The sequence below is a fragment of the Borostomias antarcticus genome, assembly GCF_949987555.1.
Source record: "Borostomias antarcticus genome assembly, chromosome: 28".
In the NCBI taxonomy this organism is placed as follows: domain Eukaryota; kingdom Metazoa; phylum Chordata; class Actinopteri; order Stomiiformes; family Stomiidae; genus Borostomias; species Borostomias antarcticus.
In genome coordinates, this window is record NC_140261.1 from 2,591,383 (window position 1) to 2,645,429 (window position 54,047).

A 54,047-nucleotide genomic window follows, 5' to 3' on the forward strand; every position below is an offset into this window, starting at 1 on the left:
GCCTGTCAAAGCACCATTATCAGGAACCCAGAGGGATCTGAGCTGAGCCAGCAGCCAATCAGCCAACAGGCCAGCCGTGGAGCCAACCGGCTAGCTAACCAACCAGCCAATCAGCCAACAGGCCAGCCGTGGAGCCAACCGGCTAGCTAACCAACCATCCAGACAGCCAACCGGCTAGCTAACCAACCAGCCAATCAGCCAACAGGCCAGCCGTGTAGCCAACCGGCTAGCTAACCAACCAGCCAATCAGCCAACAGGCCAGCCGTGTAGCCAACCGGCTAGCTAACCAACCAGCCAGGCAGCCAACCGGCTAGCTAACCAATCCGCCACCAGTCTTCTAACTAGGCCAGATTCCAAAGCCCCACCAGCACCTCAAGGCCAACAGATCAAAACCAAGAACCAGAAAGCTTTGAATCAAACGGCCTTTCAAGCCTTCATCAATCAATCCAGGAAGCACTGGGAGAGGCATGAGGAGGAGGGGGAGGAGAGAGAGGAGGAGAGAGAGGACGAGGAGGAGGATGAGAGAGGAGGAGGGGGAGAGGAAGGAGGAAGAGAGGATTTAATTCAACCATAAGAGGATCTTCTGACTGGGCTGAGACTAAACTGGGACGAGATGAAGCCGAGCCGAGTCTTATGATATGAACACACACACACACACACACACACACACACACACACACACCTCCCCAGTGAGCAGACCCTGTCCCAGACTCCCACTTTGATGGCATCATTAGTCTAATTACCCATGATGCTGTGTGCCGTTTAATATAAAGAGCTCCACAGCCAGTTAATAACCAGGCGCGCAAACACGCACACGCGCACACACACACACACGCACACGCACACGCACACACACACACACGCACACAGCAGCAGCTGCAGACTAACCTTGATTGAAAACAATGACTTCATGCACACCTGTAATCTGACTAGAGCCATCCTGGATTATTAGAATATGCAGGGATTACATCCTCTCTTCTCCACAAACCATCAACACACCCACGTTCACAGGTACAAGGATGACCACCCCAGAGTCATAAAGGCAGACAAATATATGCAGTATAGAGAGACTGGATGCATGTACTGTATAATACACATTTTTATTCTATACTGTACACACGCTGTTCATGTGGATGCAGATGGTCCCCAGAGGAGGAGGAGGATGAGAGAGGAGGAGGGGGAGGAGAGAGAGGAGGATGAGAGAGGAGGAGGATGAGAGAGAGGAGGAGGAGGGGGAGAGGGGAGGAGGAGGAGGAGAGAGGAGGAGGAGGGGGAGAGAGGAGGAGGAGGATGAGAGGGGAGGAGGATGAGAGAGGAGGAGGATGAGAGAGAGGAGGAGAGAGAGAGGAGGAGGAGGGGGAGAGGGGAGGAGGAGAGAGGAGGAGGAGGGGGAGAGGGGAGGAGGATGAGAGAGAGGAGGAGGAGGATGAGAGAGGAGGAGGAGGAGGAGGAGGATGAGAGGGGAGGAGGAGGGGGATGAGAGAGAGGAGGGGGAGAGGGGAGGAGGAGAGAGGAGGGGGAGAGGGGAGGAGGAGGATGAGAGAGAGGAGGAGGAGGGGGAGAGGGGAGGAGGAGGAGGAGAGAGGAGGAGGAGGGGGAGAGGGGGAGGAGGATGAGAGAGAGGAGGAGGAAGATGAGAGAGGAGGAGGAGGAGGAGGAGGATGAGAGAGAGGAGGAGAGAGAGAGGAGGAGGAGGGGGAGAGGGGAGGAGGAGGAGGAGAGAGGAGGAGGAGGGGGAGAGGGGAGGAGGATGAGAGAGAGGAGGAGGAGGATGAGAGGGGAGGAGGAGGAAGAGAGGGAGCTAGCGACTCACTGGCCAGGAGCAGGCAGGACAGGGCGATGACGTAGAGCTGCTTGACCGCCACGTCGTAGTGGTCCATGAACAGGTCCAGCAGGTAGACGGCCAGGTGGCGCGCCGTGGGGCACAGCTGGTAGCGGTTGCTCAGGATGGCCAGCAGGTCGGCGAAGTAGCGCCGCATGGCGATCTGGGGGGAGTGGGCGCGGTACGCAGGCAACTTCAACTCCTGGAGAGGAGGAGAGAGGAGAGGAGGAGAGGAGGAGGAGAGGGGAGAGGAGGAGGAAGAGAGGGGAGAGGAGGAGGAAGAGAGGGGAGAGGAGGAGGAAGAGAGGGGAGAGGAGGAGGAAGAGAGGGGGGAGGGGGGAGAGGAGGAGAGAGAGGAGGAGGGAGAGAGGGGGGAGGAGGGAGAGGAGGAGAGAGAGAGGTACAGTGGGACAGGGTAAACAGAAGGGTAAAGGTTAGTGACCATCAAAGGCAAATCTCTGGATCTTGGCAGGAAAGAGAAACTGGTTTAGGTCCTAACAGGAGCAGCTCTGGGAGGGGGAGGGGGGAGGGGGGTGACAGGAGAGGCTGATGGTTCGGGGGGGGGGGGGGGGGGTTTAACATGAGTGAGAAGCGTTGAGTGTCGACGGGGACAGGGAGGAGGAGCCATGGTCTCCCTGTGGGGGGAGGGGAGGGACACAGGTCCCCCATGCAGGGTGAGTACCTCCAACCCCCCCACCACCCCCCCCCCACCGACCAGCCATGCAGGCCCAGCAGCAGTGGAGCAGCCAGGATCAGGTTACACCCCTCCAGCACCTCTCCACCCTCCTGCACCTCTCCACCACCTCTCCACCCTCCACCGCCCCACCACCCGTCACCCACAGAACCACCATCAAAGTAGGTGAGGAACTCATGACCTCCCTATCAGAACAACGCCAGCAGAAGTGGCAGAACTTGGTGGAGACAACTGATATGAACAGCATAAAACAGCAAAAAAGCATGGAACCTAATCTGATCCTTCAACCCCAACACAGCAACACTATACCACCACACCAACTGCTGCTCAACGGAAAATCTACCACAAAACAGTCACGTCCAAAGATAGACGGATTAAAGCAGTCTCAAACCAGCGGATTGACAGAGCCATTCTCCCTCGAAGAACTCAACACCTGCATTAGCAGCCTTAAGACCGGTAAAGCCATAGGCCTCGACAACATCTAGACAACATCTGATGAGCAACTGCGTAGTGACAAATAACAACGTATGACTTCACTGCATACTCGCAGGATCGCTGCCTATCCCAACACAAACAAACTCCTTGTTTTGTTGACAAAAGATTTTGTGCAGCTTCCTTCGGTCTATGACGGTAGATGAATCAGACTATAAACAAGGTTATTTTTATGATGTGGATTTAACGGCAAGAGATCTAGGAGAGGTCTAGACATCTCCTGAAGTCCTTCATACCACACACACACACGCGCACACACACACACACACACCAAAAACATTCTAGCTAAAATAAACAAGTTCCAACTGTTACGTATGCTCATCCTGCCCCCCCCAGTCCAGTCCCAGAAGCCTCTGTGGTCTACCAGCGCTGCGTTGAGACCGTGTGACCGACCCCGGTCTCAGGCTGCACACCGGCGCCCTGAGGTACGCTAAGGTCAGCTAGCCTAGCCTAGCGCGGCTACAGTCCTCCCCAACACAGCTGAACACCGCTCAACACAGCTGAACACCGCTGGACACAGCTGAAAACCACTGGACACCGCAGGACACCACTCAACACCCCTGAACACAGCTGAACACTCCTGAACACCACTCAACACAGCTGAACACCACTCAACACAGCTGAGCACCCCTGAACACAGCTGAACACCTCTGAACACAGCTGAACACTCCTGAACACCACTCAACACAGCTGAACACCCCTGAACACAGCTGAACACCCCTGAACACAGCTTAACACCCCTGAACACAGCTTAACACCCCTGAACACAGCTGAACACTCCTGAACACAGCTGAACACCGCTCAACACCACTCAACACATCTGAATACCGCTCAACTCAGCTCAACAGAGCTCACTGTACACACACGTCATGATCGGCTGTCTGTCGAGTTGAGTTTGTTGAGGGTGACACAAGAACAATGGATGTCAGTTAGCCCCCCCCCCCCTAACACACACAGACACACCCTTCTAGCAACCGACGAGCCTACATCCACCTCTCTGCTTGCATGGGGTCCATCTGTCTGTCTGGGGGGCAGGGGGCAGGAGAGGGGGGCAGGGGGCAGGAGAGGGGGGGGGGGGGGCAGGAGAGGGGGGGGGGCAGGAGCGGGGGGCAGGAGCAGGGAAGGGGAGGGTCGGGGGGCAGCGGGCTGGAGGGGGTCTCGGGGGGGGGGGGGGGGAGGAGGAGGAGGAGGAGGAGGCTGCTGCCTTTGTGGAGGAACTGCATTATAATTAACAGGATTCCACAGCTGCCTCCTCCTCCTCCTGATTTGCATGTCTGATAATTTGTCACATGCCACACACACACACAAACACACACACACACACACACCCACACACCTCCCACATCAGGGCATTATACCGCTAAGCCAACGTCATTACAGTGGGACTTGAATGGGAGGGGGGCACAGACTAGGGGATTCAGTGTGTGTGTCCGTGTGTGTGTGTGTCCGTGTGTGTGTCTGCGTGGAGGGCGGTATATACCACTATACCACATAAAGGGTTTCTTTCAACTCTAAAATTCATGTTGGGGCTTAATGTTTCATAAAATTGCATCACATCTGGGGGGTTCTGTCTGTAGAATGGCTGGAATGTGGAATGGGGTGGGGGGAAGGGGGGGGTGGATACAGACTGACTTCCGAGCAGTCTGACATCACATCCTGTGTTGTGCATGAGGCGAATGACTCATTACAAGATGTACTTTAAGCATAGGCATAGTCCCCCAGAAAACACACACACACATACACACACATGTATCACACACATACATACACACACAGAGGTATCACACACATACGTATCGCACACATACGAACACTCACGTATCACACACACACACACACACGCATTACACTATATGAGCACAGACACCCACCCTACTCCTCCCCTAGGATGTAATTAGCTGGAATACCCTGGTCTATGTTATGAGGCTGGAATACGCTGGTCTATGTTATGAGGCTGGGATACGCTGGGCTATGTTATGAGGCTGGACTACGCTGGGCTATGTTATGAGGCTGGGATACGCTGGGCTATGTTATGAGGCTGGGATACGCTGGGCTATGTTATGAGGCTGGGATACGCTGGGCTATGTTATGAGGCTGGAATACCCTGGTCTATGTTATGAGGCTGGGATACGCTGGGCTATGTTATGAGGCTGCCAGCCTGGTGAAAGATGTTTCCATCAGAGGGACAGACAGGGAGACATATGATCAGAATGGAGGTTAATTAAGCCATTTGGTAATTAATGAGCCCTAGTGCCTCTGGGTAATCTAAATTAGATCATATTTAAATGAATGGTTGCGTCAGTGAAATCAGATCTAACAACATTAAACTGACAGGAGCTTTTGAGTAGGTCTACCATTCTATATACTTATCTAAATTAGTACTAATACTATATACTAATCTACCATTGTATATACTAATCTACCATTCTATATACTATAATACTATATAATAATCTACCATTCTATATACTAATAGACGGATACAGTACTATACTAGTCTACCATTCTATTATGCTTTATTAAGTGCTGATACAGTACTGTACTAGGCATTACAGTACTATACTAGGTATCGATACAGTAGGCTACTATACTAAGTATTGATAATGTACTAAGTATTTATACAGTACTATACTAGGTATTCGTTGATACAGTAATATAGGTATTGATACAGTACTATACTAGGTATTAATACAGTACTATACTAGGTATTAATACAGTACTATACTAGTTATTCATTGATACAGTACCATACTAGGTATTTATTGATACAGTACTATAGTTATTGTTACAGTACTACACTAGGTATTTATTGATACAGTACTATAGTTGGTAAGTATTGATACAGTACTATATTAGGTATTTATTGATACAGTACTATATTAGGTATTTGTGCACAAATCTTCCCCATCTGCATTTCTTGTCAGCAACATAAGATAGCATGTGGTCACAGGAGACAGCTAAGACAAGGTAGCTTACACCCCCAAAACAAGACGTTATCTCACTCCTCACAGAGGAACGTAACCTACACCCCCCAAAACAACCATGGATCTCACTCCTCAGAGAAACGTACCCTACACCCCCCAAAAACAACCATGGATCTCACTCCTCACAGAGAAACGTAACCTACACCCCCCAAAAACAACCATGGATCTCACTCCTCACAGAGGAACGTAACCTACACCCCAAAAAACAACCAAGTATCTCACATGGAAGTAGTGATAATTTGTAAAAGCAGATGACTAGAGATGTGATTCAAATCTGTGGATGGACAAGACTAGACCACAGGACTGCTGGGATACAGATACATTTAAATGTAGCTAGTTAACATTTAAAGGTAGCTAGTTAACATTTAAAAGTAGCTAGTTAACATGTATCTGTTTGTCATGCATGTCATTCATCTGGACCCTGGGACTCACCTTGATGCGGAGGGACTGATGGATGTCTGCGGCTAGCTGTCCTTTCCACCACTGCAACTCCCTTTCCATCTTTCCCATCCAGAGAAGGCCTCGGGGATGAAGTTTAACCCTGCTGACACGTTACATTTCAGTCATTTACAAAACCCTTTTATCCAAAGCAACTTACAATAATTGCATTTAATGCAGATAGTCAGTGTACGGTACTACTGCTCACCAGAACTCACACATGCACCTCCTTTCTAAAGTGGCCAAGAGCAGAATCTAGTCCTAAACCGAGGAGTAAGAGTAGCAAAACATAAAAACAACAGGTTCTGGAGAGGGAGGTTCCTGGTGGAAGGCTAGGATACTTTTCGCATTATAGAAATGTCAGCAATGTTAAGAGAGTTGAGATTATGAAATTATTGTTGAATGTTGTGATTTATTTTGTAGTCTACTCAATGATAACTACAGCGGCAAACAAATTCTACATTTGAAATGGATCTTAATAACACGACACAACATTATACAATAGCTATAGCCTACTACAACAATATTATACAATAGCTATAGCCTACTACAACAATATTATACAATAGCTATAGCCTACTACAACAATATTATACAATATTATAATATTGTTATACAATATTATACAATAGCTATAGCCTACAAGAACAAAACTAGGCCTACAGTAATTGACCTGATAAACCATTTTCCAATGCGCTCCACATAATACTCAAACCAACCAAAAACAAAAATAGTAAGATTGGTAATTTCTCCTAAATCCTTGGGAAACGTTCAAAAAATGTCTTCATGTGAGATATTTTTCACAGTGATCGCTGAAGCAGTATTTGGTATTGAAGCGTCTTGTTGTTTATAAGCCAGTTTAAATGCCCCTGGAGAGGAACCGGTTACAAAAGTAACTTTCTGCTCGCTGTCAAAAGGCTACATCCTCACTAACCGTAATCGGTAAAGAAAATAGACCTTTACACTGATGAGGATGCAAAACATTTATAGGACTGTTTTTCATTCATAGACTCCGTGTCTCCCCAGTCTCCATCCACCACGACACAGCTTCCAAATGAGTGTTGTTAAACAGTCTGGCCAAACTTGGTCAATACTGTCCAATAACAAAAATGCATTAGTTCCCTTGCGAACAATACATTAAAACAACAAACAGGCTATCCTGTCCTGTGATATGTTGTTACCTACCGATCCAGTAAAGTTTTACATGAGCTGATGTCTCAGTCGCATGTGCCGCTCTGCGCTCAGACCCAGACCCCTTTGTTTCAGAAAGACATCCTGGATGGACAATTCTGTCCTGGGAAGTTTCTATCAGCCGCTCTTGGCGGGTGGAAAGCGGAGCTACGATTCCTGGTCAAGTTGGCAAAGTAATGCTACCCCTGAGTCCCTTAACCGGTGTTTTATTCCGCTGTTTTTCCGTTGTTTACACTTTACTACCGATTTTCCACAGCCGTTTTCCAATGCGCTCCGCTTCAACAAAGTGAACCACTACTACGCCAGCTGCTGTGCGGTGTGGGGTTCGTCAAGCATACGCGTGAGCATGGGATTTGTAGTCTTTCTTCTTCTCAGCATAATCACAACCGATCTCCCTCATGTGGCGGGATGTAGCACTACACCATGGCGACAATAATAACGACTTGGCTTCAGGCTACTTAAAATGGAGCAAATAGAAGCATAAATTAAATCTAGTCTACAGCAAAGCCTATTTCAAATTGATGGGAATATTCTGAAACTGATCAGTGGACAGTGAAACAAAGTTCACCAACTGTAAGCTTACAGCATATGAAATGCATTATTATATGATATTATACATCTTAAATATAATAAAGATAGACCATCATGATCTTATGTAGGCCTATAGGCTATTAAAAGTATAAAAAATGGAAAATACATTTAGTTAAAATCACTCATTTTATTTGTTTTATTTTTACTTTTTCTATGAAGTACCAAAAACACCAATAATATGTGCAAATACAGAATTCTCTCACGATTATGTAGCCTGCAATTTTCCAATTCACTACTGCAATAAATAATCATTGATAGACATCACTAATCAATATAGATCGATACGATATGTTGATACACGAGAGACCAAAGACCACATGGCAGAGCCCAGAGCAGACAGGCTTCTGATGGCCAGGACAGTAGCGCCACCCTGTGGTACGTTCTAGTACAGCAGCCTGCTTCAAAAAAGCACACAGTTGATGGCATTAACATAACACACGAGCCAACAATGAGTACAATTAGCAGACACTTTTATCCAAAGCAACTGTTCAGAGGCCGGAGTCATGGGGCTACGTACCGACAAGTACAAGATGCAAGACTCTCCCGTTCTCTTCTGCATGATCACAGTTACACACCGAGTTCAAGTCTGGTTCCTCAATCCCCGCTAGGACGCCAGACACTAGACACTATTTCAGTTGAAAGCATCAACTTAGGACTTGATTGTGTCATCCTTGACAGGCCACGATGCGCTGGCTTCTTCCGATAAATGAGATCAGTCAACCGGTCACTTCAGCGTTGGCCTTCCTGTCTGACTCGGTTAGATAATCCTGGTCGGCGTAGACCAGGAACCCGGTGAAGGTGCTGTCAGTCCAGAACGGGTCGAAGAACAGGCCGTTCTGCTCGGAGTAGAAGATCTGCAGCCACACCTGGTCCTCGCGCTGCAGACGGAGAACCGTGGAACCGGACGCCACGTCGTGGTTCCCCGTGTCGGCGTCAAACGTCTTGATCTTGTACTGGCCGTTGTGGACCAGCCCGATGGCCAGGTGCTTGTTGGTCAGTGTGACGTCGTAGCTGAAGTAGTAGACGCCCGGGACGGAGCACACGAACTTGCCGCTGGTGGCGTTGTAGTCGCCGCCCTCGTTCAGCAGCACCCGGCCGAACCTGATGGGCAGGCGCTCTTTCGGGTAGCTCTTGGTCATCGCTACGGAGAAGGCGGAGCGGGCCGACACGCCGCAGCTGCAGCCCCCCGGGGCCCCGGTCTCCCCTGCCTGCCCCGCCTCCCCCCTGGCCCCCCCGAGGCCGGCCGGCCCTGGGGCCCCTCGCTGGCCCTTCTGGCCCCGGGGCCCCGCCTTGCCCACCACGCCCTCACGGCCCTTCACTCCAGGCCTCCCCGGCTCCCCTGGCTTCCCTTGCTCTCCTGCCAATCAGAGAATCACCAGACGTCACACACCACCAAATACACGTTTAGGGCGGCGAATATGTCGCCAGGAAGTGTAAGATAGACAGCATCTGTCTCGGAGGCCCAATTCCAAACCAGCCCAGTGATACTTCCCCCAGGCACCAGGAAGTATACTTAAGACTGTTGTTTTTTGTTGGAACTGCGGCCCTCATATACATCCATTCTTACCTCCTCCGCCTTGAAGTAACAGTAAATAACGGAACATAGAGGCTCCTGCGTTTACCTGCGTCTCCTCTCTCGCCCTTCTCTCCATCCTTCCCATCCAGGCCATCCGTCCCTGGGAAGCCCATGGGGCCGAGGGTCCCCGCAGGGCCGGGAGCTCCAGGGCTTCCTGCTTGCCCCTGGGGGCCCGGGAGACTGCACACCAGCTGGGAGGAGAGGATGGTGATATTTCGCTCTTTCTTGAACATGGAATAGGTGGACTGGGAGCAGGCGAGGGACAGCAAGCACAGCAGCACAGCCGGGCTGAGCATGGTGACAGCTGAGGACAGAAGGGTGGAGACACGGAAAGGATCAGTTAGACGGGTTATGCTTTCGATTAGGTCACTGCAGTGAACACTACTCAAATTAGATCTGTCTATGTGGTAGTTGGCCAAACGACTATTTTTGAATTGCTTTTGAATGCATGTCTTGTCAACAACACCAAGAAACTGAGAAAGAAAATGCGTTGAATAATAAAGTGAAAAGCATGAGCTACATTTATTCATGGTAAATTATCGACTATTAAGAGTAAACCTGATCGACTATTAAGAGTACACCAAGGCTACTCACTGCAACAGTATGTGGCGTGTCTTGTAAAAAAAAAAAAAAAAAAGTAGCCTAGTCAATCAAAAGAAATAGATAACTTACCTTAAACTTCCTAAAAGTCAGCAGTCAAACCAGTAGCCCGCATAAGGGCGCGCTGACTGCTCGCCTATCTGCATCAGTCTGTTTCCGATCTCAATCAGGCCGATTTATCATCGTTGACGCACTGTAGTCTACAGTTCAGAAACCATGTTCTCTATCTGGCACCATGTTCATAATACCCACCCTGTTTAAGCAGCCAGCAAATACTTCCACCGTGATGTCATTCACTCCGAGCCGATGAGCCTAACAAGAGGTTGCGCAAGGACCTCTCTAGATACATAATTGATCATATCTATAGCAACTTTTCACTCTTATTTGAAAATGTTTTGTTTGGCTTCATGGTCATAGATTTTAACTATAAAAGTGAATTCTATATTATTAATCTTATTCTTCTCCTCGCTAAATTTCATATTCACAAATGTAAGTTCACTGGAAGAACTCCACTTTTTCTTGTGTTTATAAAAGAAGTGTCCTTGTACTTTGATTCGATTGAATTCTCCATGAACAAAAAGGCTTCCAAGTCCTTGTATCTCCGTAATGCTTTTGAGGTCTTTATGTAATGAGCTTTTCCCCTGGTGTATTGTGTTTTGTTCATGTGTATGTATGTATGTATATGTATGTGTATGTATATATATATATATATATTGTTATATTTTGTATACATTGCTTTGTATATTTCTGCATCTTTGAATAAAAAAAATAAAAAATAAAAAAAATAAAATAAAAAAAACAAGAGGTTGCGCAACCGGCGGTGCTAAAACATTGGCTGCTGACATTATAGGCCTCGTCGATGGATGGGTGATCACGCTGTTCCACTATTGTTCCATTTCTTTATATCTTCTTCCAATACGCAATGTCATATGAATCTCCAGATGTGTCTTTACTGACACAGCGCCCAGAATAAACAGGGGAGATAGATCTATCGCTCCCAGAAGAAACAGGTTTTCATAGCGAGAAATCACTTGTAAGGCAGAGGAATCTGAAATGCAGTGTCTTCTTCCAAACTGATGTTAGAGATGTGAGATGTTAGAGATGTGACTGCTTTAGCCCACAAACCCAGACACGGTATAAGAACCATTATCTGCCTTTTAAAGCAGGCAAGTCTTTGGCCATACTGCCTAGATCGGGTCTTCTTTGATAGTACAAATCTCGTGAGATTCTCTACCCAACTCCCAGTGGAAACAGATCATTAAAAAAACAGGTCCCAACAGGTTACCTATAAAAAAAAAAAGTATTTATTCCACCAAAATGTGTTCCCTGTTACAGGCATATCAAAGGACAGCTTATTTCCATATCATTTACTGTGGTTTCAGATGCATTCTTTATTTACCAACACAGAGGAAAATACGCACGACCACACTTAAAAATGGCATAAAAATGTACAGCGATTTACAACGACAGAGAGCCGACACAAGCGAGATATCTGAACAGAAAGCAGCCTGAAAGCAGCCTGTTGGGTGAAGCGTGGACAGGGTGTGGCTCACTGTCCCAGGAACGAGGCCATGGGGTCGTCAACCCGGCAGCGTTTCATCCTGAAGGCCTCCATCTCCTCCTCCGTGGGCTCCTTGACCTCCAGCAGGCTGTTGTAGGGCCGCTTCCTCTCGTCCACCTGCAGCAGCGCGTCCACCTGCTTCACACGCTGCTCCTCCGCACTCAGCGCCTGCAGGCGAGAGGACCGTTACACACAATACAGTCAGCAGGGACAGTTACACACAATACAGCCAGCAGGGACCGTTACACACAATACAGTCAGCAGGGACAGTTACACACAATACAGTCAGCAGGGACCGTTACACACAATACAGCCAGCAGGTACAGTCAGTCAGGTACAGTTATACAGCCATACAGTCAGTCAGGTATAGTGCACAGTCCAAAGCTGCCTTCCAATGGCCTCGGGAACTCAGACGTTACAAGTTCTAGACTCCAGAGTCAAGACCATGTTTACCTTCTTCAGCTTCTCTTTCTTTTTCTCCTCGTCCTCGGAGCCGCTGCTGTCTGAGTCGTTCTTCTTCTTGTTCTTCTTACTCTTCTTCTTCTTCTTCTTCTCCTTCAGCTTCTCCTGGTGCATCTGTGTGGAACCACGTTAGAGTTCAAACACCAGCAGATGCTTTGTGTCAGACGATCAAGTGATCGTATCCATGTAACAAACCTTGCGGTTTGCGGTGAAACACCCATATTACAACTGTGTGGTTGCATTGTCCCTGCGAAGCAAACCAATACATGAAAAAAAGATCCTGTATGCTCATTTATCCGTGTTCAGGTGTAATAAAATACATTAAAGCTATGTGATAAGCTACAGGTAAGATGCATTAAAGCTATGTGATAAGCTGTATTAAAGCTATGTGATAAGCTATATTAAAGCTATGTGATAAGCTACATTAAAGCTATGTGATAAGCTACATTAAAGCTATGTGATAAGCTATATTAAAGCTATGTGATAAGCTATATTAAAGCTATGTGATAAGCTACATTAAAGCTATGTGATAAGCTATATTAAAGCTATGTGATAACCTATATTAAAGCCATGTGATAAGCTATATTAAAGCTATGTGATAAGCTATATTAAAGCTCTCATTCTCACCTCCAGCAGTGTTCTTGGCTCCTCCTCCTCCACTGGCTCCTCTGGCTCCTCCTCAAATGGGCACACTGCGCTCTAATAGGTGGAGAGATATGTCAATCACCTCCACCCTTCACACACACCGCATGTACTGGAACTTTAGTTTAATTCTCAACATAATTTAATTTAGTTGACATATTCCAACATAATAAGTGGTTATGAACGTCAGTGAACTCACGGATGTTTGGATGCCGGCCTGGCCGGTGCAGTAGCTCTGCTTGACCATGGAGTGGCAGCACTTGTAGCCCCAGAAGCCGTCTCTCCAGAAGGACCCCCAGATGCCCTGTTCAGCGACATCAACAGGAAGTTGGTTAGAATACTTGGCTGCTGTTTCAAGGCTTCCTGTCCAGTGCTCGTCACCGTGTGAAATCTTTTCTAGAACCCCTGTAGAACGTTTTACCAACGCTGTGTCCTGTTATTAAGTGTTTATCTGTGTGTTTGAAATCACTGCGCAAAAAAGCTTCCGTGTTTGGCGCGTTGATTTTCCAAATTGATTTTCTAAAACGGAAAAACTCCCACTGGTGAAACTCCTTTCCTAGTTCAATATTGTTGTAACTAAGACATCTGATGAAAAGAATTTCCCCAATAGACAGATGATGTTTGTGGATGGGTCAGGGGTGGAGCCCCTGTGTTCTGCTGTGCTGACCGTGTGGTTGTTGACCAGCCCGTCCTCCTCGTATTTGGAGCGCGCCACGGCCTTCTCCTGGCCCCTCAGCACGGCGCCGTGGCGAGAGTACTCCACGTAGTCCTCCGTCTGGGCCAGCAGCAGCTCCCGGGGGGGCGCGTCCAGGTGCTCCTCGCCGCCGTACTGGTCCGCACACACACACACACACACGCACAGGCACACACACACACGCACGCACGCACGCAGACACACACACACACACACACAGACACACACACACACAAAGACACACACACACACACAGGTGTGTTAATGCTACTACGTTCCATGATGGGACACAACCCGACAGACAGACAGACAGAGGGGGTCAGACAGGGGGGGGGGGTCAGACAGGAGGGGGTCAGACAGGAGGGGGTCAGACAGGGGGGGGGGTCAGACAGGAGGGGGTCAGACAGGAGGGGGTCAGACAGGAGGGGGTCAGACAGGAGAGGGTCAGACAGGAGGGGGTCAGACAGGGGAGGGTCAGACAGGAGGGGGTCAGACAGGAGGGGGTCAGACAGGAGGGGGTCAGACAGGAGGGGGTCAGACAGGGGAGGGTCAGACAGGGGAGGGTCAGACAGGAGGGGGTCAGACAGGAGAGGGTCAGACGGGGGGGGGTCAGACGGGGGGGGTCAGACAGGAGGGGGTCAGACGGGAGGGGGTCAGACAGGAGGGGGTCAGACAGGGGAGGGTCAGACAGGAGGGGGTCAGACAGGAGGGGGTCAGACAGGAGGGGGTCAGACAGGAGGGGGTCAGACAGGGGAGGGTCAGACAGGGGAGGGTCAGACAGGAGGGGGTCAGACAGGAGAGGGTCAGACGGGGGGGGGTCAGACGGGGGGGTCAGACGGGGGGGGGTCAGCATGGCATACCTTCTCCAGGATGGTCTCCTTCTGCTGGTGTTTGAAGTCCTCCTTCTTCACCTTGAAGGACTGGTGCAGCAGCTCCAGCTTGGTGGGGTCGGCCTGCAGGTGCACCTCCGAGCCCTTGTCATAGGCCTCCCACGCAAACACTGACAACACAAGCCACCGTTACCAGAGGCAGCTTCCTAGCACGTGTGAACCAACACATGGCTAATGGACAGAGGTTCAATCCTGAACCATCACAGGCTTCTCAGGGAAACATGCAACACATTATGTAACCTCACACAATAAGTTGAGACCTTCACCCCCCAAAAAAAACAGACAGGAGTAGTAATCCTGCGTTGGCAGGGCTAGTAGTAGTAGTATTAGCAGGACTAGTAGTAGTAGTATTAGCAGGGCTAGTAGTAGTAGTATTGGCAGGGCTAGTAGTAGTAGTATTAGCAGGACTAGTAGTAGTAGTATTAGCAGGGCTAGTAGTAGTAGTATTAGCAGGACTAGTAGTAGTAGTATTAGCAGGGCTAGTAGTAGTAGTATAAGCAGGGCTAGTAGTAGTAGTATTAGCAGGGCTAGTAGTAATCCTGGTATTAGCAGGGCTAGTAGTAGTAGTAATGGCAGGACTAGTAGTAGTAGTATGGCAGGGCTAGTAGTAGTAGTATGGCAGGGCTAGTAGTAGTAGTATTAGCAGGGCTAGTAGTAGTAGTATTAGCAGGGCTAGTAGTAGTAGTATTAGCAGGGCTAGTAGTAGTAGTATGGCAGGGCTAGTAGTAGTAGTATTAGCAGGGCTAGTAGTAGTAGTAGTAATGGCAGGACTAGTAGTAGTAGTAGTAGTATTAGCAGGGCTAGTAGTAGTAGTATTAGCAGGGCTAGTAGTAGTAGTAATGGCAGGACTAGTAGTAGTAGTATTAGCAGGGCTAGTAGTAGTAGTATTAGCAGGGCTAGTAGTAGTAGTATTGGCAGGGCTAGTAGTAATCCTGGTATTAGCAGGGCTAGTAGTAGTAGTATTAGCAGGGTTAGTAGTAGTAGTATTAACAGGGCTAGTAGTAGTAGTATTAGCAGGGCTAGTAGTAGTATTAGCAGGACTAGTAGTAGTAGTATTAGCAGGGCTAGTAGTAGTAGTATTAGCAGGGCTAGTAGTAGTAGTATTAGCAGGGCTAGTAGTAGTAGTAGTATTAGCAGGGCTAGTAGTAGTAGTAATGGCAGGGCTAGTAGTAATCCTGGTATTGGCAGGACTAGTAGTAGTAATGGCAGGACTAGTAGTAGTAGTATTAGCAGGGCTAGTAGTAGTAGTAGTATTAGCAGGGCTAGTAGTAGTAGTATTAGCAGGGCTAGTAGTAATAATAGTATTAGCAGGGCTAGTAGTAGTAGTAGTATTAGCAGGGCTAGTAGTAGTAGTATTAGCAGGGCTAGTAGTAGTAGTAGTATTAGCAGGACTAGTAGTAGTAGTATTAGCAGGGCTAGTAGTAGTAGTATTAGCAGGGCTAGTAGTAGTAGTATTGGCAGGGCTAGTAGTAGTAGTATTAACAGGGCTAGTAGTAGTAGTATTAGCAGGACTAGTAGTAGTAGTATTAGCAGGGCTAGTAGTAGTAATGGCAGGACTAGTAGTAGTAGTATTAGCAGGGCTAGTAGTAGTAGTATTAGCAGGACTAGTAGTAGTAGTATTAGCAGGGAGAGTAGTAGTAGTATTAGCAGGGCTAGTAGTAGTAGTATTAGCAGGGCTAGTAGTAGTAGTATTAGCAGGGCTAGTAGTAGTAAAGGCTAGCAGGGCTAGTAGTAGTAGTATTAGCAGGGCTAGTAGTAGTAATGGCTAGCAGGGCTAGTAGTAGTAGTAAAGGCTAGCAGGGCTAGTAGTAGTAGTATTAGCAGGGCTAGTAGTAGTAGTATTAGCAGGGCTAGTAGTAGTAGTAGTATTAGCAGGGCTAGTAGTAGTAGTATTAGCAGGGCTAGTAGTAGTAATGGCTAGCAGGGCTAGTAGTAGTAGTAAAGGCTAGCAGGGCTAGTAGTAGTAAAGGCTAGCAGGGCTAGTAGTAGTAGTATTAGCAGGGCTAGTAGTAGTAGTATTAGCAGGGCTAGTAGTAGTAGTATTAGCAGGGCTAGTAGTAGTAGTAGTATTAGCAGGGCTAGTAGTAGTAGTAAAGGCTAGCAGGGCTAGTAGTAGTAGTAAAGGCTAGCAGGGCTAGTAGTAGTAGTAAAGGCTAGCAGGGCTAGCAGTAGTAGTAATGGCTAGCGGGGACTTACGCTGGGTCTGAGCCATGGTGATGGTAGCTCCAGAGTAGCGCACAAAGTTGTCCCCAGCGTAGCCCACTCTGTAGAAGAAGACATGGAACATAGCTTAGATAACAATGACATTTCAGTCTGTTTTACAAGATGTATAGCATTGAATTAGGGGAATGTGAAATAATGTGATAATAATAATGTAACAAAGTGTCTCAATAAATATTCATAACATGTATTCTTTATATTATTAATTCTTTTATATTTATGATATTTAGTGAGTGTGAGTGGGGCGTCCCAGGGGGACAGATGGGGACGGACTCGTCTGGGGTCATGCCCGTGTTGGAGTAGGGGTTCTCCCTCATGGCGCGGGTCTTGGGGTCATAGTAGGCCGAGTTGGGATCCAGGTTCCTCAGGTACTGAAGGAGGTCAAAGTCATCAGACGGGACAGTGAGCGCGTCGCACGACCACATCAGGCTACAACACGTCTCCTCCTTCACCAGGCATGTTGTTATGTGATCACTGGCCTTTCAGCTCAGGGTCACAGGTCAATAAGCAGTCTTTCTATAAGTTTAAAATGAAACTGTGATGGGGTAGATAAAGGTGTGGATGGATTATGTAAGCGCTACATATGAACATGAATACATATATAAATAAATAAATAGCCAGGGGGGGTGAGTTATGTACATGTCTATACCTGCAATAAAGCATGTACATAACTCACCCCCCCGGTATATGTATTCATGTCCATATGTAGGATGTACATAATCCATCCACACCTTTATCTACCCCAGCTTCCTGTCAGACTGATAGAAAGGCTCCTCATGGTATGTTGGTGTTAGTTTGTAGCCTCAGCAGATCCTGGATCAGCCCCCCTCACCTTGGCGATGTCTTCTCGGATGCGCAGGTTCCTGACGGTGATGCGCCTCTTGGAGTCAAAGTTCTGTCCAGGCATGTCGACGTCGTCTGCGTACTTGTCCTCGTCCTCATCCTCACTGTTGTGCTCGCGTTCCTGAGGACAAAACAAGGAAGCAAAGGAGCCTTTTAAGTTCAATGTAACAGAGATACTATTTGGTAGCAGTTATGGCTGGTGATACTCAGTTATGGCTGGTGATACTCAGTTATGGCTGGTGATAACCCAGTTATGGCTGGTGATACTCAGTTATGGCTGGTGATACTCAGTCATGGCTGGTGATACTCAGTCATGGCTGGTGATACTCAGTCATGGCCGGTGATACTCAGTCATGGCCGGTGATACTCAGTTATGGCCGGTGATACTCAGTTATGGCCGGTGATACTCAGTTATGGCCGGTGATACTCAGTTATGGCTGGTGATACTCAGTTATGGCTGGTGATACTCAGTTATGGCTGGTGATACCCAGTTATGGCTGGTGATACTCAGTTATGGCTGGTGATACCCAGTTATGGCTGGTGATACTCAGTTATGGCTGGTGATACTCAGTTATGGCTGGTGATACTCAGTTATGGCTGGTGATACTCAGTTATGGCCGGTGATACTCAGTTATGGCTGGTGATACTCAGTTATGGCTGGTGATACTCAGTTATGGCTGGTGATACTCAGTTATGGCTGGTGATACTCAGTTATGGCTGGTGATACCAGCTGGTGATACCAGTTGATCAGCTGTACCTGGGAGTGCTCGTCATCTCCCCACTTTCTGGAGGAGTTCTACAAGAGAGTACACACACACACACACACACACACACACACACACACACACACACACACACACACACACACACACACACACACACACACACACACACACACACACACACACACACACACACACACACACACACACACACCATCAGAAACACGAAGACAGCATCAGAAACATGAAGAGGCAGAGGGAACATAATGCAGGCTATTTGCAATATGTACATACAGTGAAAACATAGGAGACACCAATGGCAAACATTCCATTAAAAACAATACTCTTAACAGATACAACGGAGATGGTTAGCAGTTGTTTTTTTAAATGCCCATTTGGAAAGTCAACTGTTTAAAACTGCTGTTTTTTGTGTTGACGCTAGTGTCTCAACATAGCTTTTGTATCTCGTGAACCTGTAACGTGTGAATTGGTAGGACTGTGTGTATTCAGAGCTATTCAACAGTGAGCAGAGGAGAGCACTTACAGCCGGGTCCATCTTCCCTGTAGCCAACTCCTCCTGGAGCTTCTGGGCTTTCAGTGTTCGCTTGGCCTGGGGACACAGACCAGGGACAGAGACACAGAGCAGGGACAGAGACACGGAGCAGGGACAGAGACACGGAGCAGGGACAGAGACACAGAGCAGGGACACGGACCAGGGACACAAACCAGGGACAGGGACACAGACCAGGGACAGGGACACAGACCAGGGACAGGGACACGGAGCAGGGACAGAGACACGGAGCAGGGACAGAGACACGGAGCAGGGACAGAGACACGGAGCAGGGACAGGGACACGGAGCAGGGACAGAGACACGGAGCAGGGACAGAGACACGGAGCAGGGACAGAGACACGGAGCAGGGACAGGGACACGGAGCAGGGACAGGGACCAGGGACAGGGACACAGACCAGGGACAGGGACACAGACCAGGGACAGGGACACAGACCAGGGACAGAGACACGGAGCAGGGACAGGGACACGGAGCAGGGACAGAGACACGGAGCAGGGACAGAGACACGGAGCAGGGACAGAGACACGGAGCAGGGACAGAGACACGGAGCAGGGACAGAGACACGGAGCAGGGACAGAGACACGGAGCAGGGACAGAGACACAGACCAGGGACAGGGACACAGACCAGGGACAGGGACACAGACCAGGGACAGGGACACAGACCAGGGACACAGACCAGGGACAGGGACACAGACCAGGGACAGGGACACAGACCAGGGACAGGGACACAGACCAGGGACAGAGACACAGACCAGGGACACGGAGCAGGGACAGAGACACACAGTCAGAGCAGGCACACACATGAGCTCGTCTTATCCTTGTAAAGCGCAGACCAACATGGCGGCTGTCCTAATAAGTTGCTGGACAACCCTGCTAGTGCACAGGCACGGTCACTGGCCGCGCTGCCTAGTTACACTTCCCATCACCTGTCGTTTAAAAATCCCCTCTTTCTTTAAAAATCCCCTCTTACTTTAAAAATCCCCTCTTTCTTTGGTTTTGAGGCGGTTTCCCGTGGCTCACCAGGTCGACCTTGGCGTACTCCTCTACGATGCGCGTGTGGTCCTCGGGGTCGTAGCCGTTCCAGCGGTCCCTCTTGCCGTCATAGTCCAGGTCCAGCTGGATCTGGCTGTGCTCGTCCGGGGCCAGGCCGTTGCCGGTGAACTTGGCCCCCACCTTCCTGGGCCTCTGAGGGGGGGGGAGGCCAGGCGCACGCAGGGTTAAAGGACTCTCACTCTCTCACTCTTTCAATTTTGAACCGTCGATACGCCCTCAGAACACCAGCTTGGGTGGCAAAGTGACCCAGACTCTATTATGTAGCATGCAGAGCGCAGCGATTCAACGGAATATTTGAGTCTGGAGAGAGACTAAGTTTGCCCAGACATTTAATTTTAATTGAGTGTAATAATTCCGTAGGATTGATAGATTTACAGTGAGGAATCGAGTCCTGTCACGGGCATTATCAAGTTGATCAGCCTCACATTAATGGCGTTAGTCAGGACAAGGACATAACTGTGTGACGGCTCGATCAAAGACAGCAACACACTACTGCCCAGAGCAGAGGCCAGAGTCAGACTGAGTAATAATAGTTACCTCCAGACAGTCCTTCTTCTTGTGCGTCATGGCGCCGCAGTTCTCACACGAGCCCTTGCGGAACTTGGTGCTGACAGATTTCTGTTCAGAGAAACGGGCTCTTCAATAACTGACCTCTCTAGTGCTTGATCATGGCAATTGATTTCATAAGCTGTGTGTGTGTGTGTGTGTGGTGTGTGTCACACATAGGTATGCGTGATGGTTGTGTGAGTATCTGTGTGTGTGCGCGGTGGCGTGTGTGTGTGTGTATGCATGTATGTGTGTGTTTGTGTGTGTGTGAGTATACACAGGTGTGTGTGGGTGCTCACCTCTTGCACCCCTCTCTTGTACCACTCTCCGATGCTGGAGAACAGCTGCTGATTCTCCTCCTGGGGCCTCTGGTGCTTGAGCGTGGGCCTCTTGGAGGGGTCGATGTACCAGGGCACAGAGGAGATGTACTGGGGGATGTGAGGGTTGATGTCCCTGGAGAGAGAGGAAGACGGAGGCTAGCTGCACACACACACACAGCCCATAGATTGCAGCCTTGCTTGATAACCGTGAGATCCTCCGTGTATCTACATTACATTAGTCATTTATCAGATGCTTTTATCCAAAGCGGCTAACAATAATTGCATTTAACGTAGGAAACGCCAATGTACTACTACTCTCCAGAACTCACAAGTGCATCTCCTTTCTAAAACAAGTGACTAAGAGCATAATCTAGGGCTTTTGGATAAAAGCGCTATTTAAGTGCAGTCCATTAACCATTTCCACATACACGCACGTACACAATCCACTTACTTCCCCTCCTCGTCCACCTCAGCTGGAGCATTTCCCAGCTTCCTCTGTTCCTCCAGCTCCTTCTTCTTCCTCCAGTCCTCTCGGGTCATCTTCTTGGGCTCCTCCAGACCCACCACCCCCTCGGAGCCCGGCACCGTCTCAGTCTCTTCTTCCTCGGGCATGATGGACTCAAAACCTACCTAAACCAGCACATTATTGGCAAAGTTCTGTTACAGTAATTTATCATCACGATCTACAATGTTATAGGTCATGGTAAGGCAAGGCAAGGCAAGGCAAGTTTATTTATATAGCACATTTCAGCCACAGGGCAATTGAAGGTGCTTTACATGAGACATTAAAAGCATTAAAACAAAAAGCAAGACATTATAGACATTTAAAACAAAAGGCAGGACAAATTAAAAGCATTAAAACAAAAAGCAAGACATTATAGACATTTAAAACAAAAAGCAGGACAAATTAAAAGCATTAAAACAAAAAGCAAGACATTATAGACATTTAAAACAAAAGGCAGGACAAATTAAAAGCATTAAAACCAAAAGCAAGTCATTATAGACATTTTAAACAGAAAGCAGGACAAATAGAATACAGGAATAAAAGTTACAGTGCAGTATACTGATAAACACAGCTCCTCTTAGAAAGCAGTGGCAAAAAGAAAAGTCTTCAGGCTTGTTTTAAAAGAACCAAGAGTTCTTTTATGGTAGTAGCTAACTAGGTAGCTAAAAACACAGTTTGCTAATGTTACATAAAAGCAGACAGAAGCATACATATGCTAAGCTAACGTTAGCATAGCCAGTGATGGCGTGGTTACTTAAACTAGCAACGTGAGCTAGCTGGCTTGCCGTATTTGTAAAATGGCCACCACTATTATCCACCGGTAACTACATTGTCTCTATATTAAAATATTTATTTTCGTTTACCTGGTCTTTTCTGGGGGATTAAAAGCGTTCGTAACTCAAGTTCAGCTTCTCACGGGTGTTTACAACACGAACGTCGCCATTTTGTTATGTCTGTGTGAAGAAGTGTCTTCTTCGTGTGGTAGAGTGGGCCGGTGGAGCAGTGAGCCTGACCCCTAGTGGACAATGTGCGGTGGAGCAGTGAGCCTGACACCTAGTGGACAATGTGCGGTGGAGCAGTGAGCCTGACCCCTAGTGGACAATGTGCGGTGGAGCAGTGAGCCTGACACCTAGTGGACAAAGTGCGGTGGAGCAGTGAGCCTGAAACCTAGTGGACAATGTGCGGTGGAGCAGTGAGCCTGACCCCTAGTGGACAATGTGCGGTGGAGCAGTGAGCCTGACACCTAGTGGACAAATGTGCTAAAACGTGTTCTTTGTTCTTTTGACGCCAGTGAAATCAATAACCAAGAAAAAGAGGAGCCATGTCTAGTGTAAAACTTTACTTATAATATGTATTATACACAAAGGAGTACAGTACGGTTCTGTTCATGAGTCTTCTCATGGCAGCAAAACATCCCCCCGTTTGATCAGAAAATCTATTTCTGTGTTTCATGTCTAAATGTCTGACAGGACAGAGAGCTGTGCATTTGACCAGTTGGCAGAATCATCATCACAAACGCACACAAAGGAAAAATAAGACAAAAAAAAAAAACATACAAAGAGAATACAGGTCTGATAAATACAAAAACTACATCTATTCATCTGCCTGCATGTGGTGGGAGGCAGGACCAGTCAACACACTGATGGGGGGGGCAGTGTAAACATGGTAGTGTCTGGGATAACGGCCAGCTGACGGCTCCAGGAAGATGGGTGCAGGAGATCATAAGGGTCACGCTTTTCACCCGCCGCGATCGCCAGCTCAAAACTATGTACTGTACCAAATCTAGACTTCCACTATACACATGTATACAAAGTAATAATAATCACACCCAGGTGGGAAAGTAAACGGTGCAGGTTTATGAGCAATCTCTTACTGCCCCCTGCTGGTGTGCTACGGTATTGGCTGCTCCTGATTTGTCTAAATGTCATGCTAGGAACAGAGACACACGCGGACGGACTCTCGTCATGGAGACGCGGCTGCAGCGTGTATAATGTCCTGGACACGTTGGCGAGGACACACAACAGCAGCTGCGTCAGCCAAGACGCCGCAAACACTCTGATCTGGCAACAGACAATGTTCTAGAGAGGCTGTTCCCCGTCACAATGTTCTAGAGAGGCTGTTCCCTGTCACAATGTTCTAGAGAGGCTGTTCCCTGTCACAATGTTCTATGTAAATATGTATAAACAGTAGAAAGCGTCGCCTCATCACTTGTGTGTGTCCAGTACAGTACATTCTGAGGCACGCGTTTAGGGTTAGAATGAGGCTCCCTTCTGCTGTCGATGTTGTTTAGATGAGGGGGCTGGTCTGTAACTGTTCTAAGTGCGAACGTCTCTGAGTCTCTGTTCTCAGTCTGAGGATGGTAGATTGAAAATCATATGAAGCACAATTGTTAAAACAGCTGATGACCAACTTTCAATGTGTTCTTCTCATCCCATCTCTGCAGTCGCACCAGGGAAAGAGCGGAAGAGAACCAGCTCCGGTTCCAAATGACATGGATGAGGCCTGCGGATGAGCCCCCCCCCCCCCCGTGAACTCATCCAGAACGCTTACAACAGGACATCCCACAGTGTTTCTGTATTAGAGATACATATATGAATGCTTCGGGACCAGGGCACCATCGCAAACGAAACCTGGGTCTTAATCGGTTTCCCCTGGATAAATAAAGGTTTCAAAAAAAGAAAAGTACAGAAAGTTGTGAAGTGTGAACGGAGGAGGGCCTAGTAGGAACCACGTTCTGGAACACACACTAGAACACACACTAGAACACACACTAGAGAACTCTGGCGCCCACAGATTCATTCAGAGTCATGAGAACAAACCAACCACTCGCATGATCAATCAAAGCTGCCCAATGATTAACAGAGTTGTAAAAAATACATTCTGCGTGGCATTTCCAGTAACCCAGCAGTATATTTTAGTCCTGTAAAATCAGTCATCCTGACAGATCAGGGTCATAAACGAGGTTTATGTTCAAATTCTTACAGCACAAAAGACTGAAGTCACAGGTATAAAATTCTACTTTAGACCCTAGAAGCACTGTTCTTTAGGCTGTGGATCAATATGACATATTGCTTAATTTATTAGCAGAAAAGACACACAGGCACCAAAACATACTCCATCATCTTGCACATCTCAGCTGAATTCAACCATGTGCCTAACATCTAATGTAGTTTCGCTCAAATGGACATTCTTATGACGGACCCCTTGATGGATCCAACAATAATTAATAATGGTACTCATCAATACATCACATCTATGGATGAAGAATGATGATGCTGGTGGTGATGATGATGATGCACACACACACACAATGGGCACGAGTGATTGGTTGGGAGATGCTCTGAACTCTTGGAATGTAACTGGTTGTCCTGGTCATACAATTTTCCTTGCCATGGATAATTGACCAATCAAGGATCAGAATCAGAAATGATCAAAGTGCTGTTTGATCCTAACTATCACCATGCAGGCCACTGAACACTGCTCAGAGAAACATATGCACTTTTAGACCCCTGAAAAGATTTCAGACAAGCTGTTCAGCCTGTTTGAATCTATGACAGACAAGGGAGTGTTATCTAGCGACCATTCGCGATTACTGTTCTAGTTCACGCTCAAGACATGACCGCTATGACCATAACCATGTCACATGACCGCACGAGGAGAGGTTAGCTCGCCATTCTTTGTTTACCAAAACATAAAATAAAAAATAAAAAAAACATTTGTAAACAACTTTTTGAGAGGAAGAAAAGAAGAGTTTGAGCACCAGACACTAATAAACAACAACAACAACGACAGCGGGACGACAGACTGACCGACCAGGTGGGTGGGTCGCCGGACGTCCCTTTAGCACCGGTTCTCATCCCGTCTCGTGTTCCGTGTCCGCGGCCCGGCGAGCGGACAGCCGGGCTGCACAGCGCAAAGCAACACCTCGCATCCCGCCTGCTGCGCCAGAAAAGCCCCTCCCGTCTCTGAAGAGTCTCAATGGAGGGACGGAGGGAGGGATGAGGCCGTAGGTGGACCCAGAGGCTACAGTGTCCATTTTTCATCGTCCTCCTCTTCGACCGTCCCCCAGTCCTCATCCTCCACCTCTCCCCCCTCCTCCTCTTCTACGTAGTCCCCCCAAGTGTCGTACACATCCCCTCCTTCCTCCTCCTCCTCCTCCTCCGCTCCGAGTTCACCTGCTTCCTCCTCCCCCTCCCCTAAATCAGCTCCTTCCTCCTCCCCCTCCCCTAAATCAGCTCCTTCCTCCTCCTCCTCCTCTGCTAAATCGCCCCCAAACCGCTCCTCGTCCTCTTCATCCTCCACTACCTCCATCTCCTCCTCTTCATCTTCATCATCCTCTTCCTCCTCCTCCTCCTCATCCACCTCCCCGAACTCTAATCCGTCCACCTCCCCGTCCTCCAGGTCGTCGTCCTCCTCCTCTTTGAAGGAGGAGGGCGGGGACAGCAGGGTCCCGTCCGCGCTGGGGGACAGGTAAGGGCTGGCGGCGGCGTCGGAGGTCACGGCGGGGGAGGTGTTGATGAAGAGGCGTTGGGAGGCGGGCAGCAGGGCGGGCGGGGCGGGGCCGGCGGCGTGGGCCGGCCTCAGGGCGGCGCCGTCGGGGACGTACTCGCGGATCTCTCCCGGCTCCAGGGGCTCCGGGCCGCAGGGGTCATGCTCGCTGCAGGACAGACGTCCGTCCAGACGGGAGATGAACAGAAGGCCCTCGCGGTGCTCCTGGCAGTACGAGCTGGGACACATCTCACAGAACGAGGCCGCCTCCAAGCCACACACGTCACACTGGTGCCACGGGCACTCCCAGCGACCTGCGCACACACACGCACGCACACACACACGCACCCAGTTCAGTTGAGTACAGCCCTAATATATAATAAATTATAAAATAAAATCTATTTTTCTCCTCTCTCTCTCTCCCTCCCTCCCTCCCTCCCTCCCTCTCACCTGCGGGTCTCTTGGAGAGGTTGAGGCAGTCTGCGTGGTAGACCTTGGGACAGCCCGGCTTCTTGCAGGACACGATCTGTCCCCCGTCTCCACAGCTGAAGCACTCGTCCTCGCGTGTCTTGGTCACCTCCAGCTGGCTCTTCTTCTTCACCGGAACCTTCTTCTTCCCCTCCTTCAGCTTCAGCTTCTCAGCCGACGGCTGGTTCTGGTACACACACACACGCACACACACACACACACACACACACGCACGCACACGCACACACACAGACATACGGTACACACGTACAACACAGAGGAGCGTTGCTGTTAGACAGCTACCTTCAGTCTCCTCAAGATGGCTGGTGAAGGTGAGCGCTGTCTGGCCAGCAGGTTCAGGTTTAGGGTTAGGGTCAGGTTTAGGGTTGGGGTCAGGGTCGGGGTCAGCACGCCTCACCTTCGGTCGGACTCCCAGGAAGCCGCTGCAGTTGGGCGCCCCGCATTTGCACACCGTCTTCCCGTTCCCCAGACACTCCAGGTTGTAGTTGAAGGTGAGCTCCACGCCTGCCCACAGGACACACACCATCACACCGCTGAAGAGAGACCTCCTGACCCCCCCTCGACCCTGACCCCCCCTCTAGTCCTGACCCTGACCCCCCCTCGACCCTACAGACCTCCTGACCCTGACCCCCCCTCGACCCTACAGACCTCCTGACCCTGACCCCCTCTCCTGACCCCCCCTCGACCCTGACCCCCCCTCTAGTCCTGACCCTGACCCCCCCTCGACCCTACAAACCTCCTGACCCTGACACCCCCTCGACCCTACAGACCTCCTGACCCTGACCCCCCCTCGACCCTACAGACCTCCTGACCCTGACCCCCCCTCGACCCTACAGACCTCCTGACCCTGACCCCCCCTCTAGTCCTGACCCTGACCCCCCCTCGACCCTACAAACCTCCTGACCCTGACACCCCCTCGACCCTACAGACCTCCTGACCCTGACCCCCCCTCGACCCTACAGACCTCCTGACCCTGACCCCCCCTCGACCCTACAGACCTCCTGACCCTGACACCCCCTCGACCCTACAGACCTCCTGACCCTGACCCCCTCTCCTGACCCCCCCTCGACCCTACAGACCTCCTGACCCCCCCTCGACCCTACAGACCTCCTGACCCTGACCCCCCCTCGAGCCTACAGACCTCCTGACCCTGACCCCCTCTCCTGACCCCCCCTCGACCCTACAGAGCCCTGACCCTGACCCTACAGAGCTCTGTTCGGGAAAGTCTCACCCCTGTAGTGAGATACCAATGTCCCTAAAACGCACTTCAGAAACAATGCCTAGTCACAGTGCATGCTGGTCAGAGTAGAGTACGGTCGGTGTTTGGTCAGAGTACGGTCGGTGTTGGGTCAGAGTACGGTCGGTGTTTGGTCAGAGTACGGTCGGTGTTTGGTCAGCACATGGTCTCTGTTTGGTCAGAGTGTAGCACGTTAAGAGACCTTTGGGGATGTCCTGAATGGCGAAGAGCCCGACCCTGGTGTCCCCGTTGACCGTCCACTTCTGGGTCTCACAGTTGGGCTGGCAGCAGTGGTTCATGAAGCGCGCCTGGTTCCCCTTGGGCCCGGCGTCGATGATACGGTCCTGACACAACAAAACACAACACACAACAACACACAACAACACACAACAACACAAACAGCTTTGATTTGTCATTCAGTGGATTTTTTTTGCACAGTACACTGTGATGAGGCACACACACACATACACACACGACACGCGCGCACACACACACACACATCAGTATATTACCCTGGAACTGGGGTCTATGGCCAGGCTAAGGTGTTACGAGACTAATGCCAATACATTTAAACCACCCACCCAGCCATCCAATCAGCCAACCAGCAGCCAGCCAGCCATCCAATCAGCCAACCAGCAGCCAGCCAGCCATCCAGTGATCCAATCAGCCAACCAGCCATCCAATCAGCCAACCAGCCAACCAATCAGCCAACCAGCCAACCAATCAGCCAACCAGCCATCCAATCAGCCAACCAGCAGCCAGCCAGCCAGCCAACCAACCAACAAACCAGCCAGCCAGCCAGATGTTGACCCACCTTGTCCAGCGTGAGCATGTAGAAGTTACAGATGTCATTCTCCTGGGCGTGCCTGATCCTGGCCCGGCACTCCTCCTCGTCGATCACCTCGCCAACGTACTCGTTCACAAACGCTCCCTGAGGAAGGGGGGGGGGGGGGGGTGGGAGGGACAGAGATGGAGGGAGGTGGGGATGGATAGATGGTAAACTGGTAAATGGACTGCACTTATATAGCGTTTTTATCCAAAGCGCTTTACAATGGCCTCTCATTCACCCATTCACACACACATACACCTGTGGCTAACACCTTGCATGGTGGCAGCTGCCATGCAAGGTGCTAACCTGCTCATTGGGAGCAATTTGGGGTTCAGTGTCTTGCCCAAGGACACTTCGACATGTGGACGGGAGGAGGCGGGATTCAAACCACTGACCCTACGATCATTGGACGACCCGCTCTACCAACTGAGCTACAGACAATTAGGGCTGTCAAAAAAACACTCAAACTTCAACTTGATGCTTAATCGATAAAATAATATAATAATAAAATGCTTAATCGATCTTCAAAATGGATTTGATTAGTAGGTTAGCGCCAAGCTACCTTCTTGATGTCGCTGACGGAGTGCAGGCCCCACCCCCGCGACAGCGTCCTGAAGATGTCCACCTGGGAGTACTGGCGCTTGGTGAAGGCCTGGTTCTGGCAGCGCTCGCCGGCCGAGCACACCTGCGGGTGGCACTCGTACATCAGCATGCGGTTGATGCACTCCGAGTCCACGCCGCACGGGGTCTCGTCAGACGCCTTGCAGTTGCACCGCGGGACCTCCGATAGGTCGGCCGTGACGATCTGCACCTTCCCGATTGGCCGGTTGACCTGGGGGGAAGGAGGGAGGGGGGCGGGGGCAGAAATCACTAAGTTTTGTCGGACATCAGTCGATTCAGTCAGGCACAGTTCCGTGATAAGCCAGGGAACCATAGTGAACGGGCTATTTGTGTGTGTGTAGGTGTATGTGCGTGCGTATGTATGTGTAGGTGTGTGTGTATGTACGTCCCCGTGTGTGTGTGTGTACCTTGATGTGTCTGTACGGAGGGGGTTTCTTGTCGTTTCTGCGGTCCTCCTGTAGCTGTTTCATCTCCTTCTCCGCCTGCAGCTCTCTGAACCTGTCTGCTGCCTCGTTCAGCGCTGTGGAGGAGTTCAAATCAAACACACCTCAGTTCTCTGAACCTGTCTGCTGCCTTCAGACAACTTTCAACTGTCGCCCATAGATATATAATGTGTTGCCCTTAGCAGCGGTCAATATTGCCTGTGGCCCCTTGACCTTTATCGAAATCATTGACTGGCAGAATTTGCTTATTGTCCAATCAGAATGGAGCATTTCAGAGAGCCGTGTAATAGTGGAGGACGCTGGACTTGACTGTACCTTTCTTGTAGACGGCGTCGGCCCCTTTGCCCATCTTCTCAATGTTGTTGGCGTCTCCCTCCAGGTAGGGGAAGACGCGCGCCTGGTAGGTCCACACGAAGTCCTTGGAGCCGAAGAAGTGGACGGGGAACTCGCCCACCTCGTGCCTCATGCGCAGAATGTTCTCGGGGACGTTCTTGGGGAGACACACCTCAGCCGGCCACCAGCTGGAAGCACAGGAGGTCCAGATAGTGGCGTCTCATTAACATCTGATCACTGACCAGCACGCTGTTCCTCAAGGAGAACTCAATCATACCTAAAGTGTAAGAAGCTAAAGGCCGAAACCAGATCTGAAATCATGAACAAACTATTAGAATGAACCAGAGATGGTTTATTATCTGAAACACAGGTCCTGTTACCCTGTTACCCTTTACCACATCAAGAACGTTTTAAATGGCGTGAACCAGGGCGTGGTGCGGGTGTGTAGAGAGTAACGCCGGAGTCCCACTGACTCCGGTGAGGAGTGTTCGTTCAGAGATGGTGTTCCCACCAGACGCGCTGCGGCGTGTTTCAGAAGCGTCCCAGAACCGGCTCTCCACAGAGCGCTGGTAGAAATAGACGGGCCGATCTGTTATTGATGGATGCAGCATCTGGGACGTGTCAGATAGTAGTACAAGAAAATGTATAGTCAGGTCCTGCCCCCCGGCGGCCTATCAGAATATCAAATCAAACGCTCCTGAAACGCACCCGCTGGGGTCGGCCGGACCCGACCTGAGCGCGTTGGGAACGCCCCACACACAGAGTCAGTGGAACTGAGTCGTATCTATCAGAAGTGGTTCTGACCGGTATCGGCCCACTTTGACCCAGAGGGTGTCTTTGAAGTGGGGCTTCTTCCCAGCCTTGCAGTCGTTGCAGAACCAGCTCCCATCGGGCATGTCGATGTTCAGACACTCGCGGTGGAAGGCAGCCGGACACGCCTCGCAGCACAGCAGACTGCCCCCTACAGGGAGACAGCGGGAGTTACACCTGAGAAACAGCAGGAAGTCTACAGCACGGCCCATTGAGCAGGTGCAACCTATAAGAAAGCCCTCCGATTCTAACTAGCCAATGGTTTGAAATCTGATTGAATACGTAGCGAGGGGTGTCCCATTTCTCAGGTAAAGATTTCAACCCCTATCCCTTGTGGCTCCGTTCTGAAGGGCCACTACCCAGTCGAGGACACTTCAGACCCAGGGGCCAGGGCTAAGGGGGTGTGTTGGGCGTTATTGACGAACCTTCAGAGCAGACGAAGCACCAGCTGACGTTGATGTGCTCGTGGTTCTTGCAGCCCTTGCGGGGGGTGAAGTGGTTGGGGCACAGCACGCTGGTGTTGGCCAGGACCACGCTGCCCGCCGCCAAGCAGTAGTCATTGGTGTGGTAGGCCACGGGACAGCGGACACAGCGGGCCAGACGACCTGCAGGAGGGAGGAGGAGGAGGAGGGAGGAGGGAGGGAGGAAGGAAGAGGAGGGAGGGAAGTAGGAGGAGAAGGAGGGAGGAGGAGGAGGGAGGGAGGAGGGAGGGAGGAGGAGGAGTGGGGAGGGAGGGAGGAGGAGGGAGGGAAGGGGGAGGGAGGGAGGAGGAGGAGGAGGGAGGGAAGGAGGGAGGAGGAGGGACAAGTTGAGAGAGGGAGACGGACACAGGGAGGGAGAGAGGGACACAATCGTCAGTCACTCAAAACCCTACAAAGCAAAATACATCCCCCCCCCCCCCCCCACACACACACACACACACACAACCCCACACACACACACACAACCACGGGAGGAATACCCTGCTGAAAGCAGAGAGGGACACGCAGACAGGAAGTGCAGCGGCGGGGCCCTGACCTTTGGAGCAGCCGGGTGCGAGGGGGTTGGCGATGTGGCAGGACAGGCAGGCGTGCAGCGAGCAGCGGAAGCCCTTGTTCTGGGGCTGGGCGGCGCTGTGTGTGAACACACACTCGGCGTGGTAGTACTTCCCGCAGGCGGGGATGGCGCACCGCTTCACGCCGTTCCCGGCCTCCTTGCAGACGAAGCAGGGGTGCAGTCCTGCGGACGAGAGAGAGAGAGGGGGCGGGGCGTCAGCCGGACCACAGACACACAGACTGAGGCGCGCGTGAGCGCTCAGAACCGCAGCATGACTCGGGGAATTCCTTCACCAGGGCGCTAGTTCATGAAAGGGGAGACGGAAAAAATCTTTCTGCCGCTACAACAACGCTTTGCCTCCCGTGTTTTGAGTCCCAGTCGTGCTAAATGTAGCTTTAACAGTGCGGCGTGGTTTGGGCGCTCACCTGTAGTGGGGCGTGGTTTGGGCGCTCACCTGGAGTGGGGCGTGGTTTGGCAATCACCTGGAGTGGGGCGTGGTTTTTGGGTGCTCACCTGTAGTGGGGCGTGGTTTGGGCGCTCACCTGTAGTGCATTCTCCACACTGGAACTTCCCCCGGGGGGCCTGCGAGAGGCCCAGACATGGCAGGTGAAAGGCCGCGCAGCACGGGCCCTCACACACCAGCAGGTCCCCCGACCGCTCGCACACCTGAGAACACACACACACACACACACACACACACACACAGACACACACACACACACACACACACACACACTCGTGGTCTCATCATGCCCTAGGACGAACTAGTGGTCTCATCATGCCCTAGAGCAGCCCGGAGGTCTAGTTGGTGGTCTCACCTGACAGACATTCTCCCTCAGTGCTCCTCCTCCTCCTCCTCCTGCTGCTCCTGCTGTGGACCTCCTGTTGCCCGGAAACAGGCCCTCTCCAGACGACGAGAAGCCGTCATTCAGACCAGGAGACATCACCTGTGGACAGAGAACAGAGGATTCTGGGTCTTTACTCAGGAACAGAGAGGATCCTGGGACTTTACTTTCTTTTTGAAATATTGACGGATAAATGTGGCAACCATTGTATGAAAGCATTATGGAACGAGAAGCCGTGGGATGTCACGGATATCGCCGCGGCTAGCGGGGTGTAACGGCACTCCGCTGCGCGTCGCCTAACCACTCCTGCTAGCCGTGGCGATATCCGTGACCTCCCACGGCTTCTCGTTCCATAATGCTTTATTATCCCGCGTGTCCGTGAGCTCGGCCGACGGTGACGCGTCATGGAGCTGACCTCTGGTTTGGGTGTGACTGCTCTGTAGGTCTCTCTCTGGATCTCTCCCTCCCCGGGGCGGAGCTCCGCGGACGGGCCGCTGCCCTCGGACTCCGCCTCGTCCTTGGCGGCGTGGAGGAGCGGCGGGGGGCTGGGCGCCGTCTCCGAGGCCTGGGCAGGAGCTGAGGAACGACAGGGACAGTCAGGTGAGCGTGGGTGAACAGGCGCAGGCCGAGAGGAAGTTACCTGAGAGAGACACACCTGAGAGAGACACACACACCTGAGAGAGACACACCTGAGAGAGACACACACACCTGAGACAGACACACCTGAGAGAGACACACACACCTGAGAGACACACCTGAGAGAGACACCTGAGAGGACAGACACACCTGAGAGGACACACACACCTGAGAGGACACACACACCTGAGAGAGACACACCTGAGAGAGACACACCTGAGAGAGACACACCTGAGCAGCTGGCTGGAGGCACTTCTTCCTTCACAGACACAACCTGTTCAAAGATGGACTCCGTTAGAAAGAGGTCTCCCTCTCCAGGGGCACAACAACAACAACAGATATTGATATTCAGAGGCTGTACCTACAGATTACACTACAACCTTCAGCCTTACCTGAGTGTCCTTGACCTCTGAACTGACCTCTAGGGAACACTCCGTCTGTTTCTTCACATCCTAGGTCATGCAGAAGAAACGGGAATTAGATGCAAATTGGCTGCAAGTTCAGACGGCTTCTAGCATCTTCCAATGGAATGAGTCACCGATGACAGGAAGTACGGGTCAAATGGACGGGCAGTATCGGGGGTTGAATGTTTAGCGGGAACAGAGGTAACTGATGTCTCCATCTCACCGTCTTTGGTGGAGAGAGGGACACTTCTTCTATGGTGCATTCCAGGACCTTATGTGACGGCTTCCTCGGCCTCTTCCTGTCCAGGGATCCTAGAGATGTGGAGAGACAGAAACAGGGTTTGCTACTAGTATGTTTCTACATGTAGGTAGAACTAGGTCTATTAAAAACACACACACACGCGCGCGCACACGCGCGCACACACACGCGCGCACACACGCGCGCACACACACACCAGTGAAAGCAGGGTCTGTGCAGTCTGCTGCCTCAGTGGATAGGCTGGGCTCCTCTGGGGGTTGGCATGGTGACAGCTGTGTAGAACGAGGGCAGCCATCTTGGGACAGCGTCTGCCCTGGAGACCCCAGCCCCACGGGGGGGCTGCAGGAGGCGGGCGGCCGAGGGGAGCTGTTGGGGTGGGGGGGTGGCGAGCTGCTGGGGTGGGGGGGTGCGTTCCTCCCAGGCACCTGCTGCTGCCCTGTTCTGTCACCGTTTGGTCCAAATACCTAAGAAATATAATAATTATAATTTAATTCCACAAGTTGAGAATGTTTCGGGGGCTAGGCACTAACAGGTCATTGACCTTAGTCACACGGCGGCCATTTTGCTCTTACGTCACGCTCAGGGTGGGAGAGTGTGGAAGTATCCATAGACCATCTAGTACAAGTTCGTTATAAAAAATAACACTTCAAGATTCAAAATAGTCAGGAATAACATCCAGAATACACTACTGGAATTACAAACTCATGATTACTGGACCCGCGGTAGTTTTCCCGTTACATGTTACACGTTACACATAGGAGCGCATTAGTCATCAGCTCATTCCCGTCCATATATTTCATAACGTGAAAACTGTGAATAATAATTAAATATACTTTTACCGTTCTAGTGGGTTCCGGAATTTTCTTAGTTTTCTTCTTTGGGGCAAATATTTGTTCATACTCCTCCGTCGACTCCAGGAGCCTTTTACTGGGTTTCCTGAGCCGCTTGTTTTCAGAGTGCGCTGTGCCAACAACAACAACAACACAGAATAGGAATGAAAAACAAACAAAGCAAAGTCCTAGCCAGGGAGGTTTTAACACGCCGGTACCACATTCTCCAACTTCCTGACTCTGGAAGTCCTCTCACCTGCGGTGTGGTTCTTCTCTGGGCACCCGTCCTCCTGTTTCTCACCCCTGGGGTTCAGACCGGGCGACCCCGCGGGGTCCGCCCCCCCCAGCCCATCTCTGTAGACGCCGTTCACCCCCGCCACGGCCCCCTGGGACGACGACCCCGGACCCTCCTCAAACGTCTGCCAGCGCTTCTTTGGAGCCGCCCTGGCGTCGGCGCTCTGGTGGAGATAGCCGGAAGGCGTGGCGGCGGGACGAGGAGGAGCCGGCTCCGGTTCGGCCAGGTCGGCGTGACCGCTGACGAACTCCCTCCCGTAGGCCAGGTCTGCCAGCTCGGGGGACAGGCCGGCGATGCCCACCCTCGGCCTGGCGGGGGGCCGCCGCTTGATGTCGTCCGACGCCTGAGGGAGGAGAACTCTCCCGTCCACCCTGTAGGTGTCGCTCTTCATCAAGGGTCTGGTAGTCCGCCCCCTCCCTTCCACCTTGTAGGTGTCGTTCTTCATAATGGGTCTAGTCGTCCTCGCCTTGTTTCTGGCAGGTTTCCCGTTTTGGACTTTGGTCCCGGAGGCCGAGTCCCCGTCCTGCGGCTGGGGGGGGATGTCCTGGGGCTCCTGCTTGATGAGGGCCGGGTCGGGGGGCACGGTCAGGGGCTTGCCCTCCTTCTCTCTGGTGTCGTGCATGTCCTTCAGAAGCATGAGGAAGGTGCTGAACTTGTAGTTGCGGTCGGGCCGGAAGGCGCCGGAATCGCCCCCCTCCTCCTTCACCAGGGACTGGAACGTCAGCTCCCTCCCGTCCCGGAAGGCGTCCGCGGGGGACAGGGAGCAGGACGGCGAGGAGCAGGGCGAGGACGAGGACACGTCCGAGGCGGCGTTCTCCTTCTTGATCTTGAACGGCCGCGCGGCGGCGTCCGCGGACCCGTTGAGGACGCGGCGGCTCCTCTCGGACGCGGGACGCACGCTGGACGGGAGACGCGGTTTCGGAGAGGACGGCGTCTCGCTGGGAGACCCCCTGTGAGGCGACGCTTCCCTTTTGACCCCAGCGTTATGTAGGTCGGCGTCTTCCGGACGCACGTTGCTCTCTGTGGCGTCTCGGCTCGAGGACAGCGCCTCTCTGAGCTCTCGCTCCTCCTCCGCCATCATGGCTCTCGTCATCAGACGACTGCTAGCAGGGAGATGCACCGAGTGTTCATCATGAGTCCTAGAACCCTCCGGACTGTTCTTATGAGTCCCATCAGAGCGCTCACTAGAGCCCACCACACTGTTCTTATGAGTTCTATCAGAGCGTTCACTAGAACCCCCAACACTGTTCTTACGAGTCCCTTCAGAGCGTTCACTAGAACCCCCCAGACTGTTCAGCTGTTTAGACTGTGGATCCTTTGTTGCTCTGACTTCAGGAACCGATGTATTTTCCGTGGCGCTGGCCGGTCCAGAGTCCACGCTCTGGGCAGCGAGGAGCGGAACACATTTCTCCACGCGTTTCTCTTTGGCCTTTTTGGGAGGCTGACCCCTCGTGGCCGTCTCCTGCGGGCTCTGATCCGGGGCTTTCTGCGAGTTCTTGGAACACAGTATCATCGGTACGGAGTAGAGGTCGGCGTAGGGGGAGTCCTTGGACTCTTGTTTCAGTGTGTCGGCGGCGGCGGATATCCTGTCCACCACCTCAGAGATGCTCGGCGAGTCCTCGGGTCCTCCGACGATGTGACCGAAGATTTCCGACAAGCCCCTCTTCTTCTTCTTACAGGGTCTCTTCCTGCTGCCCTGGCTGACGTCTACAGAGCTCCCCGCCGGCCGGGGCGGCGAGCCGGCGGCGGCCTGGCTGATGGAGGCGGGTTCTGCGGGGTCGGCGGAGCAGGGGGCCTCGGGCGGGTTTCCGTCAGGCACTGGGGAGGGCGCCCGTTCAGTGTTGGATGAGATGAAGGGTTCTCTGGCGGCATCTCTCTTCAGCAGGTCAGGGAGAAGGAACTCGGCTTCCAGCACCCCCACCTTCCACGCCTCCATCAGACGCTTGGGTATCTGCGCAAGAACAGGGGAATAGAACCACACGTTGTTTTAAATAGAACCACACAAATAGAACCGCACGTTGTTATAAATAGAACCACACATTGTTTTAAATGCAGTCATTCGGAAGAGAGGAGCACACGCTCACACCGGTGCGAGAGAACGAGTTGCGTGTGAGCCCTATTTCAGCGGACGTTTCTGTTAGCCCCGACCAATCAGAGAGAAGCGCAGTCCCTACACGTTAAAACTAAATAACCAAACTTTTAGACGGAGGTGTTTGTTACCGTGTATTTGTAGTCTTTGTCCCTCTGCCTCCCTCTGCGTCTGAGCACAGGGAGGCTCTCAAACTGATGGCCTCCCTCGAACGGCAGCGTGGCCTTCCCCGGCACCCAGGCCCGGTCCGCCACCTCGCCCACCGTCTCCAGGAAATACACACGACAGGGCCGGCGACTGGGCACTGGGACGACAACAACAACAACGGCCAAAGGGTTCATTATGGGAGTAATGACGCAGTAGACGAACAAGGTTTTAATATATTAAAATGCATGTACGCTAGCTGACCACACGCACGCACGCACACGCACGCGCACACACACTCTCTCTTCTCCTCACCTTTCATCCTAGTGTGGACTCCGTCCTGAGGGTGACAGGTGACCCTGCATGGCCACCAGGGCCTGCGGTTGAACTTGGCCCACACCAGGTCCCCTTCCACGTACCTCACTGGGGGGAGGGGTTTCTTCTTGGGGCTGTTGGGCTAAAACAGAACAAACACAAACAAATCAAAACGCTGGTCCTGTAGCACATCTCCACGCAGGACCGGCGCATCAATAGGCCCTGTGCACCAGCTCCACTACTTCCTGAAAGTCACTTGGCATCTTTATTTCCTGTCCTATATGATTGGATTAAGTGATTAATCAGGTGTGCGCTGGGTCTGCCGCACACCTGATTAATTACTTAATCCAATCATATAGGACAGGAAATCTAGATGCCAAGTGACTTTCAGGAAGTAGTGGAGCTGGTGCACAGGGCCTATCAGACCCCTAATAAACATATTGTTCATTATAAAAAAGGTGCTACTGGCTACTGGTGCCACTATTAGGACTTTATAAATGAATAATCACATTTCAAAACAGCTGCCCCCGTCTAGCACGGTGTGAAAGGCCAAACACTGCTACACGGGGGGGCGGGGGTTGTATCTATCTACAGTGCGGCCAAAAGAGACCGATACGATTCCTAAGCTTGATGAGATCTGATCACTTCTATGGGCTCACGTGACCCTGGACAGAACCCAGGGCTGACGAACCGCGGGCGGCGCCGGAGGAACTCACGTTGGAGTTGGAACTGGTGGGCGACATGAGGCCGCGCTCCGGCGTGGTGGCGGTCAGCTCGCTGTCGCTGTCCGACGCGTCGTCCATGCTCCACCCGTCCGCCGCGCTGATGTCGGGCAGGGCGCCGGGGCTGAGGGTGGGGTGGAGTTCAGAGATGGTCTTGGCCATGAGGTTGAGCACCCCGGGTCTGTAGGCGCCGGGCTCCACCACGCCGGGGGCGGAGTCTGTGGCGGCCCCGTCTCCGCCCCGCGGCTGCGAGGGCCGGAAGGGAGCCAGCTCGTCCTCGTCCTCCTTTATGTCCCCGCCGTCGAACAAGGTGGACTCGAAATGCAGGTATCCGTTTGGGACGGGGGAGCAGCGGCTCGGGCTGTCCGCGCTGGCGGGGGAGAAGCCGCTCTTGTCCAGGTCCTGGAGGGAGCCGAAGGACCCGTCCTGACCAGGGGAGGGAGGAGCCAGGGGACACACCAGCTCAGGGCCTCCCACTGGACTTGGGGAGTGCAAACGGTTCCTGCCGCTGTAGTGGAGGTCCTTCTGCTGGTCCGGCCGGCCGGGGGCCACGGGGCCGAGGTCCTGGAGCCTCATGAGGGGGCTGTAGCGGTGAGAGGGCCTCTCCGACTGGGGGGGCTCGCGGCCCGGGGCCTGTTTGAGCGCGGAGGCGGGCAGCCGCATGGCGGTCGGTTGCTCCGAGGCTCGTTTGGCGCTGCTGTTCTGGTCTCTGTGGGGGGTGGGGGGGAGGCCATTGGGGGCCCTCGGCTCTTGCTGGCCTTGGCCATAAGCAGAGCCACCCCTGGCAGCCCGTCTGTACGACTGATTCATGTTGTCATGGCTCCTTCCTGTCAGGCAGGAGGTGCGGGTTAGATCCGGGTTATCTACAAATGTGCGCTGTGTTTTTCAAGCGAACTACCGGTGGACAAACATTACAGGCGCATGCACTGTTTGATATAAGATACGTTACCAAACTAAGTAATAACAAAACATACGTGTAGGTTACACGCCGTCGTTGTTTCATCTCAAAGCGATCCAAATTGCATGCGACAATACAATGGAAAGGCTACAACCATGCACGTAATACGCCGACATTGCTGACTTCCCGTGACCGTCCGTGGCAGCACGGGAGACAAAAAAAATCTTAAAACTGCTACTGACCTGATCCATTCATAATAATATAATTAATATCGCCTGGTGTCAATGTTGTACACGCGGTATGTCGATAGTAAAAAAAGACGATTATCCGAAATACAAAGATGGGTTTGGCACTGCCTGGAGAGGAGGGTAGACAGTGCCATCCCAAAAACACGGACTACAGTGTGCCTCACCAATCCACCGCCTAGGCGACTACTACACAACCCGACATGGGAGGCTTCCATTAGGCGAATCACAAAAGGACTGCCCAAAACACGCGTAAAACAACTTACATGCCATAAAACGCAAGAATCTTACCATTTGTAGGCCGGTTACTATGAAACCAACAGCAGCTCTTTTAGATTTGGGCATGAAGCGTGTGTTTTTTTCAGTTTGTGAAAGGAGGCTACAATCCCAGCGAGCAGCAGCACTAGGCCAAGACTCCACTCTCATTCTCTCCACAATCACACTCAGGAGCGGCGGCCCGTTCAAAAACAATCACCAATAAGACAAAATAAAAACGAAAGCCTCCCCTCATCTATCCTGCTGCACGCGTCATGTGTCACACCTTGGTCTCTCACAATAATGCAACCTATTTACTACATTGTTATGAGCGTGCTGTCGAAGTGCCCCTGGTTAGGTTAAAACAAGCCTTGACTGACTGACTGACTGAGCTGGAGAGAGAGCGACCAATCCGCACAGCCACCCAACCCCCAGCCCGCAGCACACTCACACGGGGCCGGGGCACCAGATCCCCTCTCCCTCTCCACACAGGACGACGGGCAACACTGTCTGGAACTGGGCTTACAATAAACAATAAACCCTGACTATTCAACCGAGGGAGCCTATGGGGTTATTGGCTGTTTGTTTACAAATAACCGAGGCCTATTTATAACTTATACATGCATTTACCCTGTACAACAAGCGGGGTTTACACAAAACACGTATCTTTCCTTATACGCCCGTTAGTGTACACTTCCAACATTTGGAAGGAAGTGCATGCAAAAGAGAGCGATTTCTAAATGGAGATCACGGGGGAGTGAGGAGACGGCCTGTGCGCCATGTTGTCTGCTTGGAAAGGGAAGAATAGGCCGTTGGCGCGTCAGGCAAGAAGTCGGCGGCAACAAAACATGTTCTACCATAAGCACAACATGCCTGGCCTGTACTACTGTAGCCTAGCAAACCTCATATCTATATGCGGCTATAGCGTTTCGGATTTGAATTATAAGATCTGCATTTCAAATAACTACGATATTCTACCTTGCCTGCTGATTGAGAAGGGAGCAGTGACTGGTCACACAATAGGCGCACATTGTGCATGGCGAAGTGGCCTACAGTTCGATTCGCACATTTGCACATAAGCACACAAAGCTCCGTCAAAGTGTGTTGGCGTGGAATAGATAACATACCTCAATCCATATGCCTGATTTACAACTCTGCTAATTGTGATAAGCAGTCATGCATTCTTTGCAGCTCGTCTCCTGTAGACTGCATTTTCTTCAACAGAGCCAGGGAGCGCAGTCAAGCACAGTGCTGATCTGTGCACACACACATATTCTGTTTTAATGTTTGTATTTACACATGTATAGAATACGTCGCCCACAGAATATGGTTGCGATACACATATCAAGTCACGTCTATAGGCAATTTAGGTACATAATAGAATCATTAGGCAATAGCCTACCCCATGAACAAAAAAAAATCACTTCTCATTTGACAGTCAGACTGATGATTTTGAAAAGAACATTTCTTTTCTTTATTTGTGGTTACACATACATAAGCAAATAGCATTTCTCTGTTGGTCAAATTTATTTTTCTAATCAACAGCATAACAACAAACATATATTTCATTCTGGGTTTTGCTTATCAAATCATATTTACCTTGTGAGAACAAAGACTTGAGGGATACACCATACACAGACCAAAGCATATTCACCAAGAAATGACAATTCCTATGTAGCCAAAGTAGCCTAATATGTGAAGATTGTTGTTTTTTGAGTCCATTCAAGCTTACAAAAACCTTCTCAATGTTATATAGCATTGAATCCATTCATATGATGCTGTATATTTACAGTATATACAGCAAATATATAAAGTACATTGCACTGGACACAACACAAAAAGGACAACAATATACGGCCACATACATCCAAAGAAAAGCTTAAGCTTTCGCGTTGTGTTTCCTACTTAAAAAGTGATTTCACTGTGGAAAGTATTAGGGATGATCAGACCATGGAAACTACGGTCTAAAAAGAAGGACAACAGAGAAAGTTATCAGTGTGAAAACGCTTAGAAAAAAAGACCATCCTCCCTCCAGTGAATATGTAGAATAATATGCTGCTGATGAACAATATTACTTTCATTCATGTATAACTATGTTGATTGTAACCTATGCCTCATGCATCTGTTAAACAGGATAACATACGTACTACAGAAAGAGTGATTTCAGGTCTTTGCATGGGAAAGGAGTAGAATGTGAGGACAGAACAGTACATTGACGGGAAGCCATTCTTTGTCAGTTTAAGATGCAAGTACCAAAAGTTCTCTCCCACATCTTTGCTACCCAGACGCCCCGTAGTCAACACTCCCGTTGCACACGCACTTCCAGGTGAGTTCCAGGCAGAGGAAGTGGAGCGTTGTTCAATCTACTCATTGGTTTCCTCCTCTTTATTTCCGCCAGGCTCACACAGACCTCTCTTCTGCATCATGGTGTAAGGGAAAGGTGTGACGTCGCAGCTAGCATAGTCTAGTTTCTTGGGGCCTCCACAGCTGCTGAAGTCTAGTTTCTTGGTGCCGTCACAGTTGCTGTATTCCAGCTTCTTGAGCCGGGCCAGAGTCTTGATGCTGCCGGGGGGCCGGCCGGGGCTCACCTTGTAGCCCGCTGCCTTGGTGGTTCCCAGGGGCCTCCCGGGGCTGGTTTTGAACCCGGCGGCTTTGGTGGTCCCCAGCGGGCGGCCGGTGCTGGTCCGGTAGCCAGCTGACTTGGTGGTCCCGGAAGGCCGTCCTCTGCGCCCGGACTTCACCACGCCCTTCTTCTTCTTGGAGCTCTCGGGCCCCGGCCCCTGGATCCTCGCCGTCTGGGTGTGGAAGTCGTTCTGGCTCTCCTGCAGCTGACAGGTCATGGGCTTATGCATGCTCTGGGGCAGAGGGGGCAGGGGTAGCTGTAAAGTGGGGTTCGGAGGCGAGGGGTAAAACTTGTTGGACTGCGAGCTGCATAAGTCAAAGTGACTAGCGGGGTGCTGGCAGTCCTCAGACAGCCCAGTCATGCAATAGTCATTGCTGCTGCTGGTGACTTGGTGCATCATTTTCTGTTGGGAGAAACAAATGAGAAAAGTGTACATGAATCAGCTTCTCTTTCTTTCTTTTGTCTCTCTCTCCCGTTCTTTTTCTCTCAAACATGCGCGCACGCCCGCACAAACACAAGCACACAAGCCCATTTAAGCAAACACAACTGTATGGGTCACTTTGTTCATGTTTTATGCCATACGAATTATTACTACAGCCGTTACTGTGCATTCAAACCACAGGCCGACTAGCTTTGTGCAACAAAACCCGACTGCAGCCCAATGCAAGGCGACAAGCGATGCCTGGACATTTTTAGCGTTGAACGGTCATATAGTAAGTAAATATGAGCAACTGTAAAGAGGAGGCTCTTGTAAAGGCTGGCGATATTATTTTAGGACGTAAAACGAGAAAATCACAAACCGTATTTGTAGGCGGATCATGAAATGCAAAGGGTTAATATGAAACAGATACATTTTCCATCCTTGACAGCCACAACATTCATTTTACGCGTGCAATCCGTACTCCGGTACCCATGGATGTTGTCTAGAGGCATAATCGTAATGTACGACTATCATTTCTAGCTTATTTATTCTTCCAAGGCAGAGGTTTAAATGAGAAAGGCAGCCATTTTCGTACAAAAAAAGTATTAATAAACCAAGCGGATGGTAAGCGCATGCGCGGCAGACTTCAAGGAAACGCAACCTCAGACTCGCATTCTGAAAGATCCACTTGAACAACAATAGTTGATATTCTTACCCACGATGGGATCCTGTGTCAAATTATTTGAGACCACCATATTCGGATCGTGTTAATATCAACACACCCTCCGTCAGTAGGTGGGTGGTGCCCTACTACTGTACCATTCTGTAAAATCAACATTAAATGAGCCGACATTGAGCCTCTGAAGGCTGCTTGATCTACTACAACAGTGTGGTGAAAAAAACAACAGAAACTTTGATTGCATAATGCATGTCATTACACTGATCTGATCAGAAAATAAAGTCATACCACCAGACCGACTACTTCAGAGGTTTTAATACATTAATAACAAGACAACAGAAACTAGCAGGCTCCACAGAAGTGCCCTTGATTTATAGGCTAATATACATCAGCATTTCCCCTGACCCCCGCCCCCTGCTCAGTCCACAGGGTTTAGGACTCCCTGATGATCTTGGTGAGCTTCTGGATCTTGGTCTTAGTGGACATGTCCACGTACTTGTCCCCGATGCTGACGATCATGCCGCCCAGGATGGAGGCGTCGGTCTGGGGACACGCAGAGCAGGGAATCACACACAGACACGGCACTTGGTGACAGTAATGACATAGATGTGATGTACAGTATGTAGTAGTGATACAGATGTGATGTACAGTATGTAGTAGTGATACAGATGTGATGTACAGTATGTAGTAGAGACAGATCCACTCTTACCTTGGTCTGCAGCATGAGAGTCTCTCCCTTCTCCAGGAAGCCCTTGAGGGCCGTCTCCAGGTCTGCCAGGCTAGCAGCATCCAGGGCCTGGACACACAGCACAGCCAATGAGAACACAGGACACAGCACAGCCAATGAGAACACAAGACACAGCAGCACAGCCAATGAGAACACAAGACAGCACAGCACAGTGTGTGTGTGTGTGTGTGTGTGTGTGTATGAGAGAGTGTGTGCGTGTTCTTCGTCGTGCGGGTTAGGTGTTGTGTCCTGTGTGTGTGTGTGTGTGTGTGTGTGTGTGTGTGCGCGTCTTGCCTGGGCGGTGGTGACAGAGCAGATGACCTCCCCCCGGTGAGCGCTCATCATCTTGCTGAAGGCGGAGATTACATCACCAGTCAAAGTCAGACGCCCGTTCTCAGCCAGAACGTCTGCAGAAGAGGACAGATCAACATGGCAACAATTAACGTTTGGTTTGTTTGTTTGTTTGTTAAATGGAGAATACTGGGTAATCTACCCTCCCTCTGTACTGTTACCTCATCAGACAGCCAGAGAGGATCCCCACACACGTCAGAAACCTGAGGTCGTCTCTATATACAGTAGTTATGTACCAGTACCCTACAGCCCTAGCTACTGTCCCTAGCTACTGTCCCTACAGCCCTAGCTACTGTCCCTACAGCCCTAGCTACTGTCCGTAGCCCTAGCTACTGTCCCTAGCCCTAGCTACTGTCCCTACAGCCCTAGTTACTGTGCCTAGCCGTAGCTACTGTCCCTAGCCCTAGCTACTGTCCCTAGCTACTGTCCCTAGCCCTGGCTACTGTCCCTAGCTACTGTCCCTAGCCCTAGCTACTGTCCCTAGCTACTGTCCCTAGCTACTGTCCCTAGCTACTGTCCCTAGCCCTGGCTACTGTCCCTAGCTACTGTCCCTAGCCCTAGCTACTGTCCCTAGCCCTAGCTACTGTCCCTAGCCCTGGCTACTGTCCCTAGCTACTGTCCCTAGCCCTAGCTACTGTCCCTAGCCCTGGCTACTGTCCCTAGCTACTGTCCCTAGCCCTAGCTACTGTCCCTAGCCCTAGCTACTGTCCCTAGCTACTGTCCCTAGCCCTAGCTACTGTGCCTAGCCCTAGCTACTGTCCCTAGCCCTAGCTACTGTGCCTAGCTACTGTCCCTAGCCCTAGCTACTGTCCCTAGCCCTAGCTACTGTCCCTAGCCCTAGCTACTGTCCCTACAGCCCTAGTTACTGTGCCTAGCTACTGTCCCTAGCCCTGGCTACTGTCCCTAGCTACTGTCCCTAGCCCTGGCTACTGTCCCTAGCCCTGGCTACTGTCCCTAGCCCTGGCTACTGTCCCTAGCCCTACCTACTGTCCCTAGCCCTGGCTACTGTCCCTAGCCCTGGCTACTGTCCCTAGCCCTGGCTACTGTCCCTAGCCCTAGCTACTGTCCCTAGCCCTAGCTACTGTCCCTAGCCCTAGCTACTATGCCTAGCCCTAGCTACTGTCCCTAGCCCTAGCTACTGTCCCTAGCTACTGTCCCTAGCCCTAGCTACTATGCCTAGCCCTAGCTACTGTCCCTAGCCCTGGCTACTGTCCCTAGCTACTGTCCCTAGCCCTAGCTACTGTCCCTAGCTACTGTCCCTAGCCCTAGCTACTGTCCCTAGCCCTAGCTACTGTCCCTAGCCCTGGCTACTGTCCCTAGCCCTAGCTACTGTCGTGCCTACTTTGGGCCCCGGCAGCTTGGCTCGGCTTGCCAGGGTGGGTGTACTCACTGATGAGGTTGATGGTGATGGGGGAGAGTTTGGCCTTGGTGAGAGCGTTGGTGAAGGTCTTCTGTTTGAGGCTGCGCTTCACGTGGGGGTTCATCACGATGCTCGCCAGCTTGGGGTCCTTGATCAGGCTCTGGGGGAAGGGCGCCATATCACTCTGTCAGATAGTCCACCAACTGGAGTACGGCACTAAAAGACATGTAGCCTGGCGTCGCCATCCCGATTACACGAGCTAACGTTCTGTTTCTCTCCACAGATCAGTCTGGACATCCGCACGTTCAAACTGATTTCCATCCGACCACATACTGGTCGGGCCAATCCCAACCGTTTATCTAATATGGGGCGGGTTTGATGTTTGACAAGAGGGGCATCAAGAGGCGACTGCCAAATCCCATTTAGAAAAAGTCTGTTCGGTCAATCTGTTTTTTCATTCATTTCATTCATTAGCGGTGCTAATTCATGGCCAGTTAAGATGTAGACAGGTCAGACTCACAGACACGGTGCCAAGCTCCAGTTCCACCTGATCCAGATTCTTCTGCTTGCTGGCAGCAGAGAACAGAGCAGTGGCATAGCGGCCCTCCACCCCATACACCTGGATGGGAGGCTGCAGGGGAGAGACACAGTGTGAAGAGCATGCTGACCTTTTCAATGATATAGGAGACTGGTTGAATTGTCTGTGTGCACAAAATACAATTCTAACACTACTATACTGAACGTTTTTTATTTCATTCGGTTTAATGCAGGGCTTTTGGACATGGCAATAAATGATTGACTTGAATTGACTTTAGTATAGGCCGTTGTGACCACTAACGTTAGGCGAACATTTCCCATTCAGATTCATTGCAGATTTTCTCACCCTTATCAGCGCTGATTTGATCACAGACGTGCTGAATGTACGGACCTGGTAGAGGATGAGAAATTGCAGTTAGGACATGCTAAACTTTAAGCTAACCCTGCTAATGTTATCCAGCTAATGTTAACCTAGCTAGCTTGTCTTAGCAAGCCCTCGTGCACAGCAGCAACACGCATGCGTGACTGAGAAACACCCAAAATGTGGATTTAGGATTAAACTAGGGTTTCATGAGAAGATTGACAGCAATACAAACTCTAAAACACGACAGAATACTCAATATAAAAGAATGACTTACCTGCTGTCCTAGTCTGAACGCTGCCATTTTCTCCTACAGCTGTCTAGTAGGGTGAACAAGGTTGCCAGGTATGTAGTATGGTATCCCTCTAGCTACGAGTCTAAATCCCCCCATACGGGTGCCATTTCACGCGTTCCTCTCCTGATATCCTGATGTCATCCAGCAGGGGGCGGCAGAGACCGAGCGGCAGGGCGGCAGGGCGGCAGGGCGGCAGGGCGGCAGGGCGGCAGGGCGGCAGGGCGGCAGGGCGGCAGGGCGGCAGGGCGGCAGGGCGGCAGGAGAGGACCGCGAAATGACGTCACCCCCGACACTACTGAGGTTGTTGCTTGGGGGAAGAAGCAGGCAAGGGTTGGGTCGGTCCACAGGATTTCAATGCTATTTTTCTGCGCATAAATTGCTTCGCATTCGTACAGCTAGCTAGTTTTTTTTTTAACTGGGAGTATATACCCGCTTATAGATATAGGGGCTGTGGTTTGAACGGATTTAACTGAGAGGGGGTCACTGACTGTTCACCCGGGTGACGCATTCATCCTCCAACAAGACACCGTGCGAATGAGAAGCTGTAACGTTAGCCAGCTAGCACCTAGCCTAGCTCTCCTAGCCAGCTAGCACCTAGCTTAGCTCTCCTAGCCAGCTAGCACCTAGCCTAGCTCTCCTAGCCAGCTAGCACCTAGCTTAGCTCTCCTAGCCAGCTAGCACCTAGCTTAGCTCTCCTAGCCAGCTAGCACCTAGCTTAGCTCTCCTAGCCAGCTAGCACCTAGCTTAGCTCTCCTAGCCAGCTAGCACCTAGCTTAGCTCTCCTAGCCAGCTAGCACCTAGCTTAGCTCTCCTAGCACCTAGCTTAGCTTAGCTCTCCTAGCCAGCTAGCACCTAGCTTAGCTTAGCTCTCCTAGCCAGCTAGCACCTAGCATAGCTTAGCTCTTCTAGTGGGTTTCAATAGGGGAAATAGCCTGGTAGCTAGCACGTTGCTGGCTGAAGCCGACAAGCAATGGACGACAAGTCATTCACCAAGGAGCTGGATGGATGGATCGAGCAGCTCAACGAGTGCAAGCAGCTGTCGGAAAACCAAGTCAAAGCCCTCTGTGAAAAGGTATCTAGCTAGTTGACTTAGTCAGCCATCTTAACGTTATCTGGGTGCTCGTTAAATGTCTTAACGCTAACTTGGAAGATGGCGGCATCTTGTAAGGGTTAGTGACTCCGAAGCAAAGCCGGATAGCTAACTGCAACATTGTTTATTATAATGCTTCGTTTCTATAATGCTTTGTTTTTCTATATTTTGTTATTAGTGAAGGTTGATGCGTTAACCTAAAGTGTGTGATCTAACGTTATGCGGATACGCCCACTACAGTATCTATGCACCTGTCTCAATGTCACGCCCTGCTGGCCAAAGTGACCTCGTCTCTGGCTTGTTGGACATCTAGGTTGTTGATATGTTTACAAACATTATGGTGCTGAAATGTGCCAAGCCCCTTAAACAACAATGAACACAATTCAGATAAAACTCTGAATCTCCAGCCAGTCAGCTCACTGAAAACCTCTCCACATCCTCATAGGCTCTGTGCACCAGCTCCACTACTTCCTGAAAGTCACTTGGCATCTTTATTTCCTGTCCTATATGATTGGATTAAGTGATTAATCAGGTGTGAGGCAGACCCAGCGCACACCTGATTAATCACTTAATCCAATCATATTGGACAGGAAATAAAGAGGCCAAGTGACTTTCAGGAAGTAGTGGAGCTGGTGCACAGAGCCTATTGCATAACGTGTTGTTGCAGTTACTGTGTCAGTGACCACCTGCTGTTCAACTCTCCATCACCTATCCTCAACGCCAGACCTGTGAGAGTTCATACGCTGATCTCTATGGGTCTGGAACACTTCATGCTACAAACTGGTTTTCGAATCAGTGATTGGTAGCGCCGAAATCCATGTGCTCCTAGTGTAAAATGTTATCTGAGAGGCCTGACTATATACACTGACTGCACTACTTTTTCTATATTGTTCTTTTTCTTAGCATATCCTTTTTTCATTTGACCCATTTCAGGGTCATTTTGTACTCGCTCTTTGCACGGTCCTGTCTCGTCCTTGCACCCTGTCCAATGTTGTCTCCAAGTTATACACCACGACCCAAGGCAAACTCCTAGTACGTTGTAAAACTGCACGGCAATAAACGGATTCTGATTCCGATTCGAACGTAGTATGCGGAGTGCAGCGACCCAACGTGATATTTGAACTAAACTCTAACCTCTGCCTCCAGGCCAAGGAGATCCTGACCAAGGAGTCCAACGTCCAGGAGGTGAGATGTCCGGTCACGGTGTGCGGAGACGTGCACGGCCAGTTCCATGACCTGATGGAGCTCTTCAAGATCGGGGGCAAGTCTCCAGACACCAACTACCTCTTCATGGGGGACTACGTGGACAGGGGATACTACTCCGTGGAGACGGTCTCACTCCTGGTCTCTCTCAAGGTAATATTCAACGGTTCATAGAACACATACTGTCACCTCTATGTAATCTACCTGCAAAACTTGGATATGGATTGCATTGACTGAATGGTCAACGACATGAAGTGACTATTTAAATGTCACTTTTAACTATGAGTAATAAACAAATGAAAAAGGTAAATGTGTTTATAGCAAAAACAGCAAACATACAAGTGCTGACTTGAAACAACACGGGGGATATGATGACGATAAATTCACATTTCCATTATTATCACCCGATGCATGACTTGAATTGCATTCCTTCAGGAGTGAAAGCAAGTGCGTTTTTCTTTCCCATAATGCAACATCAGGCGATGGCGGATGTCAGTGCGCCCTGGAGGTCATGCGCCCCCACAAGGCTGTGCCCTACAAGCATGGCGTGGTCCGCCGGAGACCACGGCGTTACGTGCTGTGAAAGACGCTTCTGTGGCGTCGCTTTTGTGCACATTTGTTTTCTAATAGTTTTTCTTTTCCAGGTTAGGTACCGCGAGCGAATCACGATCCTCCGAGGGAACCACGAGAGCAGACAGATCACGCAGGTGTACGGCTTCTACGACGAGTGCCTCAGGAAATACGGCAACGCCAACGTGTGGAAGTACTTTACAGACCTTTTTGACTATCTGCCCCTCACTGCACTGGTAGACAACCAGGTGAGATATGAGCTAATGGTTAATGTGCCCATTAACAGTAATAGCTAATGTGTCCGATAAGATAAACCAACTAAAGAGTTGCTATATGCCATAAAACAACCATGTGCATGTCAGATCCCAACAGACCTGACCCTTTCAAACCTGTTCCTCTAATGTGGAAGTGGAGGATGATCCTCCTCCACAGTTAGAATGAAATAATTCAACATAGAATTTAAGAAATGTTCTTCAAAATAATGTTTGTGATTGTGTTAACACTGCTAGTGTATTTCACCACCTATGAATCACCAAAGGTTTTACAACGCTTTAAATGCCATCATCAACACTCTTGTCCAAAGGACCATGGCACAGAGGTCAGTGTATCTTGAAGAAGAAAAAAAAAGATAGCGGTGCCAACATGGCCTCTAGCCTAGATACCAAAAGAATCAGGCTTTTAATATTTCCTGTCCTCTCCATGATAGATTTTCATATTTTCTCTCCATGATAGATTTTCATATTTTCTCTCCATGATAGATTTCAATTGCGGTTTTTGCACCTCTCTCCAATACCGTCACTTCCTGCTCAAAAATGTCACCAGCCGTTACTGATGTACTGCAGGTTATATTGTAGTTGTTAACGGCACACAGACATGATTCATTTAGAACTGTTATTTCAACATGTTATTTGGTTCAGATCTTCTGCCTCCATGGAGGACTGTCCCCCTCCATAGACACACTGGAACACATCAGGGCGCTGGACCGCCTACAGGAGGTCCCTCATGAGGTAGGCTCTCCCTCTCTCTCTCTCTCTCTCTCTCTCTCTCTCTCTCCCTCTCTCTCTCTCTCTCTCTCTCTCTCTCTCTCTCTCTCTCTCTCTCTCTCTCTCTCACACACACACAGACAATAAATTACTGTCCACCCTTCAGCACTATACTTATGTGGACATGTTGATGAGTTGCATATTAAGGTATATTAATAGCAACTGTTTTCTCTATTGCACATTATAATATGTGATTGATCCAAGAATGTGTGCAGTATGGCGGCTCATTGGATACGTGTCAGTCCTCCCGCACCACGCCACGGTTTTATTGTGTGCGCTGCAGTTTGGACCACACTAACGCAGCGGCCCTCCCCAATAGGGCCCCATGTGTGACCTGCTGTGGTCAGACCCAGATGACCGCGGCGGCTGGGGCATCTCCCCCCGTGGCGCCGGCTACACGTTCGGCCAGGATATCTCCGAGACCTTCAACCACGCCAACGGCCTGACGCTGGTGTCCAGAGCTCACCAGCTGGTGATGGAGGTACTCGTCCAGGACAAGCTCTCACTCAGTCAGGCAGTTAACCGGGCACCTCTTCCCAGGGGTCCTTCCCAGATCAACTCCTGACCCCTAAACCCCTTTTGTGAGAGATGTGAAATGATTCGTTATCCTCTAAGTACACCGTCAAATATTCACATCATTTCTTTTACAGGGCTACAACTGGTGCCATGACCGTAATGTGGTGACCATCTTCAGCGCCCCAAACTACTGCTACCGCTGTGGAAACCAGGCGTCCATCATGGAGCTGGACGACACGCTCAAGTATTCCTTGTAAGCTTCCATTCACCACAGTCTACTAAAACACACTGTCAGATGACAGGACGACCCCCAGTCAGGTCTTGAGGAACTCCTGAAGGAGCTTACCTGTCTTCAGGTACCTGGCCGTCTTTATTCATAGTGAGTGACTGGGTTTGTTCAAGCGGTATCAGCCTACCACCCAGCCTACCTTTTTAACTCATTCATATTTGAAATATCCTTAAAAACATCATTTGAACCGAAGCAGCTCCCTCCTGTCTGAGCTGATTCCAGGTCCATGTTTCTGTGGTGTTGTAGGATCCCCGTAAGTGAGATTGTCATTACCTGATAACGACCGTCGGCTGTTTCTGTCTCTCAGCCTGCAGTTCGACCCCGCCCCTCGCAGAGGAGAACCCCACGTGACGCGCCGCACGCCGGACTACTTCCTGTAAACATCCCAACGCCCGGACTACTTCCTGTAAACATCCCAACGCCTGGACTACTTCCTGTAAACATCCCAACGCCTCGACTACTTCCTGTAAACATCCCAACGCCCGGACTACTTCCTGTAAACATCCCAACGCCTCGACTACTTCCTGTAAACATCCCAACGCCCGGACTACTTCCTGTAAACATCCCAACGCCTCGACTATTTCCTGTAAACATCCCAACGCCTCGACTACTTCCTGTAAACATCCCAACGCCCGGACTACTTCCTGTAAACATCCCAACGCCTCGACTATTTCCTGTAAACATCCCAACGCCTCGACTACTTCCTGTAAACATCCCAACGCCCGGACTACTTCCTGTAAACATCCCAACGCCTGGACTACTTCCTGTAAACATCCCAACGCCTCGACTATTTCCTGTAAACATCCCAACGCCTCGACTACTTCCTGTAAACATACCAACGCCCGGACTACTTCCTGTAAACATCCCAACACCTCGACTATTTCCTGTAAACATCCCAACGCCTGGAAAGTATTAATTGAGTCAACGTGGAGGACGCGGGAGATGGTTGGCAGTAAAACAAAGAGATGACGGCATACGAGATAGGAAGCATCCATCTGTCCGTGGACCAAAATGTGTGCCATACTCACAATGCGATGGAAAATGTCTCATCCATTCATCCAAGACCCACTAAACACCACCATCCACCTCCTCCTTTCTCTGCATGGTGTCTTTGTCATTATGAAGATTAGTCACAACTATACCTGCTGGTTTTGTCAGGGAAAACAAATCTGCTATGAAGTAAAATGCTGATTTTAATGCGCTTAAACGTGAGTAACCTTTGTGTTAGGGTGTGATGATGGATAGAGAGTATTGCCATGTCTTGCTGGCTATACTTGGTGCATGGCCTCGAAATCAAAGGTTGCAGTAAACAAGATGGTGTGCCCATGTTTTCTAACTGAAACTCAATGGCTTATTTTGTTAAAACTGAAAATGGTTGTTTTTCAGGGTTATAATAAGGTGAATTCTTTCTCTTTGCACTTTTGTATTTGATTTTTATCACATGGCACCTGCAAACTGCATCCTTTTTTATATTCCAATCCCGGCAGAGGTGCTCTTGTTACCCAGCTGTAGTAAATGTATTTAATTTGAATAGGTACCGGTACAATATGGCATCCCTTGTAAGATATCTTACTGTTTTGCAACCTCAGATATATAATAAAGATTGAAGCTGCTCCTTCATTTTTCTTGTGTTTTGTTGTGAACTGTTACTTGGGACAGTAAGGCGCAGGCTGCTCATGGCTGTAGCTCCCAGTCCTTTACGACGTCAATCAGGTCGCTACACTTACAAGCTACACAGTAAAAGTTCTCATGTTTGCAGTTTGTTAAAGGGGCAGTGTGCTATTTTGGACATTTAGCCCTATATCTGATATGTCTAACATCAATCTGAAACATGGAGACCATAATTTCATTGATCACTCAAATATTGAGCTAGATCGAGATTTTCGTCCGACTCAGTTTTCTTTACAATGGAAGTGGCCAGGGCATGTTAAAGGTATAATATGTAATATGTGGATTATTTCCCCCATCTAGTGTCTAAAGATAAGAACTGCAACAACACAACGTATTGGTTGCCAAAATGCCAGAGAATGCACTGTTTCAGTCATACTGTGATAAGATCTTCACTCCGAGAGGAACATAACGTTACACTAAGCAGTAATCACAATCAAGTATTTCAGAATGCCATGTACATGTCTGAGATATAGAGTAACACTGAGAGTAGCATATTAATATAATATTGACTGTGTTTGTGTAACAGGGCAATTAGAAAAGAGACCCTTCTCATGTTCTCGCTGATGAAACAAAAGTCAATACAAATACTGTAAGTCTGGAACAGCAAAAATATGACATTTTAGGAATGTGTTATGAGGAATATAAAATTATATTTAATTGTAATTTAATTACC

At 50.4% G+C, this 54,047-nt stretch overlaps 7 protein-coding genes across 7 annotated transcripts in view; 1 reads left to right on the forward strand and 6 right to left on the reverse strand.

The window, feature by feature from the left end:
• The window catches only part of ccnjl (cyclin J-like), a gene marked incomplete at both ends in the record, with an annotated part of 15,172 nt that extends 8,670 nt beyond the window's left edge, over window positions 1-6,502 (reverse strand). The window contains 2 exons of the mRNA XM_084459493.1: window positions 1,814-2,024; window positions 6,425-6,502. Coding sequence (XP_084315619.1) covers window positions 1,814-2,024; window positions 6,425-6,502 — 289 coding nt within the window. The remainder of the gene's footprint in view (window positions 1-1,813; window positions 2,025-6,424) is intronic.
• A 2,426-nt stretch (window positions 6,503-8,928) lies between these two features.
• Window positions 8,929-10,084, reverse strand: c1qtnf2 (C1q and TNF related 2; the record flags this gene model as incomplete). Its single annotated transcript, XM_084459436.1, has 2 exons — window positions 8,929-9,569; window positions 9,835-10,084. 2 exons carry the CDS (start codon window positions 10,082-10,084, stop codon window positions 8,929-8,931), a joined length of 891 nt encoding a protein of 296 aa, XP_084315562.1.
• Window positions 10,085-11,675: 1,591 nt separating this feature from the next.
• Window positions 11,676-22,363, reverse strand: slu7 (SLU7 homolog, splicing factor). The gene is made up of 16 exons (XM_084459476.1): window positions 22,280-22,363; window positions 21,363-21,541; window positions 20,891-21,044; window positions 20,583-20,663; window positions 20,013-20,177; window positions 18,967-19,032; window positions 18,458-18,496; window positions 17,690-17,821; window positions 17,131-17,228; window positions 16,834-16,901; window positions 14,608-14,747; window positions 13,721-13,882; window positions 13,253-13,357; window positions 13,039-13,110; window positions 12,403-12,525; window positions 11,676-12,117 (listed from the first exon to the last, which is right to left on the reverse strand). Exons 2-16 carry the CDS (start codon window positions 21,521-21,523, stop codon window positions 11,938-11,940), a joined length of 1,746 nt encoding a protein of 581 aa, XP_084315602.1. The 5' UTR covers window positions 21,524-21,541; window positions 22,280-22,363; the 3' UTR covers window positions 11,676-11,937.
• A 3,076-nt stretch (window positions 22,364-25,439) lies between these two features.
• Window positions 25,440-39,050, reverse strand: nsd1a (nuclear receptor binding SET domain protein 1a; the record flags this gene model as incomplete). The annotated part of the gene is made up of 24 exons (XM_084459568.1): window positions 25,440-25,571; window positions 25,779-26,218; window positions 26,355-26,559; window positions 26,791-26,897; window positions 27,833-27,974; window positions 28,445-28,561; window positions 29,022-29,291; window positions 29,488-29,600; window positions 29,839-30,044; window positions 30,661-30,817; window positions 31,092-31,271; window positions 31,684-31,884; window positions 32,244-32,367; window positions 32,520-32,648; window positions 32,962-33,122; window positions 33,399-33,456; window positions 33,575-33,634; window positions 33,810-33,898; window positions 34,042-34,309; window positions 34,685-34,806; window positions 34,932-36,921; window positions 37,191-37,363; window positions 37,519-37,660; window positions 38,235-39,050. The coding sequence occupies 24 exons, from the start codon at window positions 39,048-39,050 to the stop codon at window positions 25,440-25,442; spliced, it is 6,402 nt and encodes a 2,133-aa protein (XP_084315694.1).
• A 2,165-nt stretch (window positions 39,051-41,215) lies between these two features.
• On the reverse strand, window positions 41,216-43,186 carry LOC311326563 (UPF0461 protein C5orf24 homolog). The gene is made up of 2 exons (XM_084459474.1): window positions 43,062-43,186; window positions 41,216-42,664 (listed from the first exon to the last, which is right to left on the reverse strand). The coding sequence occupies exon 2, from the start codon at window positions 42,659-42,661 to the stop codon at window positions 42,002-42,004; it is 660 nt and encodes a 219-aa protein (XP_084315600.1). The 5' UTR covers window positions 42,662-42,664; window positions 43,062-43,186; the 3' UTR covers window positions 41,216-42,001.
• A 475-nt stretch (window positions 43,187-43,661) lies between these two features.
• LOC311326564 (ATP synthase subunit O, mitochondrial-like) lies at window positions 43,662-47,026 on the reverse strand. The gene is made up of 7 exons (XM_084459475.1): window positions 46,975-47,026; window positions 46,683-46,727; window positions 46,320-46,430; window positions 45,830-45,959; window positions 44,383-44,495; window positions 44,071-44,157; window positions 43,662-43,904 (listed from the first exon to the last, which is right to left on the reverse strand). The coding sequence occupies exons 1-7, from the start codon at window positions 46,999-47,001 to the stop codon at window positions 43,794-43,796; spliced, it is 624 nt and encodes a 207-aa protein (XP_084315601.1). The 5' UTR covers window positions 47,002-47,026; the 3' UTR covers window positions 43,662-43,793.
• A 406-nt stretch (window positions 47,027-47,432) lies between these two features.
• On the forward strand, window positions 47,433-53,323 carry LOC311326515 (serine/threonine-protein phosphatase 2A catalytic subunit alpha isoform-like). The gene is made up of 7 exons (XM_084459419.1): window positions 47,433-48,064; window positions 49,229-49,438; window positions 49,930-50,103; window positions 50,773-50,862; window positions 51,218-51,379; window positions 51,549-51,667; window positions 52,011-53,323. The coding sequence occupies exons 1-7, from the start codon at window positions 47,963-47,965 to the stop codon at window positions 52,081-52,083; spliced, it is 930 nt and encodes a 309-aa protein (XP_084315545.1). The 5' UTR covers window positions 47,433-47,962; the 3' UTR covers window positions 52,084-53,323.
• Window positions 53,324-54,047: the final 724 nt, after the last annotated feature.

What these genes read in the sequence shown, in the direction of transcription:
- slu7 (XM_084459476.1), bottom strand. Translation starts at nt 21,523, where the DNA reads ATGCCCGAGGAAGAAGAGACTGAGACGGTGCCGGGCTCCGAGGGGGTG. An exon ending in CAGGGAAGATGGACCCGGCT is followed by an intron (nt 18,497 to 18,966) that starts GTAAGTGCTCTC and finishes ACTCTCTTGTAG; the next exon opens with AACTCCTCCAGAAAGTGGGG. An exon ending in GAGATGACGAGCACTCCCAG is followed by an intron (nt 17,822 to 18,457) that starts GTACAGCTGATC and finishes TTTTGTCCTCAG; the next exon opens with GAACGCGAGCACAACAGTGA.
- LOC311326563 (XM_084459474.1), bottom strand. Translation starts at nt 42,661, where the DNA reads ATGATGCACCAAGTCACCAGCAGCAGCAATGACTATTGCATGACTGGG.
- LOC311326515 (XM_084459419.1), top strand. Translation starts at nt 47,963, where the DNA reads ATGGACGACAAGTCATTCACCAAGGAGCTGGATGGATGGATCGAGCAG. An exon ending in CACTCCTGGTCTCTCTCAAG is followed by an intron (nt 49,439 to 49,929) that starts GTAATATTCAAC and finishes TTTCTTTTCCAG; the next exon opens with GTTAGGTACCGCGAGCGAAT. An exon ending in CTCACCAGCTGGTGATGGAG is followed by an intron (nt 51,380 to 51,548) that starts GTACTCGTCCAG and finishes TTTCTTTTACAG; the next exon opens with GGCTACAACTGGTGCCATGA.
- LOC311326564 (XM_084459475.1), bottom strand. Translation starts at nt 47,001, where the DNA reads ATGGCAGCGTTCAGACTAGGACAGCAG. An exon ending in TCAAATCAGCGCTGATAAGG is followed by an intron (nt 46,431 to 46,682) that starts GTGAGAAAATCT and finishes TCTCCCCTGCAG; the next exon opens with CCTCCCATCCAGGTGTATGG. An exon ending in CTCTCATGCTGCAGACCAAG is followed by an intron (nt 43,905 to 44,070) that starts GTAAGAGTGGAT and finishes GCGTGTCCCCAG; the next exon opens with ACCGACGCCTCCATCCTGGG.